We start from the raw sequence: 72,089 nt of genomic DNA, 5'->3' as shown, positions 1-72,089 counted from the left end.
AGTTTCTTTGTGCAACATTCTTGGCCTGATAGTTTTGAAGTGTCATTTGAAGAAGCAAAAAAAAATTATCTGAAACCCCCTTGATATTGGTCCCAAACATCTGAAATTTGAGCACCGTGTACTAGCCCACATTATTACTACTACCCTGTTACCACTTACTGGTTCTCTTACCACCTTGTCTATCAGAGATGTGTTTGTCATGTACTGTCTTGTGAATGGAAAGGCTATTAATTGGTTTATGTGGGTATGTCAGTACATGCTTGAAAGCATCTGAGATGTCTCCTCTTGTGCTCACAGCTTGCCTTATGATTTACTAATCTCTCATATTTTGCAAGTTATGAAAGTAGATTTGTCTTTCTATGGCCCTAAGACCATCTCCAGTACATATGACAAGACTGGCTTTGCTATGATGGGGTACACTCTGGTTGAGGGAACTTGGTTCAAGAAGGACAAAGCACCAGAATCTACTCCTCAATACGGCACTGGAGGCATTAAATCTGAAGCAAGCAAATGTTCGTCCTCAGACCAGCTGCCACTGATGCAGCAAAATATTATAGATATCAAGGAATTACTAACTTCTATACAGGAATATATGGACAAGATCAGGGAAGTGACAAAGGAAACTGGAGCAGATGTGGCCAGATTAAGGATCACCCTTAGCCACAAAGAGGCAAGGGATCAGGACTATGAAGGATGTCACTAAGAAGCTGACCAAAGTTACCAAGGAGATTGATGCCTCTTATGATAGTTTCTGCACCAAAGTGATCAACACTTTGAAGTATTTCCTTGGGAGGAACTAAGTGTCTGGGCTGTTTAAACAATCTTTTCTTTGTTCTTGTGTTGTTTGATAAAACCTTTTTTTGGTTGTGTTTGGATGGGCATACAATCGACTATGCCCACTTTTGCATGCTATAACTGTTAGATGTATATAACTATGCATGCTTTAACTGTTATTATTAGTTATTGTCCTCTGTATCTCCTCTTGTTCTTTTTGATTAATGTCAAAGGGGAGAAGAAAAAGAGAACAAATACAGGGGGATCGTGCAAACAAGGGCATAAAGACATAGGGAGCAGAAGTACACACCTTGAAAGGGAAGTGCCCCCTAAAATTAGTCAAACTCTTTTTGGATTATTGTCATCATAAAAAGGGGGAGATTGTTAGGTTAGAATGTTAATAATGATCAATAATCAAAAGCCTTGACTAATGCCAATAGCCATTCCACCTTATGTGCAGATTCGCAATGGCTCTAATGAATTCAAGGAAGGAAAGAAAATCATCTAAGCATATCAAAGGGAGCTAACGACTATGTTATTCAAACTCCATATCAAATGGATACCAAGATGAAAAGAGAATCAATCAAACAAGCAACAAGGAAGGAAAGAGAATCAATCAAACAAGCAAATGATTCTCGAGCATACAAGGAAGGAAAGAGAATCAATCAAGAGAAATCTGTGGAAGTATTTAAGAGAAGTTAATTGGAAAGATGAAGGAACCAAACTTCAAATTGAGAATGAATCTGGCCATACCTCTCAAGCTAGATTCATGAGGCCTCCCTTGGGTCCTACTCTTAGAAGATTATGCCTCACAAGGAAAAGACCTCCAATCAATGATCTTTCGCAATCCCAGAAAAGAGAAATCATAAGCTTCATCGAGCATTATTAAAGAAGAAGTGGAAGGACAAGGAAGCTCACGCAACTTAGCACCTGTTTCTATACCTTTCTAGTTCTTAGTACAAACAGTGTATTTTTGAGTTTACAAGTGTCACAAAAAGATAGGAAGAGTTAGAAAACAAAACAAGAGTTGTGTCAAAGTTAGGCAAACACTGTTGTTAAATATCGTTGGTGGGGAATGTACTAAAACAACCATTGTTGTTACGACTTATTGAAAATCTAAGAGAACCCTTGTGACCCAAGAGAACTGGATGTAGGTACCACACCGGTACTGAACCAGTATAAAATTCATGTACCTTATTTATTTTTATTCTGCACAATTCACTTATGCTGCAAATTGAACCTGCTGAAAAGTTTAGTCGACTAATTCCTCTTGTAGTCAACTAAGTTTTAAAATCGGTTACAATTCAACCCCCCTTCCCCCTTGTACTTTCACAAAACACAGGTTGACAACTAAAAGAAAGAAAGTCCTAAGTTTTTAAGACTAATAGCGTGTCAAAAAGTGCTTTTTTCCCCTAAAGTTGATTCCCCAAAGTTATATATATATATATATATATATATATATTATTTATTTATTTATTTTACTTTACCGAGCCGCGCTATAGTCGGTCGGGTACGATACCTATTGTGCAACCATTGATTAGTTGGGTATGATGAGACATTATGTGAAGTATTTATCAAGCCCCTTATGTGGCTGGGTATGACCGAGTCCTCTACGAGATTGGGTACGAAATAATGTATCATGTGATATTACCGAGTCCTCTTGAGACCGGGTACGCCGAGTTCTGTTGAGACCGGGTACAACCGAGATCTTCTGAGGACGGGTACGACTGAGTCCTCTTGAGGCCGGGTACACCGAGTCATGTTGAGGCCGAGTACAACCGAGATCTCCTGAGGCCGGGTACGATGTGATGAAGATATAGGACTTTACCGAGTCCTCTTCGAGGCCGAGTACGATATGATATGATATGATATGCCCCAAAGAGTGGTTGAGCATGATATGAGATTATATGCCCCAAAGAGCGGTTGAATAATATTGTATTATATTATATATTTAATGCAAAGCCCCAATGAGTGGCTTTCTTCTTACAAAACTTGCATACATTCACAATTCAGGGTTACTGCAGTGCACGCCCCTGTGGCTTGTCTTCAGTGTTTAGGTTGAATTGTGTATTCATATCTCTTATGTTATGCTTTTGGTTTACAAACATTATCAGCCTTACATACTCGGTGCATCTTTCGCACTGACGCCCCTTTCTTCTGGGCACTATGTTCATGTCCATAAATACAGATAGACCCGGTGACGTCCCTCCCCAGTAGGGTGCACGTTTCAGCTGTTGGTTGTCGCACTCCACTTCTCCGGAGTAGCTGTACAGAAGTCGATAGGTACCGAAGCATATGTTTCTAATGTTTTGGGTATGGTGGGGCCCTGTCCCGACCACGTTATGTATTGTGGCACTCTCAGAGGCTTGCAAACTAGTGTCCAGTGTATGTAAATATGGTTATGACTCTGTTGGCAGCGATTATGTATATATAAGGTGTTAAAGTTTCTTCCACAGTCAGTTGTGAACATTTTTAAATTTTGGTATTATACTTGGAGCCCTTGTTAGTCCAGATTTCATGTTGAAAAGTCTAAGTATGGGCGTTGGTTCGCACGTACCTTCTTGCGTCGTGTGCCAGTCGCACCTCCCGATGTTGGGGTGTGACAACTAATTTGCTTATGGGCTGACATAAGTGGTAGTTTCTCAAAGACAAATAATATTTACGAGAGGTAGCCCAGCGTGAGCAATTTGTCCTACTTTTTTTGCTGAGTTCGGCATCCAAATAGTGTACTTTGAACTGCATTTCCGTCCAATGTAAAGCACAGATGATCCTATCAAGAAACTATTGATGTTGCTGGTTACTTAGAACCACCAAATTAACAGGTCAATTTACCCAATAGTCTGGCCGATGACATTTCTTCAAGAAGCAACACATCTTGATAAAACAACAAAGAGGTTCTTCATTCTCAAAGACTCGAACATAAGGCTTTTGGTTAAAGGTAGAAGGATACCAACCATCCCACCGCGCCTTTGATGGGTGAACATTTCAAGTATGAATTATCAACAAACGTATTATTAAGGCTGAAAATGCACTTGGTATAATTAACTTTCCACTCTCAAGACCTACAATGTCAAGAAATGTCAATATAACAAATCACCAAACTGAGAAGCAATAAAGAAAATGCGAGGAAATTTAAGCGGAATTTACAAGGTCAAAGGAGGCATCTGTCACCATAAAGGGAACAAAAATCCATTTCATTTGCACTCAACACCAGCTTCTGCAGCACGACGAGGCTTGTTTTTCCGCCTATGCCTATTATGACGAAAACCATTGGATCGAGTAGACTCATCAGTGCTTGATTTAGTTCCATTACCATTTTCCTCTTCTGCTGAATCGTGTTTTTTCTTCAACCTCGTATTCCGTTTCCTCTTCTTTCCATTCTCCAATGCATTAGAACTTTTTATCTCTAAGTTTGGAATTCCAGTTTTTTCATCCTCGGCATCCTCCTCTTCTATTATTTCAGCTACTTCATCAATGTCATCTTTAAGCGACTTTTGTGGCCTTCCCCGTCTCTTCTGTGCAGGGATTTTCTCTTCCTCGTCGCTTCCTGGATCATCATGGTCACTCACAGTCAGTTTCTTCCCTTTCCCTCTACCTCGAACCATGGCTTAAGGACCTGTGACTTCAGTAAAGTTGCACTTGAAATACCTGCTAAACAAACGAAACCTTTAGCAGAGGCTAACCAAACGAACCAAGTAAGGTTCCTAATTGATAAATGGACCTTGGGCCTAACTCAACCCCAAAAGCTAGCTTATGAGGTGAGGATTGCCCGAGACCATATAAGGAAACCAAGGACTTCAAATCCCTCCGATATGGGACAACTCAACACTAATGAAAGGCCGAAAAAAAGACAATCATATGGTAGGACATTCAATTTATCTTCTTTTCCAGGTAATAGAACAAAATACTGCACAACACTTAAAGTCATGACACGTCATCAACCGTTAAGCAAATGCAATGTCTCATTTTTCTTTTATTTTTACAGATAATACATGGTAAGGGGAGGCAAGAAATCTTTCACTTTACGAAAGAGAAAGCAAAATTATGCAAACGAGGTGATCATGCTCTTGATTGTATCAAATGCTTACAGGAGGTTCTGACTTAGAGGACATAAATTGTGTAATAAGGCCAGAAATCATGGCATCCATTACCAAGGCAATTTCGGCTGAACTGAGCTTAAGTTTTGAGGAAGTTGCCAAGTGATTGATAAGTTATTCTAAATTGGACAAGAGAAAAATATACCACTGAACATTTAAGTTCATATAACAATTACAAGCTGGAAAGTTATCCTTCACCTGTTAGCTTCTTAGTGGAAAAACACAGTACATTTTTCTTTTAGAATTCTGGTCTATCAAAAACCAATTTTGAAGCAAAAAGCAAAATAAGATATGTCAAAATCTTACCTTAAACACTGATGCACACAGTGATGAAGTTTCTCAAACTTAAAGCAGAACCATCAGCAAATCTAAATTTGAACGCAGTCTGTGAAAAAGTCGAGGCCCTAAAATGTTTCTTTAGTACTCCTAACAGGGTCTAGAAGCTATATATGCCTCCTCCACGACCAGTCTGTGAGAATAGCTGAACGCCCTCTGAGTAAAAAAGACCAAAGTACAGTTACAATCAAGTAGGTGATCAGCAAATACAATTGCAGAGACTTTTGGGAGGAAACAAACCATTATTTGTGAAGAATTCACAAATCACCAGTATCATGCTGTAGCCAAATATATTTCATAATCAGTGGACAATTTATTTGTGAAATGTAGAAGCCCATAACACATACAGCTCAGAGCATCAAGTTGAGTACTATATGATGGAATCAAGTTCTCATTTCCTGATTCTTAAAATCTTCAGGAAAGAATGTGATGCCTTTAGTTATTTCAACTTTAGGACACAATCTAGCATGACCAATAATGGTTATAGTACATTTGATTGTTCTTACCATCATCTACCTGGTTATAAAGCAAATGTTGCTTTATAGTCCTAGTTCTATTTCTGCATGTTATCCATCTCCTACAGCTAACTGGAACCATATCTTATGAAACTCAACATTTTCCTGTTCTCCCTCAGCAGCATAAATATCTGAAAATAACTATAAAACTCAGATTCTTCACCTCCATCCCTACTATATGCTTTGCCATCTTAACAACCACTGAAAGAAGCCCCAAAAATTTGAAACTGTAACTTCCATTGGCATATGTTTGATTGTATCTAAACCTCATCCATCCTCCAAACACGACACAAAGATCAACGACACAAGCAATCCTAGCATAATGCTCTTTCCTCGATCTAAGACTCCTCCATGAATCAAAAGATCTTCAAACCTCTCCTGACTAAACCACCATGACTACATGCAGAAAGAAGAGAAATTTGACAGCACTCTTTCATACTCTTGAAAAGTTGGATTGCATATTCCATCCCCCCATGCTTCCCGAAAAATCCTTTCACTCCTACATTTAAAGCACATTAAGCACACTAGCAACAACCACAGTTACCAAAAATGCTCCACTCTGTAAATCAAACATGAATATTCCCACACAGAGCCAAAATACCCCACATTGAAAGAAGCCCGGTGAGACTAACTTCATGAGGCTTAACTCCAGCAGCTAGCATATCCTGAAATAAGGCTAAAGCTTCACGAGATCCTTGGCAACCACGAAATCATCGCATTCCAAGTAACCAAATCTGGAGTCAACCCCTCTTTACTAATTTCAAGAACAACAGCTTCACAATCTCCTTTCCTAGCGTATCCAGTGATCATCACAATCCATGTAAAATTGTTTGGCATTTTGCCTTCTAACCTTGTTTTTAGAAACAAAATTAAGTGATTCTTCAATTTTCCCACGTTAGAATATGCATATGTCACTCGTGCCGAGGATACAATATCTCTCTAAAAAATTCTGACAAGAACCAATTGGGCATCTCCATATTGCCATAATTATCATACATATCAGTCAAGGCACTTCCCACCAACTCATCTGATTCATATCCAATCCTATATATCATACTATGCCTCTTTATGCAGATCCAATGGACCAACATATGCTGAACAGCACAATTGGAAATGTGTACTTATCCATAACAGCTCTCAATTATTGAAGTATAAAAAATTAGCCAATAGTGTTCAGGGTACCAATGGAATGCTAAAGCTGATATGATCCAATCAAAAGCAAAAATATTCAGGTTTGGGAAGCCAATAATAGCTTGTACACGGGTACCAGTGGAATGCTAAAGTTGAAATGATCCAATCAAAAGCAAAAACATTGGAGTTTTTGGAAACAGAAATTCAGCAGAATATAGATCTCCATAACTTGCATACACACCAACGAGCTTTGACTCAGTGATAAATCGTTCATGTATATGCACGATTTTGACATTACTGCATGAATTTGCTTGATAAGGCCTTCATGCATTTTTGCAATAATAAGCTAAACCTATTTATAGACAAATTGATTGGAGATGTGAGGTAAAAGTTTATGCCAAACTTGAAATCCCAAATGGAAAACAGCCACATAATGTACAGATTTGAATATTCCACAAGATCAAATACTGTCTGAATCTGCATTTGCAAGACTGCAAGATAACAGTCAATGTCGAATATATATTTAACACCACGTTTTCGAATCCAATGAGCACATAATATAACAATGATCTTTTGTATAAGACCACAACTGAGACAGGTATAATAAATTTCCATCTCAATCCTTGATAAAAAGAGATAATTATAGTCAGTTAAATATACACTACCAAATCGTAAGAATGCCTTTTCAGCCTGGAGAGATCTATAGAGCAAGCGAGTGGAGGTATCCGTCCTATTAATTGAAGTGTTCTAAATCAAAACTGAAACAGGCAATACTGTCGCAGGCAAAAACCACTAGAACCTCAGTTTCTACACCTGGCATATATCTTCTCCTTTTTGTATATTTGGACAACAACAACTAGAGCGTACTAATATATAGAGGATTGACATAGCCTACCCCAACTAGTTTGCACTTGAAGCATAGTAAATTGATTGCCGGATTAATTTTGTTAATACCATAACCACTGAAAGACATAAAATTTAAGCAAACTTACAGCACAGGTAGAACCAAATCAAGAAAACAGGAGGAAGTATAAATTCACCTGCTATACATCACATAGCCTAAATCTAACTTAGAATTGAACTAAGATCTAAATAACAAACCATGCAAATTTCAAATTAACAAACAAAATACCAGATCCAGAAGACTAAAGCAGAATTATTACCTTATCCCACCCCCACCTTACCTTATAAAAAAAAAGCATCGTTAAAAATAAATAAGCTGCTGTCAAATTCAACAAAATTGCTAGAACCAAAAAGTATTTCAACACAGCCATACAACAACTACAACTCAATCCTAAAATAGATGGGGTCCACTATGTAATCCTCCAAATCAAAAGATTAACAAAGAGAACACTAGATCCAGAAGATTAAAGCAGTATTCAAACTACAAAGCAGCCATCAAATTCTGTACAAGTGGTAGAACTAAAAAGTGTATATAAAGCCAAAAGACAGTGGAAAAAAGTAATCTTGAACTCACCAAAAGACTCATTTGAAGAAACCAGTCAAACCCATTTGATGGCGTGTTCAAAAAAACCAAGAATAGCTTTGAACCAGCAAAATTAGAAGAAAAAAAATATGGTGACCCAGATCAAGAATAGTGAACCTGAATTCAGAGACTAGAAAAGCTAAAGATTGTATGTCACTGAGATAACAGAAGGACCCTCCATTGCCAAAAACAAAGATAAGAAACCCAAAGGTATGGAGAGAGAGAGAGAGAGAGAGAGAGAGAGAGAGAGAGATAGAGATTTTTCTCAACTGTTTGTGTAGTGCCTCAGCGGCGTGAGTATAACAGCAAAGAGTTTGGTTTCTATTCTGATCTGTTTTCTTGTTACTTACTTAGGACTTGGAGTAGTAAGTATTTAGGTATTTTCCATCTTATTTTTTTTCTTATTTAATAATGATGGTGTTTAGAAAAACGACATTAATCCACAATTATCTACATTTCTCCGGAGATTGTATAACTCTGCTATCATTTTTTTAATAATAGTAATGCTCAGATCAATCCTAAGCTATATACGCTGGTAATATAAAAATATTTAAAATTATTTATTAAGTAATTCTATTCATAACCGTAAATTGATAATTTCGCTAAAATATATTTAGCATTGGAATTTATTGAATGTTGTCGGGCATAATGGAGATTGAAATTTGCATCTCCTTTCTCATTATGTCCCCACATAATGGAGTTACTTGATAATTTTACCCTTTTAGTCAACAGCTTGGAGAGGATGAATTTTTTTGAAATATAGTACGAGTGGCTCCTTCATGGTTGCTTTGATGTATGAGGTTCTTATCAATTCTGACCAACTTCTGCTTAATAAAGTTTGGAAGTTATAGTTGGGGCAGCCTAAAAAAAATTAGAGTTCTCCCTTGGTTATTTGGTAAAGATAAAATTCTTGTAAATTTAGAAAGATATCGCCATCAAATTCATCTTACTCTAGAGAATACTTGTACGGCTTGTGGAGTAGAGAATGAAGCTGTATTGCATGTTATACGAGATTGTATTTATGCTCGTGTTGTTTAGGATCGCACTCTTGCTGCAGCATACAAGTCTCGCTTTTTGCTCTTGATCTCCATGGTTCAGGGGCGGGTCTAAGGCTTTGGGTAGTGAGGCCATTGCCTCAATTTTTGAAGGCTCCAAATTTATTTTAAATTCTTATTATTATTGTTACTATTATATATTATATAATTTATATAAATAATCAGAATAAAAAAAATATTACTTGATTGAGGTTATTTTATACAATAAATTTATAAATTATGATAATTTTCTTCCCCAATTAATTAGTATATTTGACAAGAGTGGGTTGCTCTAGTGGTGAGCACCCTCCACTTCCAACCAAGAGGTTGTGAGTTCGAGTCACCCCAAGAGCAAGGTGGGGAGTTCTTGGAAGGAGGGAATCGAGGGTCTATCGGAAACAGTTTCTCTACTCCAGGGTAGGGGTAAGGTTTGCGTACAAATTACCCTCCCCGGATCCCATTAGTGAGATTATACTGGGATTAAGAGCCTCCGAATATGATTTCGCCTTAGGCCCCGAGATCTGTTGAACCGCCGCTGCCATGGTTGTGCCTTCTAGCATTATTGATTATTCTGATAGATGTTGTTGGGGTTTCATTCCCTCACTTAATTTAGCTAGTTTTTTAATTGCTTTATTTCAATGTCGATAAAAAAGAAAAGGTTATAACTCATGGATAGTGTAAAAAAAAACTTAAAACGGTGATATATATAACTTAAATCCTCTCCGGACCAACTTGCGCGATGACTCAATTATTTCGTAGTGTACTTGCTACCTCTCAGACTCACACCAACACATACATTGAATTATTCCGTCAACCTAGACTTATATAAATAAAAAGAAATTATTTAATCTCTAAGTATTGTGCCTATCCGAACTTTAGTCGAGAAGATGTAATTTCAGCTCTTTGCCCACTAGCCACCAGTCCACCACCTTCGGGTTGGTTTTTCTCCATATTTTGTTAAAGTATGAATTTGAAGTGATAGATTTGGAAATGATGGAGTTCCAACTTCCAACGATGCGATCTAATTACCAAAATAATACAATTTGAATGGTAATGCATCCTTTAATTACGTAAAAGTTGAGTATACTCATTCTTTCTTTGTCATACATTAAATGTGAAAGAGTGAGAATGTCCATTCTAAGTACTCTCATATTAGGAAGATTAGTATATGTCTTCTTCCTCATTGTGTATATTTATTTCGTTCATTTCCAACAACGTGTAAGGCTTAAAGTCTAACCCTCCACCAAATTAGGTGATTTCTAAATGAAAAATATCATAGTATTTGAGCTGGAATCACAATAGCCTAATAATTGCATAATAGATTTAGGTCCATTCCACTACGCATTATTTGAAAAGATAAAGCTTTAAGTAATTACTGAGGACAATTTTGTTTTACGTTTAAGGTACTAGTAAAACAACAGAAAATACAAAATGTATATCCGCTGTATAAAGGTTCAAGAAAATGAAAAATATCAAAATTTTTGACTATGTTATAAAATAAAGACTATAAAATAAATTAACTAAAGATGAGTATAGAGAGAAACTGATATATTATTCAAATTCAAATTGATGTACATAATGAACTAAAAACTCCTCTATTTATAGAAGAAAGGAAGCAGCTGCGAGGCTTTTCAGGAAGCAGCTGCAAGGCTTTTCAGGAAGTAGCTGCGAGCCTTTTTCTTGAGCTGCTTGTAAGCTGTCTGCATGAGCTGCTCGCAACCGGCTTGTTTAATAAGAAGTTGCTGCAAATTATTTCATTGAGTTGCTTGCAACCTGCTGGTATCAGCTGCTTGTAGATAAACTTCAATAAAGTACTAAACGGATAATCCTCTTCAGGAAGATTATCTACAGCGGAGTAATAAATGGACATCCACAATATAATAATTTTATAACACTCCTCATTGGATGTTCATTAAAAGATAATGTGCCTCGTTAAAACCTTACTAGGAAAAACCCAAGTGAAAAAAATCCTAGTGAAGGAAAAAGAGTATACATATTTAGTAATATGCATTTCCAGTTGCCTCATTACAAACCTTACAAGAAAAAACCCATAGGAAAAATCTTAATAAGGGAAAAGAGTACAACGCGTATTTCACTCCCCCTAATGAAAACCTTGTTTCAAATATTTGAGTCTCTGCATTCCAATCCTGTATCCATCTTTTCAAAAGTTGAAGTTGGCAAAGATTTAGTGAATAAATATGCCGGATTGTCACTTGAGCGAATTTATTGCACATCAATGTCACCATTTTTCTAAAGATCATGTGTGTAGAATAATTTTGGTGAAATGTGCTTCGTTCTCTCTCCTTTTATAAATCCTCCATTCAATTGGGTTATGCATGCAACATTGTCTTCATATAAAATTGTGGATCTTTTATCAATCCAAACCATATTTTTCTCAAATAAAATGAATCACTGATCTCAACCATATGCATTCCCTACTTGCTTCATGAATAGCTATTATCCCAGCATGATTTGAAGAAGTAGCAACAATAGATTGCTTTGTGGAGCGCCATGATATGACAGTACCTTCACATGTAAACACGTACCCGATTTGAAATCGAGCTTTATGAGGATCAGATAAATAACCCGCATCTACATAACCAACAAGATCTGCACTACCTTTGTTAGCATAAAACAAACTTATATCAAGAGTTCCCTTTCAATATCGCAATATATGCTTAATCCCGTTTCAATGTCTCCGTGTAGAATAAGAGTTATATCTTGCTAATAAATTAAGAGAGAGTGCTATGCTAGGCCTTGTAGCATTAGCAAGATATATAAGTGCACCAATTTCTCTAGGATAAGGTGTTTCAGGACCAAGGAGTTCCTCATCCTCTTCTGGAGGTCGGAACGTGTCCTTATTCACTTCAAGTGATCGAACAATCATTTGTGTACTTAATGGGTGCGCTTTGTCCATGTAAAAGCGTTTTAAGACCCTTTTTGTATAGGCAAATTGATGGATAAAGATCATGTCTGCTAAATATTCAATTTGCAGACCAAAACAAAATTTTGTCTTTCCAAGATCTTTCATCTCAAATTTCTTTCTTAAGATATTCAATTGCCTTCTGGAACTCTTTTGGAGTTCCAACAAGATTTATGCCATCAACATAAACAACAAGTATAATAAATTCTGATGACATTTTCTTTTTAAATATACATGGACAAATAAACATTATTTATATAATCTTCTTTCAGCAAATATTCACTAAGGCGATTATATCACATGCGCCCAGATTGCTTTAAACCGTACAAAGATCTTTATAATCTGATTAAATACATTTCCCGAGATTTTGAATTTGCTTCAGGTATTTTAAATCCTTCAGGGATTTTTATGTAAATATTATTATTATCAAGTGAACCATACAGATAAGATGTAACTATATCCATTAGATGTATTTCAAGTCTTTCATCTAGGGATAGACTGATGAGATATCGAACTGTTATGGCATCCATAACAGGTGAATATGTTTCATCAAAATCGACTCCAGATCATAGTGAGAATCCTTGTGCGACAAGGCGAGCTTTGTATCTTTCAATTTTATTTTTATCATTTCTTTTTTCGCACAAAAACCTATTTATGACCAACTAATATTTTATACTAGCATGTGTTTGGACTACTGGTCCAAATACCTCTCTTTTAGCAAGTGCGTTCAATTCTGATTGAATTGCCTCTTGCCATTTTGGTCAAGCAGATCTTTGTCGACATTCTTCGACAGATCGTGGTTCAAGATCCTCACTATCTTGCATAATGTTAAATGGAACATTATATGCAAAAACATTATCCACTATTATTTCAGATCGATTTAAATTAATCCCATCACTAATAGAACTTATTAAAAGTTCTTCGCTGACTTGAGTCTCGGGATCATTTATTTCTTAAGAAATCTCAGAACTAATCAGATCTTGGGTCTCTTCAAGAGATCCCTTCAGAGTATTATTTTGATCATTTGTCAATTTTGTTTCCCTAGGATTTCTATCCTTAGAACCCAAAGGCCTAACACGCTTCAGGCGTGCTTTAGGTTCGCTAACTATCATGCTAGTAGATAGTCTTGCTAGGACATCAATTCGGATATGCACATTCTCTACAGGGATATGTGACTTAATTATCCTTTTTAAACCAGTAAACGCGTCTAGAATTTGATTTGCTATATTCTATAAATGGATAATCTTCTGGACCTCCTGATTACATATAGAGGTACATGGATCAAAATGAAATAATGATGAAATATTTCACACAATTTCTCTTTTGATTTCCTTTTTCTCTCCCCCTAATTGTGGAAAATTTATTTCATTAAATCGATAATATGCAAATCGAGTAGTAAATAAATTTTCCGACAATAGTTCAAGATAGCGAATAATAAAGGGTGATTCAAACCCAATATATATTCCTAACCTTCTTTGGGGGCCCATCTTACTGCGCAGTGGTAGTGCTACTGGCACATATACAACACATCCAAAAATTCGTAGGTGAGAAATATTTGGTTCATGACCAAAAACTAATTGTGACGGAGAATATTTATTATAAAGTGTCGGTTTGAGACGAACAAGTGATGTTGCATGCAAGATAGCATGACCCTAAATAGTAATGGACAATTTTATTTTCATAAGTAGTGGCCTTGCTATTAATTGCAGGTGTTTAATAAATGACTCTGCAAGGCCATTTTTGAGTATGAACACAAGCTACAAGATGTTCAACTTTTATCTCAACTGATAGACAATAATCATCAAAAGCTTGAGATAAGAATTCCCTAGCATTATCAAGGCGAATAACCTTTATAGGATAATTTGAGAATTGTGCCCTTAATCGAATTATTTGAGCTAATAGCTTTGTAAACGCCAGGTTGCGAGATGATAGTAGACACACATGAGACCTTCTTTAAGATGCATCTATTAGAACCACAAAATATCTAAACAACCCACTTGGTGAGTAAATATGTCCACATATATTACCATGTATATGCTCTAAAAAGGTAGGGGATTCAGTGCCAACCTTCATTGGTGATGGTCTAGTGATCATTTTGCCTTGATAATAAGCATCACAAGAAAATTCATCATTTGTAAGAATCTTCAGGTTCTTTAATGGATGTCCACTCGAATTTTCAATAATTTGTCTCATCATTATTGATCCAGGATGGCCCAAGCGGCCATGCCAAAGCACAAAAGTATTTGAATCAGTAAACTTCTGGTTTACGATAGAGTGTGTTTCAACTGTGCTAATCTTTGAATAATATAAGCTAGAAGATAAAGTTGGTAACTTTGCTATAACGCACTTCTGGCCAGAAACATTCTTTGTAATACAAAGATATTCCACATTCATTTCATCTATCGTCTCAAAATGATACCCATTTCGGCGGATATCTATAAAACTCAACAAGTTTTTTCGGGACTTGGAGGAAAATAATGCATTATCTGTAATAAGTTTTGTTCTCTTAGACAAAAATATAGTCGCTCTTCCGGAGCTTTCAATCAAACTTATGTTATCAGAAATTGTAGAAATATTTATTTTTTCCCTATGCAAATAAGATAAAATATTTCTGATCTTTGAATATGTCATGAGCTGTTCCACTATCAATTACACAAATATCTTCATGATTGATCTTTGATCCAAAACTAATTTGAGGATTATCCATATTCTTCAAAATGACATAAGCAAAAAATATATTATAGTAAACATCATTATCAAAGCATTACTTTTATTTATGTACAATAATTACATAACCATACTATCTATTACAAATAACAAAAATTAAAATATTTACATTTCTACAAATTCATCACCGATCATATGACTTGTTTCACCTTCTAGGAGTGCAAAGTAATCAGTTACATCCAAATGCATGAAGTCTAAATTATCTTCAGAAATAAAATTTGCTTCAATATTTTTATGTCTTCTTTAGGGAGACTTGATAAAGCTCAATCAGGTGCTTTGGCATACGACATAAATGTGACAAGTGACCTTTTACTCCACATCTATTTTCTATATTTTTTGCTTGCACCGCTTCTATCACGACCCAATTTCTCCTTTAGGCCGTGATGGTGCCCAACGTTACCGCAAGGCAAGCCAACCATGAACTATCTCTGTGATCCTCACTTTTAAAGATTTGAAGTAGTTGATTTTTGGTTTATGCATAAATAAGAAGTAAGAGTTTAATAAAAATGAAAGATCAAATTTTTTAAAAGCAAGTGAGATAAGTAAAACAACCCAAAGCCATAAAGTGTCTACTAGCATAAATCTCCAAGACCTGGTATCACTAGTGTATAAGCTACTAGTAGAATATACAAAAGAGTACTACCCTACTGTCTGAGATGAAATAGACAGAAAATAAAGCAAAAGAAAGACTTCGGCTGCTGCAGAACGGGCTCGGAAGACAGCTCACCGCAATATCTCGTAGTAGTCAAGGATGCGCACCGGACTGATATCCAGATGTATCTACCTCAGATCCTGCACATTTAGTGCAAAAGTAGAGCGTGAGTACATAAACAACATGTACCCAGTAAGTATCTAGTCTAACCTCGAAGAAGTAGTGACGAGGGGTCGATTTCGACACTTACTATGGGCCAACAATAAAATGTATAAAGTTCTAATTAAGCATGGAATATATAAATGACAATAGAACTCGGAAGCAAGAAATAAATAAACAATCCTTTCACCGATAGTAAGTACCAAATCAATTCCCCTTATTTAACCATTTAGCCTCTCAAGCCAATGAATCAATATCAAATATACTTGAGCTCCCAGTATTAATACGCACGAATTATGTCGAGGACTTACGATCTGATCCCATAATACATATACATATACTGTGTGCACTGTCGAGGGTCAAACAAAATGAACCATAGATGCATCTATTAACCCGCCGAGGCGAACGGCCCGCTCCCATGAGAGTAGTGGAAATTTACCCCGCTCGCGGAATATACTTGCGACGTGGTTGAACATAGATTTCCCAAATTATCATAATATCCTTCAACTCTTTCCAAAATAAGAAATTTAACTGGAAACTTTTTAAAATATTGAAATCCTCAACCTCGGCTTTGTACAAGACAATTAGTAAGTATAATCAATTAACGGTGTCAACAAAGCATGGTGTAAACCTAAAACTACCCGGACATAAGCATAATTAGTAGCTACGTACGGACTCTCATCACCTCGTGCATACGTAGCCCCCACAAATAGAAGTACATATTAATTAAATTCACCTATTGGGTTAATTCCCTCTTACAAGACTAGAAAAGAGACTTACCTCATCCCAAAGTCTATTTTTCGGTCCAAGATTGTGCTTAAACCCTCAATTCGGTGCCAAACGACTTGAAGCTAGTCAAATATTATATAAAACCAATACATGCTCGAAAGTTTATATCCCAATTATTAAAGTGATTACCCAACCCCAATTGAAGAATTCCTAAAATTCACCCCAGGGCGCACGTGTCCGGATTTCGGAAATTTTCAAAGAAAGTCGTTACCCATAACCTCAGGAACTCAAATATATGATTTTTACTAAATTCCATAACTATTTTCGTGGTTAAATACCATTTCCCACCAAACCCATGATTTTTCACTAATACACATGTTATGATCTACCCATAAATTATGTATTTAACTCACATGCGGTAGAAATTACTCACCTCAATTGGTTGATAAAAATTCCTCTCTAACCAGCTCCAAAATCGCCCCCAAGATGTGTAAGAAATGAGCAAAAATGCCTATGTCCCGTATTAAATAAAGTATTCTACCTTCTGTGGGTTCCGCATCTAGGGCTCAACCACCGCATCTGAGGAACGACCTCGCAGATGCGGTCCTTCCCCTAGTTGGATCCTTCGCTTCTGCGGTGCGTGCGTCGCACCTACGACCTCTGTCCGCTTCTGCGCTGCCTTCCTCGCACCTGTGCCTTCGCAAGTGCGGTTTATTTCCCCGATTTTGCGGTCATTGGCAGCCCCCTTCTTGGCCGCTTCTACGGCTCGTGGCTCGCTTCTGCGAGCTCGCACTTGCGGCTGCCCATGCGCAGGTGCGGTTACACGAGAAGCTGGGAGCTTCAGCTATTTCTCCCAAGTTCCAACTTGGTCTGTGCCTCGTCTGATTAACTCCTGAGCCCCCCAGGGCCCCTCCCGAACATACCAACAAGTTTGAAATCATAAAACAGACTCGCTCGAACCCTCGAAACGCGTAAAACAACATCAAAACTAAGAATCATACCTCAAACCAAATTAATTCAACTTAGAAATTTCAAATTCTTCAAATCTCTCCGAACGCGTCGAAACATACTTAAACTACTCGGAATGGCACCAAATTTTGCGTGCAAGTCTTAAATCACTATACAGAACTATTTTCAAGCCCGAAATTCTGAACGGACCTCAATTACTCCAAAACCTATTCCAAACCAAATTTAAATAACTTTAAAACCTTCAAATAGTTAACTTTCACTATTAAATGCCGAAACGTTCCCGGGTCGTCCAAAACCCGATTCGAACATACGCCCAAGTCCAAAATCATCATACGAACCTATTGGAACCATCGATTCTGATTACGGGATCGTTTTCTCAAAATATTGACCGAAGTCAAACTTAGCCTTTTTAAAGGTCAACTAAGGAATCAAGTGTTCCGATTTCAATCCGAACCCTTCCAAATCCCGAACTCACCATCCCCGCAAGTCATAAAATAGTAAAAGCACATACTTGGAGCCTTATTTAGGGGAACGAGATTCTAAAAAGTAAAACGACCAGCCGGGTCGTTACGACTTCATATTTTTGTTCCTTCCCTTTCCACTGCTGGTGGTAAGGAGGGTTCTTTGGTGTATTATTATTACCATGATTAGAGTTTCTTCCCCGACCCTGGCCATGACCACGACTGGGGCCACGACCTCTTCCATGCTTAGCTTGGTGAAAGTTTGTCTCATTCACTTCAGGGGATGGACAAGAACCAGTAGGTCGGCTTTCATGATTTTTCATTAATAGCAAATCATGTTGCTCAGCCACAAGAAGATGTGAAATAAGTTCAGAATATTTTTTGAATCCCATCTCTAGATATTGATACTGCAGGAGCATATTCGAGGCAAAAAAAGTGGTGAAAGTTTTCTCCAACATATCATGAACAATAATATTATCACCACATAATTTTAATTGGAAAATTATTCTGAACATAGCTGAATTATACTCACTGATAGATTTAAAATCTTGTAGCTTTAAATGAGTCCAGTCATAACGTGCATGTGGAAGAACAACCATCTTCAGGTGGTCATATCTATCTTTCAAATTATTTTACAGTATAACTGGATCTTTAACAGTGAGATATTCCATTTTCAAGCCTTCATCAAGGTGATGACGTATGAATATCATTGCTTAGGCACAGTCTTGGCTTGATGCTTGATTAATTTTTATCCTTGATGATGTATGCCAGACCCATCACATCAAGATGAATTTCAGCATCAAGCACCCAAGACATGTAGCTTTTGCCCGATATATCCAGGGCTACAAATTTAAGTTTAGAAAGATTTGACATTATTTAGAAAAAAGAAAGTTCGTACCTTTGATACTTTCAAAGTATTTGTTCGAGATGGTAGAGTCTCGTGTTGATAACATGTTATAAAATAAAGACTATAAAGTAAATTAACCAAAACAAGTATAGAGAGAAACCGATATATTATTCAACTTCAAACTAATGTACATAATGAACTGAAAACTCTTCTATTTATAGAAGAAAGGAAGTAGCTGCGAGGCTTTTCAGGAAGCAGCTGCGAGCCTTTTTCTTGAGCTGCTTGTAAGCTGTCTGCATGAGCTGCTTGCAACCTGCCTGTTTAATAAGAAGTTGTTGCAAATCATTTCATTGAGTTGCTTTGCAATCTGCCTGCATCAGCTGCTTGTAGATAAACTTCAATAGAGTACTAAACGGATAATCTTTTTCAGAAAGATTATCTATAGCGGAGTAATAAATGAATATCCACAATATAATATTTTCATAATAGACTCTGCGTTTCAATCATATTAGAAATTTTTTCCATAGTAAACATATTTTAACATTAATTCCTACCATATTTTTAACTTTTCTTTTACAACATTCATGTCAACAAATATAAGATGGTAAAAGCTTATGGGTCGTTTGGTAGAATATATTAGGAAAAATAATATATGTATTAATTTTAGTATTATTAGTCCCTTATTTGGTAGTATTTTTAACCTATATATAACTAACACAAATATAATTAGGTAGACATTCTATTCAGTAATATTCTTATACACAACAAGCCATAATTTTTAATACATAGATAAACATAAATAAAGATAGAATTACCCTTTCAAAACTTTTAATACACCAAACCAAACAGTCGAGAAAAAATAATTTCAGTATTACTAACTCCAATGTAATTAATTTTAGCACTACTAATCTCATTATTACTAATACACTCTATTCAGTACTGTTCTTATACACCCTACCAAATGACCCCTTAATATTATATACATGAACATGCAAATTAGACAGTTCTACCGGTATTAGACCTAGTACTTTAGACAGTTTTTGACTCACTAAATGTCGTGATGAAAAATTAACTATTAAATTTTACGTAGTTATTGAATTTTATTTATTGTAACAATAAAGTCGAACTCTTTTTTGTCACAAACTAGTTAATTTAACTTAACCCGCTATAATAGTAAAGACACTAAAATATATCCTAAAACGACAATACTTACTCATCAAAGCAATTTTACTGAATTATTTTTTGTCGTACTGTTAAGCTAAAATCAGAAACGCAACTGGTCACTTGCCTTTTACTCAATCAAACCTAGGCGTGTTTTCCACCTTTTTGGCAGACAGTGGGTGAGTAGCCCTCTGTTTCCCGATGAAAGTAAATATATATATATTTCAAAAATAATAAAGAAATGCTAAGTTCGCAACCATCGAGAAATGGGAGCAGTAGCATTTCACCCCAAGTAGAACACTTGGCTTAGTTAGTAATTACTAAATATATTTCGATTTATGTGAATCTATATTCTTTTTATTTCGTTTAAAAAAGAATGACCTATTTTATTATTTGAAAACTATTTACCTTTATGCAATGATTTATAGTCACACAAAATATATGTGCTTTATTCTACACCACAAGTTCAAAAGTCTTTTCTCTTTTCTTAAACTCTGTGTCCAGTAATCTATAGTCGATAGCCGCAAGTTTCCTTTGCTCTATGTACAATTTAAATGATGCAAATTCTTTCTTTTCCTTTTAGTAGTCTATTTTTCCAAACTGGCGTGCAATATAGCCTAACGGGGACTTTTTACACGCTTGATCTTTTTTAACTATTATTTAAAAAAAAATAGTATCATTTTAATGTTTATTTCATAAAGAGTACTTTTTTTTCCTCATTATTAGCATATTATAAAAATTAAGCTCAATATTTAATAAGTTAACTGACTCACTAATCACATAAAATACGTTTTTTGTCCATCTCCATTCCCCCTTTCCAACATTCATCTTCTTCACTCCATTTTTGAAAATCTGATGCATATGTGAATGCCACATAAATTCAAGATGTATTGATTTATACGTCTTTTATACTTTGTATATCAAGTATCACTTCAATTCAAAATATATTTATATATATATAATTGTTGTATATTTATTTGTGAAGTGCCATCTTATTTTAAGATGTATTTTTAATGTATATTTCAAATATATTTTATATGTCAAGTGCCATTTTAATTCAGAATGTATTTTTTATGTATATTTATATGCCATCTTAATTAAATTGAAGATATATTTTTTATGTATATTTCACTTGTCTAAGTGTCATCTTTATTGAAGATGTATATTTTTTATATATTTTATATGTGTTAATTCAATGTATATTTTTTTTTTATATTTTTTGTATATATTAACATATATTATTATTGAAGTAAGATCTTTATGTTAAGAAAGGAAGAAAGAAGAGAAAAACTTAAGAAAGATAATTAAAAAGAAAACGAATGGAATAAATTTAGAAAATATATTGGGTTCGGCAGAAAACAAAATTAAGAAGATGAAGAAAAAAAAGGAAAGCTAATAGATAAAGAGAAAAAAAAAATTATGATTTTTGTACAAAGAATTATTGACTTTACATTCAAATTGCTTATGTTTAGGGATTAATAATTAATATTCCTATTTTAATATTTCAACCAAGAGGTTGTGAGTTGGAGTCACCCCAGGGAGTTCTTGGAGGGAAGGATGCCGAGGGTCATTTGGAAACAGCCCATTAGTGGAGTCTAGGGAGGGTACAAACCTTACCCCTACCTTAGGGAGGTAGAGAAGTTGTTTCCGATAGACCATCGGCTCTAAAAATACTCGTCAAGCTTCTGCAATTAAGCTTGTTACCTTGAATAAAACCTTGGATATTGGCGGAGCCATTCAAATCCTTAACTCCTATTTTACGAAGTTGGTAATAACAAGCTAACATAGGGGCATAAGAAAAGAAAACATGGCAAACAATAACCAATCCCAAAACCTAGCATTGGAAAGAAAATGGGAAGATAAAGAGTAAAAGCAACAATAATAACACATCAAGATCAAAAAATAAATAAATAGATAGCAAAATATCTTTCAATGGCGAAATTTGAGTAAACTCTAAAACACAACAGAACAAATTCCAGGCTTGACTACAGCTCCAGACTTGAGGAGCACTTTACATTTCAGATCAAACACTCCCCAATGTGATGGATAGGAGCAAAGAGAGTTCATGATTCCGCAGCAGCAGAATGCATACAGCAGAACCATTTTTTCTGAAAAGGAATGCATCCACAAAGTTATTATCTGGAATTTATGAATCTAATTCGAACTTACTAGTTGCTACCAGAGAGAAAAGATCATCAAATGGCAAAACTCTGTTTAATGTTAAACAGTACTCATAAAATATATCAATGCACAATCAACTCTATTTGCCTTCATAAACAGTTCCTCACATGACTGGAAGCATGTAAGTATAACGTGAACCTCCTACGTTGACGAATTAATGAACACAATCAATTCTTGGATAATTTGCTCAATGCTAAGGAGGGTTAATTGCACAATCGAAAGGACACCATGCTTCCATGTAAAGTCCTTTGATTCCTACGAATACAAGGGAATAGTTTCCTGTTTGCTCACGCATGAGAAATTCCCCGAGCAAGTGCTTACATATGTGAACTTCTTGCTCTGTATGTGTGTGCACTGAGTATGTACGTAGATGCTATATGTATGTTGTGTATCCTAATTTTAAGTTCAATAGCTCAACAAAGTTACAATCTTAGTATCAATATCAATACTAGGATTCCGCATGGTTACGCAAAGGCACTCTTTTATAGAAGCAAACAGTTGTAAATGCATATGAAGCAATCATATAAAAATTACAAGATATACTCTTTGAGTCTTGGCAAATGTGAGTTCTTTACATTTTGCACACATAATGAATCATTTTGAGCTGCACCCTATCCTTTATTTTTTAACAATTTGCCTCCTAATGTGTGCACAATTTTTTGATGTGCACCAAACCTCCATTTGTTCAGGATTTACTCATTATACAACAACAATAACTTATGCCTCAGTCCTCACTTCTTTCTTTAAGCTCAACTCATATCATCGTCATACCAAAATAAAATAAAAGTGAAAGTAAAGAAAAAGTTCTCTCTCTATATATGTATAATAATAATAATAATAATAATAATAATAATAATATTAAAATTTTTCTAACAAGTCTAAAACCTATTCCCAACTAGTACGTATCACCTATATGGATCTTGATCTTCTATTATGCCCTATCTTTAGCTAAGTCCAGTCATAAGCCCTATCTATATGGATTTCCTCCGTCTGATGAGCTTTTATTTAATTTACAATTCATTTGTGATACCATTTAAAGCCATTTTATAACTATGAAAGGAAACAATTCATTGTCAAGGGGCATAGGCATGTGTCCAGCAAAGGATAGGGTACTTATCCAGCTTCCATACAACAACAATTAGTGGTACCTTGATCTTATCATGGTAATCCAAGTGGTTAAATGAGCAAAAAAGTCACTTTTTTGGCTTGTTTCACAATACTGCCTTACCTTTGCCAAAGTTACACTGTGTTGACTTGCCATAAAAAGAATATATGGAATTGGATACAATTGAATGAACAAAAAGTGAATGAATAGCCAAAAAATGGCTTGAAAAATACTACAAACTAACTAATGGATAGAGTCCTAGACACTGTAACTAAAAGAAATCAATTCTGATCAACAATAAAAGACACGGAAAAGAGCACATATTTAATTAACATAAATGATATAATAGGTCGGCTGAAAGAAGAAATAAAATTAGCAAAAACAACACTAAGAGACAAACTCGTAAGGCCAGAAAGTACTTAAGCAATTCCTCCTAGAAGTTCCTACGATGGCCTTGAAATATATTATTCCAGTCCTGCCCCTTTCACAAATGATTTGTTTTATGATTTTGCAAAGAATAAGGCGCAAATCAAAAACAATAGATAAAGATGGAAATCTGAAAAAACAAACAGACATGATGCAAATTTCAAAAACAATGCACACATTATGAGACAAATAATGGACAAACAAAGGAGAGTGCAATTTTTTGTTAAGCAAATAATGCACACATTAGCGGTTCAAAATGCAAGAACCCTAAGAAATGCTTATCTTTTTTGTTTAAAAAATGATAATTTGTGTTGCTTTATGCACATAATTCACAAGGGAAATGATATGATATTTCACGTGCTAGTTAGGACATACAATAAGATTTAAAACACCATGTTTTCAAAAGATAATCTAATAGCACAACATATTAACATCTGTACAAACTTTGTGAAACAATTTCCTCAACCATCAAAGTTGAGGAATGAAAAAGTACTAAAGAAATGCATGTATAGCACACACTGCTAGCCAAAGACTTATAGAAGAGGCCCACAACTTACTGATTGAGGCTTTCCAAGAGTTGCTCCATGCTTATATGCAGGGTCATCCTTTGGTGGTGAGTTTGTATTGCCACCGCTTCTCTTCTCATTTCGAGCTTTGTTAAAGATGACTGTGAAACCCTCAGCAGAAGCTGGGTCATTGACATCCCACTCTCCAAATTTTGGAAGTGGGCGACCTTTATCCTATAGACATCAAAAGATTAACTATCAGAGTTGCAATTCTATGACCTATGTTAAAATAAAAAAGGCTGCAGAACAATTTACTTATGCAGAAATGTTAGTAATGCTAGATCAAATATCTTTTGCTAAGTAGAATTCCTAGATAAGAGGCCTACAGACACATCACTATATCAGATTATCATCAAGCCATCAACCAATAGATTAGCACCATGCAATTGTTTTAGCATAGCCAAAGAAGTCAGGTGAAGCATCAAACCAATACATGGAAAAGAGTAAGTGCTCATGTGACTGCACAAGCACATGCCAGGAGCAGGAAGAGGATCCATTTATCTCATGAATCTGTCAACAATAACCCCCCTCATCCCTGGCCAAAAAGGTTGAAACAAAAAGAGAATAGGAACTCATGGATCTTTGCTCTTTTTTTTTTAGTTGTAAAATATATTTGGATCACCAAATGATTCTATTCTATAATTAATCGGCCAAGCATTAGCAGCTTGGGCACATATATAGATTCCCATTGTCCAAGACAAATTTAAAAAAAGACAATAAACCTTTAGCTAATGACAGATAATGAAGAAAATAAAATATAATCCACCATTAGATGATAGCTCAGTCAATGTAAAGAATCATAACAAGAAGAAAAATATTACAGAAAAATGAAAACAGTTCGGCACTAATTTAAGGGAGCGAAGAGGCTAAAATTGCCAATTTTATAGGTGACTCTTTCTCAAAAACTAATCAGAATGTAGCGGGGACTGTTTTATGCAGAAAATTTGGAACTCAAAGTTTCATTTAATAGATAGTTGATTGGAATCTTCATATCAGAAGTATATTTAGGGCGAAAAATATTCAAGAATGTGTATTACTCAGAAATGTCTTGCTAGTATGTGACAGCAAGCACTAAAGCAACTTGAAAAATATATTTATCTTAACAAGCAAACACAATTATTTCTCCTTATTTGCTTCCCCCCGCCCGCCTCCCTGGAACACAATGCAGAACTGAAATCTAATGCAATTTATTTTTGGATTCGTACAAGAGCATGAAAAAGAGGTTTTCTCTCTTATGCTTTCCGTCATGTTTCCGCAGCAAACTCCAAGTCTACTTATTTGTGTTTCCTATATGCTAGAATTATAAAATGCTGAATACTTATTACTCTTACTGTCTTATCACACAGAAATATAGACTCTAGAATGACTTTGATGCTAGAATAGTATAGTACTGCATGAATATCTGAATATTTTACTTAAAAGCTATATCTGACTGGACAGCCTACCCTTACTGGCGCAAAAATGGAAATTAAGTATATGAGGTAAGGAAAGTGAAAGATTTTAGGTAAGGAGTAGAAGCTCCAGTTTTACCGGATTCCCGAAGGAACTAGGTTAGTACTAGAAGTTCATGGCTTCGTTTGAGCTTCCAATAAGGAGGCTTTACCATATTTGCCAGCACAACTTCTCTTAATTAGAAATAATTACATCAACAGATAGTTTATATATTTTCAACTTCTAGTATCATCTCTCAGAAAGAAGTAGAAGTTGTTCTTTTTCAATCCTCAGACTTACAAATGCCTGTAAGGTCTTCATTGGAAAGCATATTTATTTTATACACACACACACACACACACATATATATATATATATATATAGCAGTAGCCAGTAATACAAGTTTCACATAGGCCAAGTACAAGAATATAGCATATATAACTTTCTGTACCTATATATATGTTAACAGAATTAACATGGAAAACCCAAGAGAAAACTTCATTAATGACTTAGAATATTTCACTACAAAAATAAATTTCAATTTCAATTTCAATTTATTTAACAGAAAAAAAAAGATCCAGGGGCAATAAAAAATCCAATAGAATCACCTTTAAAATTGCCTACCTTGTTCCTCATGATCCATAGAACATAAAATTAGAAAAACTTGAAAAGAAAATACATATAAACCCAAAATTTAGGAGAGATATAATTAGTCACTCTATCGCATTTACATGACACTATTACTATTTAGGACTCAAACATTTCTTTCTTTGAAATAATATTTTATTATACTAGCAAAAGATGATTTTTGTACTTTTATTTAATTTCTAAATGCATAATACAAAAGTATTTCAAAAGAAAATTAGAAAATCCACTTCTACTCCAGTATAATTTGTAAAAGGAGCAAAAAAGTTTCAGAAGCCTTCTCATTTTCTTTTTCCGTATAGCAGTCAAGCTAAAAATAATCAACAATTAATGGTGAAGAGTACATGATGATTGATGATGAGCTAATAAAAAGCTCAAAAAGGCTACTTTTACATTAAAGAACAATCAAACTAATAAACAGTAATATGTAATTAAGAAAAAAAAACCCATAAGCTTTCTTTTATTCTTCCTATCTACAGAGACCCAAAAGAACAGAGCAAAGTATCACCAGTTCACGGTGAAAAATCTACTTTTACCATAAAATAACAGCAATCAAGCAGGAAGATTAATATACATAAGTAAATATTTCATGTTAATATAGAGAGACCAAAAGAGAACAGGCAAATATCAACATTTTATGGTGTAAAATACTATTAGTAATATTTTTATTTTTTCATACGGTGAAAAATAATATCACTAGCAAACAATCTAAGCTCAAGAATGGCAAATTTTACCATAAAATAGGAACAATAAAACATGAAGAATTCACATACATAAGCATATATCTATGCTAATATAGAGAAAAGCTGAAAATCATAGCGCCATGAGTTTGAAGTATTTTATATATTTTTCAAAAATAAATTTTTTTTTGGAAAAAATTAATTAGATAGAGAAAATAAGATTGTAACCGGAAAAAAACGCAGAATCCTTCTCCTTTTTTTTTTTCCTGCTTTCTAAAAAGACCCAAAAAAAGGACAGGCAAAAATCAAACAAAATATAGCTAACAATCGAAACTCAAAAAAGGTTCTTTTTACCATAAAATAAGAACAATAAACATGAAGATTTCACATTTATAAGAATATGTTCAGGAAAATATAGAGAGTATAGAGAATCATACCGCCATGAGTTTTAAGGTTTTGGACAGAGAAAGAGAAAAAACACACAGAGAAAATTCCTTCTTACAACTTTTGTTTTGTGAATTTTGTGATTGGATTTATTTGTTTATTACAGTAAGAGAAGGTATAATTTTCTCTTTTTTTTCCCCCTCTCTGTCTCTCTCTGCAAATGAAATGGAAAACGTTCAGAGAGAGAAGGAGCCAAGGAGGTGGAGAGAGAGAGAGATGTACAGCTGGCTTTAAAGTGGGCCCCGTTTTCTGGTTTCGGCCCCCAGTCAAGTTTGAAACGTTTTTTCTTTTTCTCTAAAATTATTTTTTCATTTCCTGCGATAAAGAATATGAACAAAATTATTTTTTTCTAAATCAGTATTTGACCATAAAATTTTTAATTTTCGCTTGAATATGAATTTTAGAATTTTTTAAAATTTTTAAAAACTCCAGAAAGTTATTTTTTAAAATTTTTACTCAGATCACTCACGAAAATTCAAAAACAACCCAAAATTATATTCATATTCAAACACAACTCTAATTTTTAAATACTATTTTTACTTAAAAAAAATTCACTGTCTTATTTTATTTTATAATTCTTATGTCCAAACGACCACTAGGTTTCTTCTTTGCTTATTGCAATTCAAATTATTGGTTTCAAAAATTGACTAATACTACCATTCTTCGGTCCTTGACGAATTAGCCTAATGAGTTTATTTAATGGTTAAGACATTACGATTCGATTACTTTGTTAATTATGCGTAAGAATATATCATCACTCAAAAATATCAATCATCATTCTTTTTACTCGAGAGTCGATCACTATAGTCTTTTTTTCTCCTACAAAAAAGTCAAGTACAGTAGTTAAGTTATAAAATAATGATATATGTTAATAGAGCTTCTAGCCCTTAAGAACTCTTTAAGTAGAAATGTCGGTAGAGCATATATGTGTGATGTGAATATCATTTTGGTCTCACATTACGCATGTCTTACTTTCTCACTTTGAAGAAAAAAGATATATCAACCCTATCTATAACGGTCCCGTTTGTTTCGATATTTTTTAGCTTTTATAATAAATAACTGTTATACACCTGTAACAATATTTGACGTTTAAATATGTTTTGGCTGTTATAGATAAAAATTATTCAAAAATCAATTATTTTTCCTTTTTAAATATTATATATAAAAGATAAGAAAATTATTCAAATTTAAAATCTCAAAAGATATGCATATTTCACTAGTTAAATATTGAATAAAGCTAATACATTATTAATAAATTTATAACTAAATGTATAAAGATTTAAACTCTAAGGCAGACATTTTAAAGCCACCAAGAAAAATAAATTCTTTCAATTTTGATGGAAAAACTTTGTAATTGTAGCTTGTTTTGTAGATTTATTATCTTACTAGCGATATAACGCTTGAATTGGCGTAGATTCGTGTCCAAATTTTCAGCAAAAAGATATCCAATAACTTTCATTTGAAGACAATCTAAGGGATTAACAGTTAAATTTTCTATCTAAATATTTTTTGAAATTTATCCCATGGAAAAGATAATATGTGCAAATCTTCAAATCTTATATCTTATGCAATATAGAAACTTTGTTTAATGGAAATGATCGTGTGCATATTTTTAAAACTATTTTTTGTAATATTAATGATTCTATATGGCTATTATAGATGACCAATTTTACAAAGAGCGTTCTGATATAAATATGGCCTTTGCTGTTATAGGTAAAAAGTTGGCTTTTATCCAAAAAAATAAGCTTGCCCAAACAGGCTATCAATCTTGATAGACAAAATTATGGAGAGACAAAATTAATTCAGACACCAATGTTATAAAAAAACATTTAATGCAGTGTTTATAACTAGGGACTCTTGTTTGGTTACCACTTCCATGGAGTAACAAGTTTTCTTTTCTTATGTGACATGGGAATTTAGAATTGAGATGCCATTTTCTTTATATATAGTACTATTATTTTTCTCTTTTGGTGAGAAAGGAAAGGAAGATGAGAGGTGAAAATGAACAGATTGGATACTCTCGACAACAAACTCTTTTCTTCCCTTCTAATGGTATAACAAATAGTTAAGTAAATGACAGTTACTCTTAAGTAAACTAATGAATTTCGGCACTTTACCCTTTCTATGCCATATTTGGAATCAAAATAGTGTAGTTTAATAACAAGCTCTATATGAACGAGATACAATGCATTTTACAAATTGTAAAGAAAAGAAGTCTTTTGGGGAAGTGAGTTTTGCATTGGCTTTCGTGTTTCTCTTTTTCTGGTTGGCTTAGAGTAATAACTGTCATGGCCTCTAAGCCGATAGTCTGTTATACAATTCAAATGGCTTGTCCTGGTTATTAGATTCGCATTGACAGATATTTGCATCCGTGATATGTAAGATTCAATTAGAAACGAATTCAAGATTTTAAGTTTACAACTGTGTACTCGATGCTTTTATGTGTCAACAGATATGATATGTAAATCTATACTACTATAAAAACATGAAACTATTCTGTAAGAAACTAAACACTATTGCATTTATATGTGAAGAGTACAATCGTTTGCAAGAACATAGGAAAATTGCATAATCTTCTCTAGTTGAAGGCACCCAATCAGTCAATCCAATCCATTGAAGCTCCATCTCTTGTAACTAGCTCGCAATACTAACCTGCAGTGGAATTAGCAACTGAAATAAAGGCAACTATTATAAGCATTTTTCCTACTACTGCTCCATAAGGAATTGGGGAGTAGACAATAAATATGGCAAAGCTACATGATCACTTTGCAAAATAATTACTCTCATTGTTAGCAGTCCAAGTCTATATTTGAGTCATTGAAATATTAAAGTTTCATCCTTTGCAATGCTTTAGTCATTAGGCAAAGCCTACTGACCTGAGCAGCAACTCTCAGTTCATGTGTTAAAGCCAGAGAAGAAAGAACCATTGAGTTTTTGCACCTGAGCTAAACTCGTTTTTCATGGAGATGATCAGGAATGGGAAAATTGCTAGCCGATTTCTAGGTGGTTAATTTGAAGGTACCCTTGTTAAACAAGCATCTTTTGAAGCTACTGCTTTATGCAGTTGGATTTAAATATAAAGTAGGTAAAACTTTCTTTGGACTTACCAAGGACTGAAGAAAAATATTACATAAGTTCTACAACAAAGGCTGAGGCACCTCCTCCTCTGCAAACACCAGCAGCTCCGTATTTACCATTTTTCTGCCTCAATACCTGTAACGTCCCATGGAAAAGCAGAGCAAAATAAACATTTATTAATCTTCAAGAACCATGAAACTGCTACTAAGACCCAAAAGAGTGAGTCGAGAGATTCATGTTCATAGATCATTTAATTTTAAGTTCACAACATAAAAGTAGAAAATATCAGGGGAGGAGGGAAGGGGCCAGTGTTCCCGAGGTTAGAGTTAGTTTTACTTCAGTTATAATGATGTATCCGTCCAGTAGCACATACCCCAAGAAGTGTAACCAATATACGAGCTCCACTGCATCCAAGAGGATGCCCCAAAGAAACAGCTCCACCATGTACATTAACTTTTTCCTGAAAGAACAATTCAAAAGAATACTTCAGGATCATGATCATACAATGCTTTATTTCTGGTCTAAATTAAGTACCGCCAAGCAAATAATATTGGACCTATTTTACATCAGCTATATCTGATCTGTTTTCCTAAAAAGGATAATCCAAATAGTTTTTCAAAAGAAGAGCCTATCCAGTCTGATTTTCTCCAACTTAAAGAGATTCACAAATTTAGAAGCTCAAGATGGAGGGAAGGGGAAAGAGAGAGAACTCACTGGATTAAGACCAAGCAGCTTTTGATTTGCAAGAGCTACTACCTGCAAGCAGTATCTGTTAAGGAAGTATTCACAGAAATGAAAACAAGCTCATCTAAATATACTAGGTAGAATGCATACCGCAAAAGCTTCATTAATTTCGTAATAATCAATTTGAGAAGCCTCTAAGCCAGCACTTTTGATAGCTTTAGGAATTGCTTTAGCAGGTGAAATTGTAAATAGTTCAGGTTCCTGCAGGTTAATTCAATTTGAGAGTCAAGAATGTAACAATTGACAGACCATACCTAAGAGGAAATAAGAATTTCTATCAGGTAATTTCTCCAGATACATAAATGGCTGTCCTCTTTATTCTTTTTTCAAATTCATAGATGAAAAGTACCTGAGCAGCATCTGCATATCCTCTGATCTTTGCAATCACGTCTAGTCCAAGTTTACAGCTTTCTCTCCACTTACTAAGACCAGTGCGGCAGCACCATCACTGCCAAGGTTAAAAGTTGCACTAGCGAATTAGTTAAAAGAATTGCAAAACCAATTATTTCTAATTAGATTAGCGAATTGAACAAAGAATTAAGAAATCAAATTGCTAAATACCGTTTTGGCACATTCCACAGGGAAAAGAGGGAAGGAGACAATTATTATCACGTTTCACCCAGTTACTCAGATGTCATGTTAAGAACCGTGTTCCAAAGGGAGGGTAGAAGATGACATAAACCCACAACTAGCTCGACCCTAAGGATGGAAAGAAAAAGCTCACTTTGTTTGAGGTACTATAATTGTAGCAGATATAATATTTTTGATAAAATTGAGGAAAATCCATTTCCAGCCTATTTTTTGGGGTCATTACATACTGATAGCAGGACATGGTGGCTGGTGCAAGTAAATTTCATAGTTAACCAATAAGAGAAAAGGATGAAATGCATTTATTTGTTAGTTCAACAAAGAGTTCTTAATTTATAAACGACAGAATTGAAAGAATATAAGATGGTGCATGAAAGTCAACAAACCTTATGTAATATGGCCAATATTTTGTCAAATGGAGTCCATCTCACATAAGCATCTTTGCAATATTCTTTGGGACCCAAAAATATTGCATTGTGTGTTGGACATCATTTGCACAAGTTGTATCTCTTCTTTTACACCTAAGAGGCCAAGACTTTTTGGTCTATAAAAGGGAAGGCCATTAGTTCATTTTAGACATACCAACAAGACTTGTCTTCAATTCTTGTTTCTTCCTTTCTTCCTTTATTAAGAGTGTTTTGTATGAGAGTTAAGTGTTGGGAAGCACTTGTGTGAACCCTTTCTTTGGAGTGATCTTGTGAGGTTATTCTCTTAGGCTATTTGGGATTAATTAGAGTGTTTACTCTAATTTTGTACTCTCTTTTGTAATCTTATTGTTATAGTAAATTGCTCCTCTCCGCTTGTGAACGTAGGTCACTTTGACCGAACCACGTTAAATTTGTGTCTTCTTTATCTACTTTAATTGTCGTTGTAATCAACTTCCATTGTCTTTGTTATTGTCATTATACCGTTGTTTGGCTAAATTCCGCACTACCCGGGTTCCCGATCCTAACACCTTATGCTAGAAGCATTACCAGCAGTTACCGTACCGTCTTTTTCCTTGAAACTTGGTCGGAGTTTCCTCAATTTTGCACCATCAAACTGGCAATAGAAAACAAAAAATATGTGCAATATAAAAGCTGATAGCTTTAAAGACAAAGTCAGGATATTATAGGCCTTGAAAAGCGTCTGTTGATATATGTTTAACCTGTTTTTGCTACTAAAAAGTAAATACATCTCTTTGATCCTTCTGGTATTTGAAAGGCAGATACTGCATTCATAAATTTCTTCATTCCCTTCTATATGTTAAAAAGATGATTGCCCTGATACAAATTTTTGCATTTTAGGAAATAACTCTTCTCGTGGATTCCGATTTCTCTCCTCATCCATGGATTAGGTCCTTGAATCAGTTAATTCATTGGAGCACCTCAAGGAAAGCGTAAAGGAACCAAGGCATCAATGGTATTTTAATTTGCTTGCGGTATATGTACTCACCTTTCCTAGACCTTCATCCTTATCAACAATGGTGGATGGTTTTCCTCTTCCGCCAGGCACCTCAACCTGAAATTCCCCAGAAAATGGTTTATAAACAGTGATATAACAAACTGCTTTGTTTTAACTATGGTCTATGAGCTATATCTAGAAATGAAGATCCAGTTATGTTACCGGCACAATCTCCCATGTAAAAGCACCAGCTCCCTGAGCAGCAATTCCCCGTTCAAAACTTTGAACTGCATAGTTATCCTGCATATGTTGTTCAGACATAAGCACTTAATTCCCTTAAATTTCAAAAGACTACTTGTAGCATATCTATTTCAGATATGCGAACACTGTAAAACAAATGGCTGTAACAAAGATGATGAAAGGATGATAAATTTTCCAGAAATGAATAGTGTGATAGAAGTGTAGAGAAACGAACATAAGTTTGAATTATCCAACTTCTACAAAACAGAGAGAGAGAGAGAGAGATGCAGTGTATCCAATCTTGAATTCATGGTGACAAAAACATCTTTGAATGGTAAATAATTAAACATCAACAACAAACAAAGAGAAAGTAAAAAAAGGAAATGACTATTAATACAAACACACGGACTAACATATGACAACGTTTTGATATGTCCGTTTACATCAAGGCTAAATACCAATAAGTGAAGTTATTTATTTCACAGGAAAAAGAAAAGAGTGTGACGACAAACCTGATCCTCTCTTGTAATTTTATGGTTCTCAGCACATATTTCTGCACAAACTCCCATACCACAATCATTATAGACGTTAGTCAAACCATCTTTAAGCATTCCATCAACAAGACTGTCATGACCAAGACGAGATCCCTTCCTGCAAGTGTGCCAATTTAGGCCATTACATATTACGAACAATGTAATCAGAACTTATAAGAAAGCAGAAATGAATTGAGAGGTAAAACAAGTCTGCCACTCAGAACACCCGTAAACATTATAAAACTCTATGGTGAGGGAGTAAGACGTCAAATATTCATGGTGGAAAAAGAGCAGATGCAGGAAATGGTTAATATGAAGGCATGGAAAACCATAAGTGAAAGGAATAGCAAGTACAGCAATACTAGGTTGCTTTTAGATGTTTATTAAGCTTGTCGTAAAACTTACGAACAGGACAGTGCATGGTTAAATGAAACAAAGGGAATGTGGGAGTTAGTCAACGTTATGATGAGACTCCCCTTAAAGATATGTAGCAAACAGCTCGGAAAAGGCCATTATTCTCCTTATAGTTGTGACTCCAAGAAAATCTTATTCTATCTTACTCTTTCTTTTTTCTTTTCTTGGGAGGAGGATGGAGAACCAAAGTCTGAACAACAATTGTACTAGCGGAACTTTTGAAAAAACAAACCTTGCTTCTGCAATGTACTTAGGGACATTAGACATGTTTTCCATTCCATCAGCCACAACAACATCATTGATGCCCAACTGGATACTCTGTGCTGCAAGCATAGTTGCTGCAAAGCCATATAAAGTAACATGGAGTTACAAACCATACACATCTTCTTGGCTCTTATAACAGTTGCAAAAAGGGTTTTGGGGAAGGGGGGTGGGGGTTTCTCCAGGAAATGAATCTACTTCGACTAGGCAGTGCACACCTTTCATTCCAGATGCACAAACTTTGTTCACGGTAGTGCAAATCACTGAATCGGGTATTCCTGCACCCAATGCTGCTTGTCTGGCTGGAGCCTGTCCCAAGTTTGCACTGAGGACATTTCCAAAGAAAACTTCTTCTACAAGTGCTGGGTCAACATTTGCTCTCTTCAGAGCACCTATAGTTGCATTAAAAAGAGAGATCAAAATTATATCTCAAAAAAATTCTAACCGCAATTTGACAATAATTTTCTATAATGAAAGAATTACATCAAATTAGTTAAGATTCCTACCAGCGATGGCGATTGATCCAAGTTTAGTAGCTGACAGTGATGAAAGAGAGCCAAGGAAGCCCCCCATCGGAGTACGGGCAACACCAACAACAAAAACATCTGTTAAACAAAAAGCACAAAGAATAGGCAATAATGAGAAACCAGAATTTAAGGAACCTTGTGCTCCTGAAATTGAAAGCAAAATGCAAAATAAGCCTGGGTTTACAGAAACTTCTGGTGTCAATTTTCTAAAAAAGAAGGAACAATAATAAGCAAATGGTAAGAGGCACGACGCTTAATGAAAAAGACACTGTTTCTTGGTATAGGAACACACGTAGAAATGTCATAGTTGCAGTAAAAAAAGATTTACTTGCCAATTTTCGGAATCTCTAATTAAGATAACAAACTTCAAAAGAACACTTCCACTCTGACGGCCCCAACTAGGAATGCATAGATGAAATATGCATTTGAAAATTTCGCATTTATGGTACAAAAGTACAACACAGATTTAACAATATTTTGAAACGGAAGTTCAAATATAAGTGCAAAAACTAAAGTTATATCCAACAATCGCTTTAAAGTTTGGACACGAAACTGAATGAAGTACTCCCCTTTTTACATGTGTCTAGCTCCGCAGGACCAAAGTGTAGACCTATTTCTTATCATGCAAGATTTTGATAACACTATAACCAATAGCAACTACAGAAACATAGTGATCATGGTGCTGGCTCATATTGAAATCACAACAATGCTAATCTATTATGCCGTGAGATTAAGAAATAACCTATAAATTTCCTAAGCAATGTGCAGAAAGAACAAAAGTGTTACCTCTAGGTTTGATTGATTCTGCAGTTGCTGGAGCCATCCTGAGTCAATGGTAGTCTGTTCCACTCAAAACAAATCAGAATTTCTCTTTATCAACAAAATAATGCACAACCACCAAATCGTTACCTTTCTCAAAATAATAATGCACAACCACCAATATTCAAGAAACACATGACCTAAAATACTGCTACTAATTATTAGAAAATCAGAGATAAGCATGAGTTGTCTTCAACAAATGGGTATAACTTCTTGATGTGAAATCCAACAGGATTTAGGAACAAAACGAAACAATGGAAGGCATAGGGGAAGTTAAAGGGACGGAATTACAAGTCAAAATTGAAAAAAATTAGCTAAATAAGGCAACCTTTTATAACCGAGAAATCCCTGAGTGCCAATGGCTCTCGGTTTGGTGGATAATGTGCAACCCTCTACCCTTCACTTAAATACCATGTTCACACTTAAATACCAGGTTTTTGTCTGCGGCAGGAAATAAGGCAATTCTTCTTACAACTATTGAATTCCAACACTTATCTAACCTCAACTACCGCATATCTGCCTCTATTTTTGTCATTTATAGTAACGGGCTAAGGATGATACTTAGTCTCTCTCTTTTTTTTTTCTCTATTAAAAATGTGAATCATTTCTTGATTTGGGCATATAGTCCATGCACAGAGGCCACGCTAATCTTCTTTGTGTTATTCCAATTTTGTTGCATGTCCCAAAGAGACATGACGACACTATAGTTAGCATGAGCTAAAACTAGCTGGGGAAGGAAAAAAACAACGGACCCTGAAAATTGTCTATTAATTTCCTCGATTCCTTCTAAGAAATGACGATGGTAAATGTCACAGAACATACATTCATAAGAATTCAAAAGAGACGAGATGTTAGATCCAAAAATGCTCCAATGATCCACCGAAAAATTGTTGATTTAAAGATGCCTTATAGCATATCTAATCAACAAATAACCAATCAAAAAATTTAACAAGTATTAAGAGAAATGATAACATGAAGTTGCATGGAACAGACAGAAATTCAGTGCGTAAAAGTACCTGTGTGATTAAAGTTGGGTAGGCGGAGCAGAGCACAGAGAAAGAGAGAGAGAGAGAGTAAAGAGTATGATATGAAAATCCAACAGAAGCGGGAGAGCATTTATATAGAAAGGCCTTTGGCTTTTTATTTTTATTTTTTATAATAATGTGACTGCCTTCTCCATTTTTCAAAATTTTATAATGGTAATTCTTAAATGAGTTTAAGCCCCGTGCACGATGCCAAAAGAACCTATAAAAGCAAAGTAATTTTACAAGGTAATTTTAATTTTGAAATCTTAAATGTAGTAAATAACTTGTTATAATTAGTTTAAAATATTGATAGCTAACATTATTAGTGTATATTAATTAAATAATTTTTAAAATTTATAATGGCATTTTTTATTATCATATACGCTTTTTTTCATTAAGTTCTTTCTTAAATTATGAATAGTACAAGGGAAAAAAGGATAGAAAAGGGAATGACTTTTGATAGGATTGGACTACCACTGAATTTATAAATGGTTGCAAGTTAATTTATTATCCTTTTAATTTTTGATATAGCAAAAATGACTGATGCGTAATTCTTTTAATGAAAAAAGTAGAAAGTATAAAAAGGAGTCTTTTTGGCGGTGTTATTGGTTTTTCTTAAATTTTTTCTATAATTACGTTTAGTTTTACACATTTTCAGAAGTGAGTTTGACATATCCTCATAAAATTAAGATTAAGATGACTGTATACAATTTAGTGATGAAGCGTAATAAGATGGGAGATTACTACAAGTACTCAAGTAGTACCCTATAAATAGTCATTTGTAGAGAGTAAATTTTACAAATTACATTACCTACATGCATTTAAATTATTTATATCGATTCATATATTAATATTGACTTCCTACTACAAAGTGCAAACCTTTTGAATGGCAACGACACGGCACGTGACTTTGGCAAGACAACTCCTTGTCCTGATCGACCAAAAATAGTTTCCAAGACCATGTAACTTGGTGGTATGCAAGTCTAGTGTATGCCACAAATATACTCTTCCAAAATGAGCATAATATCTAATAAGTATACTATATAAGCTGCATGCATTATACGGGGCAAGTTCTAGACTACACAGAATAGCACAGAGAATCACAATTCCTCACATACATATTGTACATGACACAATCAAGACGGTTCTGTTCAACTCTCAAGTCAAGCAAGCATATATAATTGAGAAATTTAGGCATTAATGCATTATGTAGCATACAAGTCAAACAACTGAGAAAAGACGTCACAAAATAGGCTATTTACTTTACTCAGGCATCACAATTCAACTCAAATGTATGGGCAGATAGAATACATGTCATAACCTAATATGCCAGCACCAAACATGTTACTAGGTATGTCAGAGCAACTCAGTTTCTTCCTACCCTACTCCTAAAAAAATAATAAAGTACCCGGTTCGAGCTACACCCTTGGAAAAGAACCGACGCCCAAAGAAAAACCAAGGGATACTACCTACCTATCCTAAAAAAAATTCTTTTTTTTTTTTTATAATTTGAATCGGACTTTATCCCTCAAGAAAATTTTCCAACAGATCCATCGTCAGGAAAAGTCCGAGCTTTTTCTGATATATTTTTTTTCTTTTTGAATTTTTGCATATTTTTTTTTCTTTCTTTCTAAAACAAACTAGACTAAGTAAAACTAATAAAAGAGAGAAATTGATACAATTTATACAAAGTACATCATAAGTAGTAGTTCTCCCACCCCACACTTAGCATATGCATAGTCCCAGATGCATGATGACAGAGAAAAATATTAAACAAGGGTGAGAAATACTCCCTGAGACCCTCTTGGGCCTAGCTCGGACATGATCCTCAATATTAAGGGTCGGAATGACCTCACACTTAAGCACAAACATGCTCTTCAGCTTCAACTTCGGGTACTCAGACTTCCCATACTCTGCAAAACAAAAACAACACAAAACTTAACACTATAATAAATAAATAAATAAATAAAATACATGTTGGGTTGCCTCCCAACAAGCGCCTTATTTATAGTCGTGGCACGACTCTGCTACTCTGCTCAGGCTGGGCACTTTCTCTTCTTCTTTCTCCCATGAAGTCTAGCATTTTTGCACGCTCTCAGAAGATCTCCTCTTTCTTCTCTGGCTCTTTTCTCAATCATCTTTACACACTCAGCTTGCAATACCACCTCCTCTAACTCAGTTGTCCCATCTGGATCACTATAATTCACATAAGAACTCTGCTCTATCCCCTTCAATTCGACCACAGTAATCATGCACAAATCTTCATAATGCTTAGGGAGCTCAAGTGCCTTGTACACATTAAAAGTGACATCCTCATCGTCAACTCTCATCTTTAACTTCCCTTCCCTCATATCAATAATCGCTCCACCAGTAGCTAAGAATGGTCGCCCCAAAATAATGGGCACTTCCTCATCTGCCTCGTAATCAAGAACAATAAAATCAGCAGGAAGAATAAACTTTCCCACTCGAACTAACACATCCTCAATAATTTCTTATGGCATACCTAGTGACCTATCTGCTAACTGTATTGTAATTGTAGTAGGTCTAAGCACCCCCAATCCGAGTTGCTTAAACAAAGAGGATGACATCAAATTTATACTAGCCCCTAAATCACACAGGGCTCTACCAACTTCTTGTTTTTCCAGAGATAGAGGAATTGTGAAACTCCCAGGATCCTTTAACTTAGGAGGAAGTTTACTCTCAACTTTAGCAATGCACTCTTCAGTAACTGCAACTGTTTCAAACTCTATATGTCTTCACTTGTTTGCCACAATATCTCTGAGATACCTTGCATACTTAGGCACTTCCTGCAAAATTTTCACCAAAGGCAAATTCACACGCACTTGGCTCAAAATATCTAAGAATTTCTTGTACTTAGCATCATCTTTTTGCTTCTGTAGTCTTTGTGGAAACGGAGGTGGTGGCCTTGTCACAATTACTGGCTCTGATCCTTTATTCTCTTTCTCATTCTCCTCAACTAGCTTGGGAACTAATTCTCCTTCAAGACTAGCCATATACTTCTTTTTCTTTGGAACTTCTTCTAACACTCTTCCATTTCTCAAGGTAACCACATTGACTTGAGCTTTAGGATTAGGCTCGGTATCACTAGTAAGAGCCCTAGTTGGTCGAGTATTTTGGGCACTGCCAAGTTGTCCCATTTTTTGCTCCAAATTTCTCATCGCTGCTTCTTGGGCCTGCTGGTCAGCCATCACTTTCTTCATCATTTCTGTTGTTTGGGTCTGTTAGTCAGTCATCAATTTCTTTATCATTTCCTCAAGGTGACTTGTCAAGTTTGCATGTTGTTCAGCCTGAGGTGGTCTATATTGATGTTGAGGTGCTTGTGGCCTGTACTGATTCTGAGCACCTTGGTTTTCACCCCAAGAGAAGTTTGGATGGTTCCTACAGTTGGGATTGTAAGTGTCCCCATACTGATTTTCCTGGCCTCGATTTGCATTACCCACAAAATATACAGACTTTGGATTTGCTGGGCATATATTGCTTATGTGACCTTCTCTACAGACTTCACAAAATATCTGGACCTGTTTCACTGGCTGAGCTTGTTGATTGTTAATAACCAAGGTCATCTGATTGACTTGGTTGGTCAATGTGGAAATCTGCGCTGATAATGTCGAGACGACATCTAACTCGAGAACCCCTACAGATTTTTGCACTGTGTGTCTGCCCATCTCTCATTTTCAATCAGGATTGCTTTTGGAGAATTTGTTCAACAACGCATATATCTCATCAAAATGTTTCTCCAACACTTGACCTCCAGCTGCAGCATCTACCACAATCTTTGTCTCAGGATGTAGCCCTTCTATAAAAGTGTGAGCTAACACTTCGTTTGTCTGATTGTGATGAGGATAGTCTCTAAGCAGCCCCTTGAACCTCTCCCAAGCTGAGTATAAAGACTCCCCCACTTTCTGTTTGAAGGCGACTATCTCACTTATGATCTTTGCAGTTTTGCATGAAGGGAAGAACCTTGCCAAACATTTCCTTGCCAGATCATTCCATGATGTAATAGAATTAAATGGTTCTACCTTCAGCCATCGCTTTGCTTCGCCCAATAGAGAGAACGAAAAAAGTGTGAGCCTCACATAGTCTGGAGTGACTCCATTAGTGATATAAGTATCACTAATCTCTAAGAAGTTCAGGATATGCTATTGTGGATCCTCGTGTGGAAGACCCAAAAACTACCTATTCGCATGAAGTATTTCGATCATGCTCTGTTTCAGCTCAAAGTGCCCAGTGATTCTGGGCTTCACAATGCTGGAGGTGACATTAGCAATGCTGGGCATCGCCACCTCCTGAACAACCATATGTTGCTCCTCTACCATGTTCACAGGAAATTGAACAAGTGCTTGAAGATTATTTGTGTCCCTTGCTTCCCTCAACCTCCTATGAAATGTTCTCTCAGGTTCGGGGTCAAAGCCTTGAAGTATGTCCTAGCTTCTGACCCTTCGCATTCAATCAAGGTTCCTAAGAGTAGAGCAACAATCAAGTAACATTAGACTTGACGAAATAAACAATTAAAGCAAAAACTAGAAAGTACTCAATATTCAAGTCCCCGACAACGGAGCCCAAAACTTGTTGCTCACAAACGCACACGCCAGTATACGTGATCTTACAAGTAATAAAATGATAAGTCGAGTGTCGAACCCATAGAGACTTGTATTAACTACCCACTAAATTCACTAAGATTGTTATTCAGTCAAGCCAATTCGAGTTCAAAGGTATGATTATACTAAACAAGAATTATAACTAGTAACTAAATTATCATGCAGCAAAATTACTCTCCCTTTCATAGAATTCACTCATGGTTGCTAATTAATCGAACAATGGCTCTCGTAGCCTTCTCCCGAAGTACTACTCGCCTATTCAAAATAGATTAACGCCTATATTCCTATAAAATCAATCTATTAATAGTGCATTAAGATTACGATATTTAATTAAGCACGGTGACTAGGTATATTTCTATCCTAACCACAAATCGGCCCCCTCTCAGAGTTAAGATCGTGCTATCTTCAATTCTTCTCTAATCTAAACAAGGCTTTCCCAAGTATAGTATAAATAGTAAATATAACCTAACTATTTTCCAGACAATTAAGCAATTAATTACAGAATTGAAGAAACAACCATATATTGATGAATTGTAATCAAGGTTAAGTCAACGTTAAACAACAATATTCATGGCTAAATCACAACCCCAGAACTATGGATTTTAGACACTCATGATAATAGCAAACAATTTCCTAAGTGTTGGATAATTGAAAATACTAAGAAAAGATGAAGAAAACTGAGATCAACTCGCTCCCGGACATTCCTCGTGTGTATTCTCTCTTCAAAGTGGCGTCTCCCCTCTAAAAATAAGCTTAGTCTTGCTTTTATACACGTTGGGTAGGTCTAGGGATGAAATAACCTTGTCCCGGGCAAACTTGGATAACTTTCCCATCACCAACGTCTAGCCCAGCGTCCCACGCTGGCGCTGGTGCTGGCTTATTGAAGTTTCTACCACTGGCGCCATAGGTGGCGTGGAGCGCTGCCTGTGGCGTTGAAAATCCAACTTTTCCCATTTTCCTCCGTTTTGGCTCTAATCTCGCACCTTTCGGCCCCGATTGCTTCCGGATGATTCCTACACATAAAAACATCCCGAATTAATATAAATCAATACATTTTACATCCGAAATCCACGAAACACAAGTAAAACATGAGGCGATATACATATAAATATATATACTTTAAGCTAAATATCAACCGCACCTGCGGTCCAATACCAAAGGCCTAGATTCAGCATCTACGGTGCCTTCTCTGCTTCTGCGGAGGTGCATCTGCGTTCCATACCCCACACCTGCGGAACTAGTGCACTAGTCCAAACCTCGCTTCTGCGGATCTAAGGCCGCATCTGTGGTGCCGCACCTGCGAGTGCCTAGGTGCGATTTCACCAGACTCAGCAGTGTTTCAACAATTAACCAAGTGCCAAATGGTACCAAATTCAATTCGAATCTCTGTCCAAACATACCAAAAAGTACTAAAACACAATACGAACTCGATTGAAGCCTCAAATCACATCAAACAACACCAAAACCACGAATGACATCGATTCAAGCCTAATGAACTAATAAACTTCCAACTTCCAAAACTAATGTTGAAATATGCCAAACCAATTCCAAATGACCTCAAATTTTGCACACAAGTCAAGAATGACACAACACACTTTTTCCAACTTTTGAAACCGAAATCCGGACCCGATATCAATAAAGTCAACTCTCAGTCAAAGTCCTCAATCTTCCAAACCTTCAACTTTCCAACTTTCGCCAATTTAAGCCAAAACGACCTACGGACCTCCAAATCAATATCCGGACATATGCCTAAGTTCAAAATCACCATACAAAGCTACCGGAACCATCAAAATTCTATTCCAGAGTCGTCTACACAAAAGTCAAACTCCACTCAACCTTTTCAACTTAAGCTTTAAACTTTGGGACTAAGTATCTAAATTCACTTCCAACCTCACCCGAAATCGAACCAACCACCCCGACAAGTCACATAACTACAATATAACATAGAGCATGCAATAAATAGGGAAACGGGGCTAAAATACTCAAAATGACCAGCCGGGTCATTACATCCTCCCCCTCTTAAAACAAACATTCGTCCTCGAACGAGTATAGAGTCATACCTGAAGTAACAAAAAGATGAGGATAACCGCTACGCATATCAGGCTCGGCCTTCCAAGTCTCCTCCTTGACTAGTTGACCCCTCCACTGAACCTTCAGTGAAGCAATGTTCTTTGACCTCAGCTTTCGTGTCACCAGAAATCCAACCTATACAAAAGGAATCAAAGCCCCTTGACAGACTTGCTTGTCCAAGATGGCCACTGACTCCTAAATATAAGATAAATCCTTATCCAATTGGACTGAGCTGAAATATAAAACATGGGATGGATCACCGTGATACTTCCGGTGCATTGAAACATGGAACATCGGATGAACTGTAGATAGACTAGGTGGCAATGCAAGCTTGTAGGCTACCTATCCCACTCTCTCAAGGATCTCAAAAGGCCCGATATACCTAGGGCTCAACTTGCCCTTCTTCCTGAACCTCATTACACCCTTCATGGGTGAAACCCGGAGCAAAACTCACTCTCCAACCATAAATGCTACATCACGAACCTTCCAATCGGCATAACTCTTCTGCCTAGACTGTGTTGTACGAAGCCGATCCTAGATCAAATTGACCTTCTCCAAGGCATCTCGAACCAAATCTGTGCCCAATAATCTAGCCTCACTCGGTTCAAACCAACCAACTGGAGAATGGCATCGCCTCCCATATAGGGCCTCATAAGGAGCCATTTGAATATTCGATTGGTAGCTGTTATTGTAGGCAAACTCCATAAGCGGCAAGAACTGATCCCAAGAACCCCCGAAATCCTTAACATAAGCATGAAGAATATCCTCTAAGATCTGAATGGTGCGCTCAGACTGTCTGTCCGTCTGGGGGTGGAATGCTGTACCCAACTCAACCCGCGTGCCTAACTCATGCTATTCGACTCTCTAGAAGTGCGATATGAACTACATGCCCCTATCAGAGATGATGGATACAGGCACGCCATAAAGTAGGACAATCTCACGGATATAGATTTGAGCCAGTTGCTCCAAAGAATAGGTAGTCCCCACCAGTATAAAATGAGCCAACTTGGTCAACCTATCCATAATCACCCATACAACGTCAAATTTCTTCTGAGTCCATGGGAGCCCAACAATGAAGTCCATGGTAACACTCTCCCATTTTCACTCCGGAATCTCAAGTCTCTAAAGTAGCCCACCTGGCCTCTGATGCTCATACATCACTTGCTGACAATTTAGGCACCGAGCTACATACTCCACTATATCTTTCTTCATTCTCCTCCACCAATAATGTTGCCTCAAATCCTAATACATCTTAGCGGCACCCAGATGAATATAGTACCGCGAACTGTGGGCCTCCTGAAGGATAAACTCATGTAACGCATCCACATTGGGCACACATAATCGGACCTATATCCGCAACACACCGTCATCTCCGATTGACACCTCCTTGGCATCGCTGTGCTATACCGTGTCCTTAAGGACAAACAAATGGGGGTTGTCATACTGATGCTATCTAATGCAATCATATAAAGAAGACCGAGAAACAAAGCAAGCAAGAACCCGACTGGGCTCCAAAACATCCAATCTAACAAACTGGTTGGCCAAGGCTTGAACATCCAATGCTAATAGCCTCTCCGCTACCGGTAGATGTGCAAAACTACCCATACTCTCCACCTTTCAACTCAAGGTATCGGCCACCATATTGGCCTTCTCAGGATAATATAGAATAGTGATATCATAGTCCTTAAGCAACTCTAACTACCTCCGTTGCCACAAATTAAGATTCTTCTATTTGAACATAGACTAATGCCTTAACGTTGATCACAGATGAATATGCACTTAGACTAATGACATTACTTAGATCACTTGAGATCATTAATACAGATTCAGACAGTGACACAAATAAGCTATTGTTTTCAACCAAATAACAGTAAAAGTTTTCTCTTACACTAGGTTCAATCCATAATAACAAGGGAAAGAAAAGACTGAGCATAAGTTCAAAACAGTGTTCATGTCACGCCCCAAACTCGGAGTGAACCCGACCGAGCAAGCCTATTAGATTTCCTTCTACCCAAAATCATCCATGAATAAAGAGGAGATGTACTCCATAAATCAAACACTGAAAATATTTTATTAACAACTCCCATTTTATTCCATTAGCAACTTCGTTCATAATTTTCAAAGTATTACAAGTTTATAGATATAATGAAAAACATGTTTGCTAAGTAGCAACAATTCTGGTTTAATTCCCGACATCATACACCATCCACAACCTGTCTACGGAGCCTCTAAATATGACAGAGGAATAGTATAAAAGTGACGACAATAAGGCCCCGGCTATACCTCAAGACACAAAGTGTAATATCAAGTGACATCGGGCCCGGAATAGAGTAGGTCTCACCAAAACCTGTTGAATAGGGAGTAACTGCTAACGAGGACCAAAGTTGCCCGCTGCTGAATCACCTGCATCCATTGAAGATGCAGTGCCCCCGGCAAAAAGGACGTTAGTTCATATGGAATAGTACTAGTATGTAAAGCTAACTGTCCTCTTTTAAAATAGAATGCCAATGTAAGAAAGGGAAATCCATAGAAATAACAAGTCACAATCAATGATATTCAAATGCCAAGTTAAAACATAATCATTTCCAAAATATGAAGATAACACTGTGAAGTGATAATCAAATGATGATGATAATATTATTTTTGGTTGGGAGATCTTTAGCACCGATATACCAGTGTTCACAATATCAGTGTTCATAATACCAGTGTTCACAATACCAATGTTCACAATACCGATGTTCATAATACCAATATTCACAATACCGATGTTCACAATACCAATGTTTACAATACCAATGCCACCGTACTCTTAGCACGGAGTCCGATCACGACCCGATCGGCTAGGCTATCTCATTAGAGAAATCAACCATAATTACTATCAATACCAATACTACCGTAATTTTAGCACGGAGTCCGATCACGACCCGATAGGCTAGGCTATCTCATTAGATAATCAACCATAATTACTATCAATACCAATACCACCGTAATTTTAGAATGGAGTCCGATCACGACCCAATCGGCTAGGCTATCTCCTTAGAGAATCAACCACAATTACTATTAATATCAATACCACCGTAATTTTAGCACGGAGTCCGATCATGACCTGATCGGCTAGGCTATCTCATTAGAGAATCAACCACAATTACTATCAATACCAATACCACCATAATTTTAGCACAGAGTCCGATCACGACCGGATCGGCTAGGCTATCTCATTTGAAGACATCAACCAAAATCTCAATTTCAATTAAGAGGAATAATTTTATCATATCAATCTCATCCTAAATAAGGGGAATAATTCACAAAAATAACATAGGTGCAAATGTATTTACCTCATCATCTTTCACATTGTATAAATCTCCACTAGTATTTTCAACCAATAACAACAACAATATTTTTTTGGCTCTTTTGGCCATTCACAAGATTCTTTATTCAAGGCACGATGGCCATATTTGATATTCCACACTTTCATTTCTTCCCTCTCATGTATCATCATCATAAATATCAATATACATATATTATTTCAGAAATCACAACTTTAAGTTCATTAGAAATGAACAATTTAAGCACAATAGATTTGTTTCCGAGAAATGGAGTAAAATGATTGGCAATTGATGCGCAAGTTAAAATTATCAGCAAATAACACACCATTTATTCTTGACACATTTTTCCACACAAAGGGCAATATACAATTTCCACTCACGAATATGTAAGAACGCAAAATACATTAAAAATACTCACAAATCATAACGTTTGTTAAAACAACCACATATGAGCATGACTTGAGTTTATAGGCTTTTAAGCAATTCTATTTTCGAAGTCAATTCAGAATAGTTGAATCAAGGCTCATTTCATAACCTTTCTCACATCATTTCATTTCATTGGCTCCATTGGCCACAAGTATAACTTTCACTTATATCAATCATCACATTTCATACTTCTTTCGCATCTTTTAATTCCATTGGCACCATTGGCCACAAGTATGACTGTCACTTATATCAATCACTGCATTTCATACTTCTTTCACATCTTTATAGGTTATCAACAGTAAGACGTTTCCAATCAAGGCTTTAGGTACACATATGAGCAATTAAGAGTCTTAAGCATACTGAGTTTTCTCACACAATTTGGAATCATAACCTTCAATTGAAACACAATTCAAAGACATAGCATTTTAATACACATATCATTCTTGAACACATTCCCAAAGGATAACATAATGTGTTAGGAACATTCGAAACACGTTTTGAATACTTAATTCTCGACACTTTGCTTATTCGGGACAATCAAATTTATTGGGAACAACTCGGAACATAGAATAAGGAACTTGAGACAACCATACTTGAAACTTATGAGAACATCATTGAATTCAATTCTAAGAGAGTAATTTAACAAACATATCTTGCTTTGAGCTTTCCTTAAATTACTACAACGTTCCGGAAATTCTAGCAATCCCAATATATTTTGAGACATAACAAAATTGAACCATCATTAGGAATATATTCACTATCTTAGCTCATTTGAGCATTTTATTAAATACTAGGTGTGCAAATTTAACTACAAGGTTCTTCTACAAGATTTTCTTCATTCCACAACTCAATCTTTACTTATTTAAGTTCAACAATCTCCCCACAAAACTTATTGGTACATATATGTATACATAATACTCTCACACCCAAGAATCATACTTCTCATGACCTACTTTTAATCAAATTCCCGAAATTTAGGGCTAGGGAGTAGAATCTTACCTATTAGATGAAGATCTTGTGAAATCTTCAAGCCTTGAGCAAGAATTGATGAACAAAATAGCTAGGTCTTCTCTTTCTCTCTCTAAGATAGCTCTCTCCTCTCTCTACAAAATCACATTTTACCTTCTAAAATAACCCCCTAAGTCCTTATATCAAAATTGGATCGGATATGAAAATTTTCAAAAATGACCCCCGAAGTCAATTATGTGGTGCAATTGTGCTATAGCATAATCGTTTTGTGGGCAGCAGAATTACAGCATAATCAATTATGCGACAACATAATTGCAGCATAATAATTATGCGACAATATTATTGCAGAATAATCAATTATGCGACAGCATAATTGCAGCATAATAGATTGTCCGTCTCTGCTCCACTTTGCAATGCTTATGCGGTCCGCGGAACCATTTTGCGGTCGCGAAATTGATCGCAGATCCAGCCTTAGGTAGTTTGGTCATAACTTCTTGTAGGAGTGTCCAAATGACAAATGGTTTGAAGCATTGGAAACTAGACACATAGACCTTTCTTTTGATAGGTAATACACCATATAAATCTTCATATCAAGAGAGATATGCTTGTTTGAAGTTAGGTCTTGTGCGAACTTACATGAAACTTTATCCCATCATAAAACTTTCAACTTGACTTAGCCTTATGGCTCTTCTTAGATCATAAACCATTATTAATGCACCTCATACATATATTATCATGATAAATTGATATAATTCTTATAATAGCCCTTGTCTGCACACAAAATAGTATAATTAGCGCACATCAACTTTCTTAATAGCACTTAAATACTTTGATTTTTTTTTGGGGTGTTACAGTTCAAATGTGGAGTCATGGATGATAAACAATGTTCATACCAAACTCCCCACACATAGAGATTTCAATCAATATTATGACTTTACAAGACATGATGAATAGACCAGATATTGAAGAATCAGGTTGTAAGTATCATTAGGGATTAAGGATAGGGGAGACATTGCACTTAACAAACTCAAATCAGCTACACAGGATTAATTGAATAGTTAAACATGACGGAGTCATATTCAGAATACTAACAGGGCACAACTATAGTTTAACTTACAGGGAATAGACTGGTCATGACAGACTTTACTGATGTTCAAGGGAAAATCCATCCCAATAGGATTGTTCATGTTAGCAGATATGTATGGATGTAAAGCACTCATAATGAGGATTAAGAGGATACTTAAGGACCAAATAACATTCATGAAAGCATTTTTTAACACTCTAAACCCATAAATCTTAACCTAGTGAGGCAGGGTTACCCTATGCATTCCATATACACCCCAGCTAAAACCATCTAATAACATCCCAAGTTGAAAATGATAGAATCTAAAGAACATGGCATGTAAAACATGGAGGCCGCAATAACGACATTGCGTATAGTATGATATAACTCAAAGGATATGGCATGATGAACAGAAAACCCTAAGTAAGATAGCAGAACTTAGAAAGGTGCTGCATGTTAAGCATGATGACTATAACAGAGCCTAAGTACAAAACTCAGAACATAACATGATGAATCATAAGAACTTATAACCGAAAATTAGGTGGAACAGAATTCTGGATACAACATGATGAGCATGAAAGTTATAAAAGAGAATTAAGTGGAGCTAAAACCCAAAATGCAATATAAAGATTATGAAAGTTGCAACAAGACATTAACAGAACTTAAAATGTAACATGGTGAGCATGAGAGTTGTAACATGACATTAATAGGACTCAAAATGCAACATGAAGGTTATAACAAAACATTAGAGCTATGTCTGAGGTTTAGGAAAAACTGTGAGAAATTAACAGGTTAAACAGCTTAAACACATAGGCCATTCAATACAAAAGAGGTCATTAAAGTCATATAGCTACTTAGTTTACATCAAGCAGATACAATAGCCTATCATAGATCATTAGCAAATCACAATGAACACAATAAGGGACTAAAGGCTAAATAAACATTATAGACTAAGCAGTTAACCAAGAAAACAGTAATATGTTTGTGATTTTAAATGAAACAATTAAGGGAGAGGATAGAGGTATACTGATATCCTATTGAGCAGCAAACCAAACGAGTGTTCACGTTAGCGGTTTAGGAACCAAAACTCAGCTTTTACCAGTGAAGAACTCAAAGCCAAAGAAAGAGAGAAAATAAAGATTGAGTGAGAATTCGAAAAGCTTAAGCGAGAATCTACTGTATCTTTTATTTTTCAGAAAGAGTTAGGTGTATTAGCTATGTCTATTAAAGATTGTTAGGTGCTGTTAGGCGAGAACATTAAATCCCATATTTATAGTGGCCATTGAATCCTTAGGTTTCCAATAGATTCAAGTTAGATAATGGAAGATGACGATAGGTGTATGATGATAGCAAGGAGTGTGAAATCAGAGAAAGATAGAGGGAAAACATCATCAAGGAACTTTACCTGGGCACAAGGATGAAACATTAGACCATTGAGAGTGAAGATCCATCGGTCAAAGATCCAATGTCCAGAGGTCTTTGTGTTTGACCTCTGGAAAACGAATGTTGATGATGAATCTAGAGATATCAACCATGCATGCTCCGATTTGAAAGAACGAGTGGGGAAATCAGATGAATGAAGTTTCGTTATTAGGTCTAGGGTTTCAAATTGGGGTTTTGAATTTTAATGACGAATAGGGAAAGAATCAGGCGAGATTCGCGGATATAGGAGTCAGATTGAGTGTTGTAGGGTTCGAATTTGTGACCTTGCACCGATTTGTGCAAGGTTTCATGATTGATGGGCATGGAGGGTTTGAGAGAATAGAGAGGAAAAAAGGGAGGAAGGGAGGCTGTTTAACGTAGGAAATTATTAGGGTTAGGGGTCTGGTCTCTAAGCTAAGATTGGGGGAAGAAATCTGGGCCATTTGATTATTTGATCAACGGCCCTGATAAATCAGGTGTTAAAAATTTTAAAAGGTTGTTTTACTAGAAAATATAGGGACAATTAGGTTTCTGTATTTCAACGGTGGAGATGAGATTGTAGCGGGAATTGAAAGAAAAGAGGAAATTCGGGATTAATTACATACCGTTGATGAGTTGGGCCAACAGTCCAGATTTGTTTGTGCTTGTTTTGTGAGTGTGAAAGACGGGCAATGTGGCACACCACTATTGGCTCACAAGGAGTGACATGGATTGCCAACTTGGACTGGAGGAGTTGTTTGGACTGGGTCAGTTGGCGATTGAGCCTATGTATTGGACTAACTTTTATTTAAAAGATGGTCAATTTATGGTTAATTGGAGATTTGCAATTGTAGCCTTTTGGTCTTCTAACCCTTTTAAAATTTATTTAAATAAACTTAATTATTTTCTATAAAATATAGTAAAATTATAATTATCAAGCATACTACTAATTATCATAATTAATTATTTATGAAATACTTTGTTTTTTAAATTATAACACTAACTTTGAACATAATAATCCAATTAATTCGAATTTGAGAAATAATTCATTAAATTAATTATAAAACCTAGATGGTGTATTTTAGTAATTTCCTTAATGACAAAATTAGTAAATATATTTATAATTTACATAATATTAATACTAGGTTATTAATTTCGAAACTAATACTCAATCAATTTTTGTAAAATAGGTATTTATTGATATAAAATACTTTTAAAATATTCACTGTAAATTATTAAGTATAAGTAAATTAATTTTAAAAGGGAGGATCAAAATTGGCCGTCAACAGCTGCCCCTCTTTGACCGGAGACGATGAAAGAGTTTTCGGGCAAAGAAATTAAACCAAAGCCAGTTTTGTCCCGACTTTAGACATGCATTGCAGGAGTGGCACGGTGATTATGAATTTCAAGATTTAGGGAGAATTAAGGAGGATTTCAGGAAGATTTTGGAGGAGTTTGGGCCGAATTCTGGCTTTGAATTGCTTACATACCTCGAGCTTAACGAGGATCAGGCCTCATGTAGTTCTGGAGTGAAGATTGTTTGAGGAAGCGATACTCGTAGGACTTAACTAGTATCATATTATGACGATATGGCGAGACAGAGTATTGGGCACTCATGATAGCTTGAATTTTGCAGCTTGATTTAAAGGGATTTGAAGATTTGGAGCTTCACTGGTCATTTTGTGCCTGAACTTGGATTCTTGGCCCGCTGAAGAGTTTGTTGTCCCTCGTAGCATTGTAGTTTGGTTTGCTGCTTAGAAAGAGTTCCACATGGCGATGTTTTTTCCTGCAAAAATGAAATACACACACATCCATATATTACAATGCAGAATACATTAAGATGTGATGTAGATGATGCAGGAATGATGATGCCTGGCTGCCAACGAGCCGTTATTTGGGATCGGGATGATGGGATACTTGATCTTGACTCGATTTGTTAGCCGGGTTGTGTACTATTCCGTAGCTGTCGTAGCATTGGAGAGTGTCTCCGCTTGTTGGGAGAGCCTGACTTGTAGAATGCATCTCTGCTTGTTGGGAGAGCTTTGTACTGAGGAGATGTCTCCGCTTGTTGGGAGAGCTTGATTTGTAAAGTGCGTCTCCGCTTGATGGGAGATCTTTGCAATGAGGAGATGTCTCCGCTTGTTGGGAGAGCTTGATTTGTAAAGTGCGTCTCCACTTGTTGGGAGAGCTTTGTACTGAAATGTAAAATAATCTCCACTTGGGAGTGATTGACTTAAACCGTAATCATGCCTGAAGCTACATGAGAAAAACTTCAAAACATTCAAAGTGATAGCAAAGGAAAGAGAAGCATGCCCAAGAAATACTCTTGACTGTGAAGCTAAGTTGCGGCCATCGATTGGCAGAATGTCGGTGACGAGGTTTGTGACAGTCTATTCTGGCATCCATTGCGGCGGAGTGATGATGCAGATTGTTCCGTTGGTGAAATGAACAGTTTGCTATATACAAGGCTTTGATTGGCGAAGCCGACGTTTGATTCGTACATGGCGCTCCGATCGATTGAGCTGGTGATTACTATATACAGGACTTCAATTGGTGAAGCCGACGTCTCATTTTGTACAAGGTGCTCGGATTGGTTCAGTAGGCGGTTTGCTATGTACAATGTGCCTTTTCCGTATTAGCAGTCTGATTTCGAGGTACGTGCATAGGGTTCCAAGATTAGCCTTAGTTGTACCAGAAAAGTTCAAGTAAAGGAAAAAGGAGATAATCCTGGGAAGGTGACGGATCCGTCATTTGCCCCAATGTGGTCCCAACACTTCTTTGCTTCCTGTTGACCCTGCACTCAAAGAATAATTCTTAGTGGGAGTAGGAAAGTTGGTTTGTGTCGACCACAATGTTGGTTTGCCCCAGCCTCTAATATGATTCCGCCGCGAAGTTCGGTAGGTGGAACAAATTACTGTATTTTAGAAAACATTTGAAAATACTTTGTTTTTAAGACAAATGTCATAGTTCTAGATTATGACATGTTACGAGAAGTTCTCTACATGTGAGCGTCTCTTCTTAAAAACTTTGTCTTGTTAACTTTGATTCTTCGCGATGCTTGTTGATGTGTCTGCTTGCCATTGTGACTGCATCCTAATTCAAACTAATGCATTACAAAGGTTTTCCTAAGGTTATGACTGAACCCTTTTAGGTTGCCTACGTATCCAAAATAGAATTAGGTTCGAACGTAGTTCGTAGATGATGATAAAATATGATAAAGATGACCAACCCTGAGTCAGGCAGCCCACGTATCCAAATAAAATCAGGTCAAGACGTAGTTTGATTACAATAGATGCGAAAATGATGAGATTAAACATGAAATGGCCGATTCTGACTTAGACTACCTACGTATCCAAATGGAATCAGACCGGAACATAGTTTATTTATAAAAGATGACTGAATCCGATGAGGATTGCCTACATATTCCTTTCTAAGGAAATCAAGTCGGCGTAGTTCTGGAGCAACATACAAAAGTGATATTTGGTTTTTCTATTACAAAAGAAAAGGGGGGAGAGAAACCGAACTCTATGTGGGTTGCCTACGTATCCCTCCATGGCAAGTCAGGTTGAATGTAGTTCTGTTACAGCAAAAGCCTAACTCTATTTGTCTTCAAACATAGTATCTCTTGATTGCATTTGAGTTGATGGGCTTCGTGTTGATTCTTCCATCCGTTTCTGCCAAGATCAGAGCTCTACCCAATAATACTCGGTGAACCACGTAAGGACCTTGCCAGTTTGGTGCAAATTTTCCTTTGGCTTCCTCTTGGCGAGGAAAGATTTTCTTCAAGACCAACTGCCCCTGTGCGAACTGGCGTGGCTTTACTCACTTGTTAAATACACTGGCCATCCTATTCTGATAGAGCTAACCATGGCATACCACATCCATTATCTTCTCATCGATGAGCATGAGTTGCTCCTGTCTGACCCGTATTAACTCTGCGTTATCCAACTTGGCCTCCTGAATGACCCTTAAAGATGGTATCTCGACTTCTACGGGTATCACAACTTCAGTGCTGTATACTAACATTTACGACATTGCCCCAGTGGATGTTCGCATGGTGGTCCAATAACCCAGTAAGGTGAAAGATAGTTTCCCATTCCATTACCTGTGATTGTCCACTATCTTTTGTAGAATCCTTTTGATATTCTTGTTGGCTGCCTTGACTGCCCCATTCATTTATGGTCTGTAGGTTATGGAATTGCGATGGACGATCCTGAACTTCTCGCAGTTTTCCCTCATGAGGTCGCTATTGATGTAAGCGGTATTGTCTTTGATGATAGACTCTAGTATTCCAAATCTGCAGACCATGTTATTTCGGACGAAATCTGCCACTACCTTCTTTGTGACGGCCTTGTATGTGGATGCTTCAACCTATTTAATGAAATAGTCAATAGCTACCAAGATGAAGCAATGCCTATTTGATGCGGCATGCGCTATGGGTCCAATCACGTCCATGCCCCAAGCGGCGAACGACCAGGGTGAACCCATCACGTTTAACTTAGTTGGCGAAACCCAGATGAAATCCCTATAAACCTGGCACTGGTGACACCTCTATACATAGCAGATACTATCGCTTTCCATAATCATCCAAAAGTATCCAGCTCTTAAGATCTTCTTGGCTAATGCGAACCCATTTATGTGGGGTTCGCATATTCCTACATGTATTTCTTCCAATAACCTGGTTGTCTCGGCATCATCTACACATCTCAACAAACCTAAATCTGGGGTCCTCATGTACAGGACTTCCCCATTGCGGAAAACGTGGTTTGCCAATCTCTTGAGGGCTCGCTTTTGACCATTAGTATCATTCTCTGGGTATTCTATGGTTGCAAGGAATTTCCTGATGTAGTGATACCATGGCTTATCTTCTGGATCTTCATCTATATGGAAGCAATAAGCATATTGATCCCTGATATCTACCTCGATAGGGTTGATGTAGTTCTTGTTTGGATGCTGAATCATAGATGATAGAGTTGCAAGGGCATCAACGAGCTCGTTATGTATCCTGGGGACGTGCTTGAACTCAATCTTTGTGAACTTCTTGCATAGCTTCTTCACGCAGTGCAAGTACAGAAGGATCTTGACATTTTTGGTAGACCATTCCCCTTGGACTTGGTGTATCAATAGAGCAAAATTTTCACGAACCAAATCGCAGGCCGCGACGGGCAACCGGTGCCTTACTCAACTGAGTACCAACGTAACATATATTTCTTATCATACCATCATGGGTAGGTGGGTCGAAGGCCCGTCATGAGAAAACCAAAATAAAACATAAGGGAATACTAGACATACGGCGACCCAACATGATATAGAAACTTATACATGTGACATACGGGCTATACGGCTGAAATGATCATTTGTACACTTAAAAACATAGGCCGACAAGGCCATACAATCATCCATATACATGCATATGTCTACAATCCTCTAAGAGTACATAAATGGCATAAAGGCCGGGATAGGGCCCCGCCATACCAATCTATACATGTCCAAAGCATACTGACCAAATAGGCAACTCCGGAGCAAGTGGAGTGCACCAACACCTTCCGCTGAGCTAATAGCCTACTAGGAGGACTGTTAACCTGTCTATCGAGACTTGTGGGCATGAAACACAGCATCCCCAGGCAAAAGGGATGCTAGTACAAATAAAGTACCGAGTATGTAAGACATGAAAAGCAATATATAAAAGACATGAAAGAAACATGGAGTAAAGAACTCAACTTATAAGTCTGAATAGCTCTTTGAATCATGAAACATTTATAATGTCATGCATATGCGTATAAATGTCATGTCATGCATAGGTATATGCGTACATTACATCATCAAGCCTCTAAGGAAATCCTATCATATCATCTCGGCCTCTATGGGCGAAATCATCAACATATACCAGCTGATCAGGTGGTGGTGCGTATATAACACCGTAACCTTTACCCATATCCCATGTACATATAATATAAGTGTATATAATGCCATCTGGTAATGGGTCAATGTACATGTATAAATGAATGCAATGCATAATGAAGTAAGTCAGTAAGATCTATCGGAATGTCATAAGATCATTATGCCTTCGGATAAACATTATCAACTTATGTATTTTATGAGACCCATGAACAAACGATATAATAATATGACACATGGGGAATCAAGAACTTAGGCAACCCTAGTACTTCTAAGAATAGAGTCACTTGTGAAAGTTGAGTGTTTGCTCTTTTCATTGTATCATATGTATCATTCCAAAAGGAAAGAAAGGATAGCCTTAACATACCTTAACTCCGTTGAGTCCTTAATATCTTCCAAGCAATTCTTCAAACAACTCAACTCAATCTACCATAACATAAGAAGATTCAGGTGCTGTGTAAAGGCTAAGTCCGCAACTTAAACTAGTAGCTTGTTTATGTAAATTTGGGCAGCATCTCCCCTGTAACAAGGGCCTCCTCCAATACCACATACCAACAACAAAAACCAGAGCAATACAATAAGAACAACATCAACAATTGGGTACAAAATATTTCATTAATAAGCCATCAACATATCACGACGAGCGGCAAGCTCGGATTGAATCCTTTAGCACCCTTCAACCACATTATTATTCATTATTGAACTTAGTAATATATCCAGTATAATAACTAATACCTTTTAAAGGATTTCCAACCTTGTACTCAATTTCAACATTACCCGAAATAGCCTAACACAAGATAATATCACTATGGACAACTTCCAAGTGCTTTATTGCCATTCCTTTTCTAGTTACCAGTTTTCTCAACAAGATTGAGATGTAAACCAACATAATTATACTAAAAATATCATAGCCAACTTACTTTCCATAATTCCCAGCCATATGAAGTCATATACGCAACTCCAAAATAATCCAATAAGAGACAACAACTTCTTATAAAACTTCAAGTTCTATCTTGTAATTCTTCATCCAAACAACTTAACCAACACATAGATAAGCTTAAGACCAAGAAATAGGGTGTAAAACATACCTTACATAATCAGAACTAACTTTAACCAAAGCTTCCCTTAGCTTACAAGCACCCTTAATGGCATCACAATACGATAGAGACTCTTTTCTTCACATAGGCTAAAGTTTGAGGTTAGGTCTAGGCAAAACCACCTTGGATTCGACTTAGAACCACAGAGGACTGTTAGAGAGGTTTTGAGAGAGTTTGGGAACTGTCTTTGGTCGAAAAGGACCAAAATTGAGCCGTCCAAGCCCTTTAAAATGCTCACGGGTCGTCCACTGCCTAAGTGTATCCCATTGGGAGCTGCTTGCGCAGTCTCGCAAAAATATGAATATCTCTCTCCTCAGATGTCGTATTAACGTACAGTTTAATGCGTAAGAAACGAAACTCATAGATCTTCAATTTGATATGTAGTTCATCCTGTAATTCTAAGTATATTAGGAGAAAAGATCTGCTACATTTGACCTAATGTTCAACACCTTATGAATGTAACTTGAGATGACCTTTGCAAGATTTTGTTCCACAACTCGCTTGACTTAAAAATGTTACACACGACTAAAATAACTCATAACATAACCTCCTTATCATATTAATAAACCTTGTTTCACCCCAAAGTACATGTCATAACATTCCTAACTTGTCGACTTTCGACGAAACTTATTTTCTTCAGTTCGTTTAGCTTCTAAACCTTCCAACCCTCTTGGTACTTATTATCCATGATCTTAAAGATTTTTAACCTCCATGGTAAAATGATTAACTTACTTTATGTACTTTTAAAAATGGTCTCATTTCTGAGCGAACATCAATTCTCTTACAATGTACTCTTACGTATGAAAACATGGGGTGTAACATCATTCCCCCCTCCCCCCCGACATTCGTCCTCAAATGTTGAATGATGCGCTTATCAGTCTCATAACCTATAGCTCTTGAGAATAATTTAATATTGTCCTTGCCATCTAGGAAACTGTTCTGTAAATAAATCCAAAGGCCAGGGCATTCCCCCCTTTAGGCCTCTTTCTCATACCACGACCTATGGTTGAAATACTTCAAATCTCGTAACTCTTTCTATCTTCTGTCATGCAGCCTGTACGATTCTGTCCTTATAAGCGTGCCTATGTGACTTTTCTCTCCTATTTCCTCTGGCTTTTAGTCAATCTCTAGGCATCACTTTGTGAGTATATATAGAACTATGCCAAGCTGTCCCTCCGGGCATCTATAGGTGTACTGAAGTTCTTCACTCGGTACTTTCTCGAACTTATGACTATTTCTTTATTTTGTTTCATAGCCTCAGTTATCTATCCTTATGTATTTACTGCATCTAAGTAGGTCATACTATACCATAACACTTACTTCAATTTATTATTACTGAGATCTGATACCCAACTCCAGGTTACTCTCGTTGCTTATCCTGTATGATAAATCTAAGTCCTTTAAATGCTTCCTCATTACTGTTCATCTTAAGGATGACGGCCTAATCTCATCTAATACTTTGTAAATTTTACCCATCCATTGTTTATTCACATTAATGTTGATCGATAATCTACAACTGATAACTTGAAACCTCTAACGTAATACATTGCCACTAGGGCTCACGTCACATCGGGGAACATTTGAAGTGATTTGCCTGATCCACCTAGGGACAATACTATACTTCAATAACTGTATTTCATAGCATCCCAACGTGATTCATCTTATGGAGGGTATTCTAATACTGTGCAATTCATGAAATCCCTTTTCTTTAAATCATTACTCAATCACAGGCATAAACGTCATCCTTTTATATATCACAATTACACCCTTATTCTACTACCAGGGCATCATTTCATCTCTCCTAATTGCTCCCAGTCTTAGACTCCTCCAAGTTCATTCAAGCTATACTGAGCTTTCTATAACTTAAAGGAAACCACCAGCTCTTTTGTTTTGATGGGCTTAATTCTGAGGCCTTACCTATTCTTGTCACCTTTTCACTCACCTTTTCTTATCCTTACTCATATCTACCAAAAACGATTGTCGCTCTACCATACTTTAGCTTGCGACCTACACATGTCTATTTATACTACTCGCGACTTCCTTTAACTTGCTAGCACCATAGATCTCCTTCTGTGCATTCTCAGATGTATATAAATGTAAGCAATTACTTTTTCGGGCTGTTGTGCTACTTTTTGCATGAATACTTTGCTTATCTTAGTGCCCACACATATTGGAATTCCGTGCAACCCATATGATCTCGAATATTACTTTTGATTTTACTTCTCGTTCATTAGTCATGATAGGTGCCACTTTCTTATGGAGTGCATACGATGTTATAGTAAGACTGTTGTTACAAGATAATTTCTTCTTTAGGTCACTATGCTTATGTCGAAGCCTTGTTCCTTATTTCCTCAGCTAGTCTTTTGTGGTAATACTTAGGGGAGACCTTCTGACTCTTGTAAAGCGATGAGCTCATTACATCGTATACCCGATAGAATTTTTGATGTTCTTACTCGCCTATGAATTCCTTAGTTACATATGCCCTTGTGCTCGTAGGGTTACTTCTGAACTCAAATTTTGATTGTCTCCCTAGTGGCACTCTTTCTTATGTCCGTAAAACTTAAACAGTTCCTTTAACTACCCCAACTCCTATCTGAAAATTTCTCAAGGATCACTATATCATCATATCTGCGAGACTGAATTCCCTATGTTGGGTTTCACTATGCTTATCTTGTACGATCTATTGATTTATATGTATCTTCTTTTCTAGTCATAACTAGACTCTACCTGAATCAACTACTAACTAATCGTTGGTCTATTCTCATATCTATATTCCGTGTAATCTATCTTGGGTTATGTCCTTTGTCTTAACTTAACTCTCGCACTGACTCCTTATGTATCCAGTGTTCATTCGCACTTAGTTATTAATAACATCCTGGGCGGGAACCCTTACTACCTCTCCCCGGCATCGTGCGTGCATAGTGTTCTGGAGTCGTAGCATATCTGTATAATCTAAATAAATGAAATATCATTCCTTTCACCTTTTGCCACATTGTTCCCTGACTATTCCGTAGTTACTGAACCATATAACTCTTACTTAATACCATATCACGCCATCTTCCCTCCCCTCTTCATCTTTTACGTCTTTTCACATCTTTACTGACTCTTACTCGCCTTGCGGCAACCCTTCTGTACCAAGGATAATGAAATTTCTTACTCACGAGGGTGACACCTTGTGTAACTGGCACACTTAGTTCCTTAAGCTTAACTCTGCTCATAATGCTCGCTTTAGGGAAGTGTCTTCCTGAATGCCCTTTAAAGGTTATTCTTCTGTTGTCCATTCTATTATCGCCGGAACGCGATCTCTGAAATTCTCACGATGCCGACTATTATCAAATCATTCGGTCCCTAATTCATGTTTAGTTTATCTTGTTCACCAGCCCATACTAATTTCTATTACTCCAGGGTCTAACTTTTCCTTTTGGTAATTTTGTTGGAATCACCAACTTATTTATCAAAATGAGGATATGACTTCATGGCTTTTAACCTTTTATTGATTCAAGGAATGTATCCTCTTATCTTTCCCTTCACTTGACTATAAACTCTGTTCATTCTGTTATATATTTATTTACCGTTATCACCCATTTATCACATCTTACTCATAATGCTCCATTTACTCTCTTCTTATTCTCCGACTAATATTTCTGTCTATCACTTTATTCTGAAAACTTCAACAAAATGTTCTTTCACTTTTAGCTCCCCTTGCTTCATCTTACTTGCTCTTCGAGATGCCTAACATTCTCTCTATTTTTTTACTAGGGGCGGAAGTCATACTAAGGTAAATATTTATCCCTTCTAAGATTCCAGTGCCTATCTTCTGAAATTTCTAAACATTCTAGTATTCATATCTGACTATACTATTCTAGAATGCACTATCTGGGTGTCTCACAAGGAGATATATTACGACGTTTTCTCTATCCTTCGAAAATGTTAGCTAATGATAACAATCCATCTACCATTTTGGGTTACTCTAACCCTAGTTGGATCCTGATATCCCATACTTTTTTTAAACTATATTTGTTATCTTCCATATGGCATAACTGAGATGGGTGTGGCAAATTGTACATACCTCTGTTACTGTTGAAGGTAACTCAAAATGCTTATATTTCTCTACATGAATTGTAAATACTGATAATTTTCATTAAGTGGGTACCTCGTACCCTTCTTTACCTTACTTCTTTTACTTGCTGAAACTTGTATCTACGCTCTGATTCTCTTATTTCTTTTTACCATATGAGTATATAGATATTCTTGCGTTAGGGCTCCTTATCAAGAAGTTTACACGTCTTAGTACACACATGATCTGCTGAAGACCTCACATTTACTCATCATAAGCATGATGCAAAATTGAGTTCTTCTGACTCAACTCTTCCACAACCACATTCAATCTCTTACCAACTGTCTTTCTGGATATAAGTATCGTTGTATTACGAATAAAATAGAATTTAGGAGTTTGAATTCTTACAACTGAGCTCTACCACATGATTTAGAGTATGAAGAAAAAGTGACATTCCTAAATGCCCTGTAGCCTCCTACTTATAAGTGTGGTGCATAATACACCCATAAACAAGACTCTACTAGACATGACTTGTAGACTCCCTAGGACAGAACTTCTCTTATACCACTTTTGTTATGACCCAAACCGCAGGTCGCGACGGGCACCCGGTGCCTTATTCAACCGAGTACCAACAAAACATATATTTCTTATCATACCATCATGGGTAAGTGGGCCGAAGGGCCATCATGAGATAACTAGAATAAAGCATAAAGGAATACTAGACATAGGACGACCCAACATAATATAGAAACTTATACATGTGGCATATGGGCCTATACGACTGAAATGATCATTTGTACACTCAAAACATAGGACTACAAGGCCATACAATCATCCATATACATGACATATGTCTACAGACCTCTAATAGTACATAAACATCATAAAGGCCAGGATAGGGCCCCGCCATACCAATCTATACATGTCCAAAGCATACTGACCAAATAGGCAACTTTGGAGCAAGTGGAGTGCACCGACACCTTTCGCTGAGCTGATAGCCTACTAGAAGGACTGTCAACCTATCTATCGAGACCTGCGGGCATGAAACACAGCATCCCCAGGCAAAAGAGACGTTAATACAAATAAAGTACTGAGTATGTAAGGCATGAAAAGCTGTATATAAAAGACATGAAAGAAACATTGAGTAAAAGACTCAACCTGTAAGTCTGGATAGCTCTTTGAATCATGAAACATTTATAATGTCATGCATATGTGTATAAATGTCATTCCATGCATAGGTATATGCGTACATAATGTCATCAAGCATCTGAGGGCATCCCATCATATCATCTTGGCCTCTATGGGTGAAATCATCAACGTATACTAGCTGATCAGGTGGTGGTGCGTATATAACGCTAACCTTTCCCCATATCCCATGCACATATAATATACGCGTATATAAGGCCATATAGTCATGAGTCAATGTAAATGTAGAAATGAATGCAATGCATAATAAAGTAAGTCAGTAAGATCTCTTGGAATGTCATAAGATCATTATGCCTTCGGATAAACTTTATCAACTTATGTAATTTCTGAGATCCATGAACAGATGATATAATAATAGGACACATGGGGAATCAAGAATATAGGCAACCCTAGTACTTCTGAGAATAGAGTCACTTGTGAAAGTTGCGTGTTTGCTAGTTTCGTTGTATTATATGGATCATGCCAAAAGGAAAGAAAGGATAGCTTTAATATACCTTAACTCCTTGAGTCCTTTATATCTTCCGAGCAATTCTTCAAACAACTCAACTCAATCTACCATAGCATAAGGAGATTCAGAATCAGTGCTGAGTAAAGGCTAAGTCCGCAACTTAGACTAGTAGCTCGTTTATGTAAATTTGGGCAGCATCTCCCCTGTAATAGGGTCCTCCTTCAATACCATATAACAAAAACAACAACAACAACAACCAGATCAATACAATAAGAACAACATCAACAATAGGGTACAAAAAATTTCATTAAAAAGCCATCAACATATCACGATGAGCGGCAAGCTCGGATTGACTCCCTTTATCACCCTTCAACCCCATTATTATTCATTCTTGAACTTAATCATATATCCAGTATAGTAACCAATACCTTTTAAAGGATTTCCAACCTTGTACTTAATTTCAAAGTTACCCGAAATAGCCTAAGATAAGATAATATCACTATGGCCAACTTCCAAGTGCTTTATAGCCATTTCTTTTCTAGTTACCAATTTCCTCAACCTGATTGAAATATAAACCAACATAATCATACTAAAAATATCATAGCCAACTTATTTTCCATAATACTTAGCCATACGAAGTCATATACACAACTCCAAAATAGTCCAATAAGAGACAACAACTTCTTATACAAATTCAAGTTCTATCTTGTAATTCTTTATCCAAATAACTTAACCAACACATAGATAATCTTAAGCCCAAGAAATAGGGTGTTATAATTACCTTAAATAATCAAAACAAAACTCAAACCAAAGCTTCCCTTAGCTTACAAGCACCCTTAATGGCATCATAACACTATAGAGACTCTTTTCTTCACATAGGCTAATATTTGAGGTTAGGTCTAGGCAAAACCCCCTTGGATTCGACTTGGAACAACGGAGGACAGTTAGAGAGGTGTTGAGACATTTTGGGAACTGTCCTTGGTCGAAAATGACCAAAAATGAGCCGTCCAAACCCTTTACAATGCTCAAGGGTCGTCCACCGCCTAAGTGGGACCCATTGGGAGCAGCTTGCGCAGTCTCGCAAAAATATAAATATCTCTCTCGTCCGATGTCGTATCGATAAACGGTTTAATAAACGGTTTAATGTTTTAGAAATTACACTCATATATATTCAATTTGATATGTGGTTCATTCTGTAATTCCAAGTATATTAGGAGAAAAGCGCTTCTACATTTGACCTAATTTTCAGCACATTATGAATGTAACTTGTGATGCCCTTTGCAAACTTTTGTTCCACAACTCGCTTGACTTCAAAATGTAACACACGACTATCATACGACTAAAATAACTCATAACATAACCTCTTTATCATGTTAATAACCCTAGTATCACCCCAAAGTACATGTCATAACATTCCTAACTTGTCGACTTTCGACGAAACTTATTTTCTTCGCTTCGTTTAGCTTCTAAGCCTTCCAAACCTCTTGGTACTTGTTATACATGATCTTAAAGGTTTGTAACCTCCATGGTAAAATGATTAACTTACTTTATTTACTTTCAAAAATGGTCTCATTTCTAAGCTTATATCAATTCTCTTACGACGTACTCTTACGTACGAAAACATGGGGTGCAACAGGAATCCCCTTTGACCAAGAGTTCTTTGATGTTCATGTCGAGTGCCATTCTGATCCCAAGGATGCATGCTTTGTATTCAGCCATATTATTGGTACAAGGGAATCTTATCTTTGCCGATGCTAGATAGTGCTGTCCAGATTCCGAAATTAGGACTGCCCCAATTTCGATTCCTTTAAAGTTTCCTGCTCCATCGAAGAACAGTCTCCATCTAGGGTATGATTCTGCAATATCTTGTCCAGCAAATAACACTTCTTCATCAGGAAAATACTTAGTGAGTGGCTCGTAATCCCCATCCACCAGATTCTCTGCGAGGTGGTCGGCTAAAGCTTGCCCCTTGATATCCTTCTGAGTTATATACACAATGTCAAATTCGCTGAGGGGAATTTTCCATTTAGCTAGCTTACCGGTAGGCATCGACTTCTGGAAGATGTACTTGAGCGGGTCAAGCTGAGATATCAGATGTGTAGTGTATGCTGACATATAATGCCTTAACTTCTACTTAAGTAGTAGATGGCCTGCTCCTTTCTCCCAGTTTCATCATGCTGTCCCAACACACAGCCGAATGTGTTATCCAAGATTGACAAATATAGTAATAATGGCTTCCCGGGTTCAGGTAAAACCAACATTGGTGGATTTGACAAATACTCCTTGATTCTGTCGAAGGCTTTCTGACACTCTTCTGTCCATTTTGTGGCAGCATCCTTTTTCAGCAACCTGAAAATGGGTTCACAGATTACCATGGACTAGGCTATAAAGCGACTTATGTAATTCAATCTACCCAGGAAACTAATTACATCTTTCTTACTCTTCACAGATGGCAATTCCTGAATGGCCTTGATTTTTGATGGGTTCGGTTCTATCCTCTTCATGCTTACAATGAAGCCTAACAGTTTTCCAGCAGGGACTCCAAACGCGCACTTTGGCAGGTTCAACTTCAAATTGTACCTTTGCAGGCATTCAAAAAATTTCCTCAGATCGTCCAAGTGCTTTAAACTCTTTCAAGACTTGATGATGACGTCATCCACATACACTTCGATCTCCTTATGAATCATGTCATGAAAAAGGGTCATCATGGTCCTCATGTAGGTGGCACCAGCATTCTTGAGACCAAATGACATGACTCTATAGTAGTAGACTCCCCAAGGTGTGGTGATGGCTGTCTTTTTTGCATCTTCCTCATGTATCAAGATTTGGTGGTACCCAACGAAACAATCCACAAATGGCTGCAGTTCATGCTTCGCGCAGCTGTCGATGAGGATATGGATATTTAGCAGAGGGAAGTCATCCTTTGGACTAGCTTAGTTGAGATCTCAGTAATCCATACATATCCTGATCTTTCTATTTTTCTTGGATACTGGGCGGATATTTGCCAACCAGCTGGGGTAATTGGTAACCCTTACCACATTCACCTCTATCTGCTTAGTCACTTCCTCCTTTATCCTCAGACTTAAATTGGGTTTGAACTTTCTGATTTCTGCTTGACTGGCGGTCTGGTAGGATCGGTGGGCAGTCGATTTGAGACAATGTCAGTGTTTAATCCTAGCATGTCATCATATGACCATGCGAACACATCAATGTATTGTCAGAGGAGCTCAACCAATTTTTCCTTCTGCTCGACTTCTAGATGAATGTTGATTCTGGTTTCTTTCACATCTTTTTCACTTCCAAGGTTGACCACTTCTGTTTCTTCGAGGTTGGGCTTTTTTGACTCTCCAGCTATTCGATCTCCTATGGGAGATTGTCCGGCATCATACTCTCATCATATTCCTCGTAATCTGGGTCGTTGCTCTCGACGGTTTCGTTATATGTCATAATCGTGGAACATGGGTTTTTAGCATTTTGATTACTGAAAAGAAAGCTAAATATAAATGAAGCAGTAAATACAATTGCAATATTTTGAGAAAATGATTCTTTTTATATCATCAAAAGAGGAACTTCTTAAGCGTTTAAAAGAGGCAAATGAAAAAGGTGCAGACACGGTGCAGGCCTCAATTTACCGTGCGCTTTTCAAAAAGAAAACTTTTATAGTTCCATACTACCAAGACTCCCGACGAGGCGGTCCCATTCCGCAACTCTTCTCTTGGTTTGGCATCCTTGATAGTCGGTGTCTTGATGTTAGTCTCTTCATAGCTGATGTTAGTCCCTTCACAACATTCTTCGATCATATTCACGAACAGCTTTCCCATCCCGTCGATAATATCATATTCTGGTACTGAACTCTGACCTGGACTAGAAACATGCTCTGGCACAAAAACCTTTTTCCCGGAGCTACCGATATGAGCTTTCCCCACCGGAGGCTGATATCCTAAGCTGGCCCTTCATTTTTACCCATTAGGTTCAATTGGCTCTATGATCCCGTCTAACCTGGCTCCCAGCCCGTTCCCGGTTTGTATCCATATTTCCTCAACTCCCTCATGGCCATCTTAGATCTATACGGTGACTGCATTATCATGTTTTGTTCAGTCTCTTCCATTTCAATAGTCTGCATGATTTCCACTGCATGAAAAGCAACTCCGTCTAGACCTTCAATGAATGGAATATCATGTTCTAAATAAGCAGAGTGACCCCATTCACCGTGGACCATGATCTCCTGACATCCCCCATTCAAATTTCATGCATTGGTGTAAAATGGATGGGATAGCCCCTTCCTTGTGTATCTAGGGCCTTCCCATTAGCAAGTTATATGAGGAAGAAATATCTATTACTTGAAATAATATGGGAAATTCGATCGGCCCAATCTGCAAGATCAAATAAATTTCTTCGATGACATCCTTCTGCGAACCGTCAAAGGCCCTCACCCTCACGTGGCTTTCCTTGACTTCCCTCAAATATATTTCTAACTCTCGTAAGGTAGAGAGTGGACAAATGTTGACTCCCAATCCTTCATCGACCAACACTCGGGACACCACTTTGTCCCCACATTTGACAGTGATATGAAGAGCTTTGTGGTGACTTGCGCCTTCGACGGGAAGTTTGTCTTTTATGAAAGTGATCATATTTGGTTCGACCATTTTCCCAATTATTGCAGCCAGCGTCTCACTGGTGGTGTTGCTTGGTACACTTACCCTATTTAATAATTTCAACAGGGAATCCTTATAACTGTCGGAGCTCATCAGCAAGTCCATGACTGATATATGCGCTAGAGTTTTCTTCAGTTGCTCCTCCACGGAGTACTCTTTGGTCGACATTCTCTTCTAGAATTTGGTGGCTTCTGGGTCTGTTATGTTCCTCCTTTGAATCTGCTCTCTTCCCAAGTTCCCTTGATTCGTATCTTCGGGCGCGTAGCATCTCCCAGACCTAGTCATACCATGGGCTGTGGCAGAGTCTGTCATCTTGGCCTTCCCCTTCTGTTGGTACGTTCATGGGATAGTTTTGTATTCCCGACTCTCTTCATCCTATGTAGCAATGATAGGTTGTCGCTGATAAGTCTGAACATTCACTATAGGTCTCACTTGTACTGTAATCATTGGTTCCCTTTGAGGAGGGATCCTGATGGCTTCTGTATTTCCTATAGTGACAATCATTCCCTTTAGATCATATTCTTCATCCAATGTGATCATGTTGATTCCCTTGTTTTGGTGATCTGGTAGTGGATTGCGATTCATATTGGGCGGTGCCAGATCACACTGAATGGCTACGCTCTTGATCAGTGTTTCAATATCATTTTTTAGCTTAAAATAATCTTCAGTATCATGCCCAAGAACGTTGGAATGGTACACACATCTTTTGGTTACATCAAATTACTTAGAGGGGTACTCAGGAACCCTTCCTTCCACTGGATGTATCAATACTACTCTTCTCAACCTCTCGAACAATTGAGCTAGAGGCTCAGCAATCAGGGTATAATTTTTGGGACCCCTCTTTTTATAATTGGGACGATGGCGTGGGGCATAAACGGGTCGATTTTGGTGGGTAGGGGTTTGGACAAGAGCATATGGTCATTGTGGGTTCGGGTTGTTGTGGGCTCAAAAAGGGTTATATTTTGGTTGAGGGTGATAATATGACTAGGTATTATAGACTTGAGCATAGGTGGGTGGTGGTGAATGGATGTTTGGGGAATATGAAATGTTTTCATAATGTGGGTTGGGTTGATAGTAAGGGACGACTGCTGGGACCTCCTCTTTCTTCTTCGTTCTGCTACCGATTGACCCTGATTAGATAGCATTACTGGCCACTTGTAGTGCTACCATTGATTGTACTTTACGAGATTTTATGCCCTCTTCTTAGAAATCTCCCATCTTGACCAGCTCGGGGAATTTCTGTCCCATCATTCCCATCAATTTTTCAAAGTATATCCCTTCCTAGGTGTAAGGCCCCGTAAAATATTTCCTAAAAATCGGGGTTCGGACTTTTTGGATTGAACAGTACACTGGGGAGTTGAAGGAAAATATTTTGCAGAGATAGGCATTTTCGCTGCCCATTATGCGGACGCATAATCACTCTGCGGGCCGCAGTATGGCCGTAGAGTGAAGAAGTTACTTGGGCTATTTTTTATGACAATTTCGCGGCCAGTTATGTGACCGCACAACCATTTTGTGGGCCGCACTTTTGTCGCACAATCAGCCTTAGAAGTTTTGCGGAGGGAGGTTCTGCGGTGCATTATGCGACTGCAAAACAAGTCTGCGGGCCGCATAACAGGCGCAGAGTGAAGCAGGACAACCCAGTTCCGAAGGCCATTTTTCGCGGTCATTTCGTGGACCACATAATCATTATGCCGTCCCATATGCGACCGCAGATCCTGTCTCGGGACTTCATTTTTCGGTGTTTATAACCCTACCCTACTTCGATAAAACATATGCCATAGTCAAATTTTAGCAAATTTCTGATACTTTAAGAGTGAGAACGAGTGCTTAGTTTGGGGGAGTAACCTTCAACCTATTATCCATCAATTCTTGCTCAATCATTGAGGATTAACAAAGAAAGTCTTCATCCTAAAGGTAAGAATCTATGTCCAAGATCTCAATTTCAAAAATTAACAAGAAATAGGATAATTAGAAAGACAATTCTTGGGGGGGTGTGTGTGTTCTTTGGTTTGGGAGTTGTTATCTTGCATGCATGTGCTATCAGAGAATGTGGAAAGGTTGTGAGCTAAAAATGGTAGAGAATGGGTTGGGGAATGATGGAATCTTTCACAAAAGGACCTTAAAAACATTAATGCACACCTAGTGTTTGATAATGTGCTCAAATGAGCTAGAAGTATAACCATCTTCCTAATTTTGGTACAACTTGTTATATTTTTAAAATAGATTGAAGTTGCTAAGAATTCCGGAACGTTTTAGAGTTTAAAGAAAGCTCAATTGAGGTATGTTGGCTAAACTCCCTTCTTTTTAGAATCGAATCCCACGGTGTTCATGTAATTGGTGTAACTCCCAAATTGATCACAATAGAATTGGCTATTTCGAATGTGCTTGTGTTGAAGGATATATGCTCAATATGTATTGTAAATGCTTCATCATATCACCTTATCATTGAGGATGTGTTCAAAATATGGAATATGTGTTAAAAATGTTAAGACTTCAAGTCAAGATCGAAATAAAGGTTGTTATGCCAAATTGTATGTAAAGCCTCTATGTGCCTAAGATTCCTAAATTGCTCATATGTGAATTTAATGTCCTAAATAGGAAGCCTTATTATTGTTGATAATGATGTTTGAATGTGGAAAAGGGGAACTGGAATTATGGAATACGGCCAAGTGCAAAGAATGACTTTATAATTGTGGCCACTAGCGCCAATGAATCGAAAGGATATGAAAGAAGTATGATGTGAGATGATTGACTGAAAAAGGTAATGTCTCAGGTGAGACGGCCTAGCCAATCGGGCCGTGATCGGACGCCATGCCGCACATATGGTGGTGACTGTGCTGGAAATTATAATGAAATTATGGTTATGGTTGATGTCTCAAATGAGATGACTAGCTGATCGGGTCGTGATCGGACACCATGTAAGAATACAGTGGTATTGTGAATTATGGTATATCGGCACTAAAGATCACCCAACCTAATAACATGGAATTTGACTTGAAAACTTATGTGATCCTAACTTGATGTTTTAGTATTATTTGAAGCTCTTATTGAATTCTTGACTGTTCCCCATGTATTATTATTCATTCTATTGAGATGGTGTTTAGTTTTACATACTAGTACTATTCAACAGTACTAACATCCCTTTTGACGGGGGCGCTGCATCTTTAAATGGATGCAGGTGGTTCCATAGCAGGCAGTGTTGATCAACGATAGTGGTGCATCCTTTTTCCAGCAGACTTGGTGAGCCCCACTTTATCCCAGGGTCACGTATTGTATCTTTTGTTCATATTATTATCACGTCTCGAGGTATAGCCGGGGCCTTATTGCCGGCACTATCATAACACTCTTTTGTATCTTTTAGAGGCTCCGTAGATACTATGTGGGTTGTACATGGGTGCTAGAAACGTCAAACAAGTTATGTTGTGTTTTGATCACTTGTTCCACTCAACCTATAAGAATATGTGTATTTTGAGACTTAAGAGTGAAGTAACTAATGAAATGATTTAGTATTGTGTACATGATCTCCCAACTGTCTAATTAACGAAATTATGTCTTCTCTTGATCATGGGTGCATTGGGTAGAAAGCATCTAACATGCTTGCTTGACCGAATTCACTCGGTTGGGCACCGGTCGTGCTTTTCGAGTTTGGGACGTGACAAACTTGATATCAGAGCCTATGGTTTTAAAGTGTCCTAGGATGTCTCGGAGCCATGTCTAGTAGAGTCCTCCTTATCGGTGTGTTGTCGACCACATCTATAAG

At 36.8% G+C, this 72,089-nt stretch overlaps 2 protein-coding genes, 1 long non-coding RNA gene, 1 other non-coding gene and 1 pseudogene across 8 annotated transcripts; 1 reads left to right on the top strand and 4 right to left on the bottom strand.

The window, feature by feature from the left end:
• Positions 1–3,788: 3,788 nt before the first annotated feature.
• LOC107774614 (uncharacterized) lies at positions 3,789–8,684 on the bottom strand. Of its 5 annotated transcripts, none has more exons than XM_016594205.2 (3): positions 8,331–8,684; positions 5,178–5,363; positions 3,789–4,425 (listed from the first exon to the last, which is right to left on the bottom strand). In XM_016594205.2, exon 3 carries the CDS (start codon positions 4,377–4,379, stop codon positions 3,969–3,971), a length of 411 nt encoding a protein of 136 aa, XP_016449691.1. In that variant the 5' UTR covers positions 4,380–4,425; positions 5,178–5,363; positions 8,331–8,684; the 3' UTR covers positions 3,789–3,968. The 5 variants fall into 5 exon arrangements, with proteins under 5 accessions (XP_016449691.1, XP_016449689.1, XP_075084012.1 ...); XM_016594203.2 differs by having other exon boundaries at positions 3,789–4,422; positions 8,331–8,682; XM_075227911.1 differs by lacking the exon at positions 8,331–8,684 and adding an exon at positions 5,448–5,491.
• A 13,209-nt stretch (positions 8,685–21,893) lies between these two features.
• LOC107774615 (protein NOI4) lies at positions 21,894–27,672 on the bottom strand. Its single transcript, XM_016594206.2, has 3 exons — positions 27,473–27,672; positions 24,271–24,453; positions 21,894–22,109 (listed from the first exon to the last, which is right to left on the bottom strand). Exons 1-3 carry the CDS (start codon positions 27,476–27,478, stop codon positions 22,065–22,067), a joined length of 234 nt encoding a protein of 77 aa, XP_016449692.1. The 5' UTR covers positions 27,479–27,672; the 3' UTR covers positions 21,894–22,064.
• Positions 27,673–29,937: 2,265 nt separating this feature from the next.
• Positions 29,938–37,135, bottom strand: LOC107774616 (acetyl-CoA acetyltransferase 2-like; annotated as a pseudogene).
• On the top strand, positions 32,923–33,711 carry LOC142167825 (uncharacterized). The gene is made up of 2 exons (XR_012697984.1): positions 32,923–33,055; positions 33,176–33,711. It is a non-coding gene; the product is annotated as an uncharacterized LOC142167825 (long non-coding RNA).
• LOC142168613 (U6 spliceosomal RNA) lies at positions 36,657–36,758 on the bottom strand. The gene has a single exon (XR_012698453.1). It is a non-coding gene; the product is annotated as a U6 spliceosomal RNA (small nuclear RNA).
• Positions 37,136–72,089: the final 34,954 nt, after the last annotated feature.

This window comes from Nicotiana tabacum, chromosome 13 (genome assembly GCF_000715075.1).
Source record: "Nicotiana tabacum cultivar K326 chromosome 13, ASM71507v2, whole genome shotgun sequence".
In the NCBI taxonomy this organism is placed as follows: domain Eukaryota; kingdom Viridiplantae; phylum Streptophyta; class Magnoliopsida; order Solanales; family Solanaceae; genus Nicotiana; species Nicotiana tabacum.
This window is presented reverse-complemented; position numbering and strand designations above follow the sequence as displayed.

Bases quoted from the DNA above. Each gene is read 5' to 3' on its own strand.
- LOC107774614 (XM_016594205.2), bottom strand. From the start codon at position 4,379: ATGGTTCGAGGTAGAGGGAAAGGGAAGAAACTGACTGTGAGTGACCAT.
- LOC107774615 (XM_016594206.2), bottom strand. The intron at 22,110-24,270 runs GTAAGTTGTGGG...ATTCCTTTTCAG, and splicing joins CTCTTGGAAAGCCTCAATCA to AAAAAATGGTTCTGCTGTAT.